Here is a 70,041-nt window from a genome sequence, read left to right as displayed (position 1 = left end):
CAGGCACCCTCAGACCCCCATCGAACCCCATCCCCCTCAACCCCCACTCGCCTTTGCACGTAGGTCTTCACCGGCTGCCTGCTTTTTATAGCAGCCGCACTGGGTCACCCACATAAAACAGCAGGGGCTGAGAGCCAGAAACAAAGGGTGGGGGGACTGATGGGGGGGCTGGGTTGCCTCCCGCCCCCCCTGGAATTTCTTCACACTCCCCAGTTTGGGAAACCATGCCCTACAGGGAAGCCCCAGAAAAAGCAAAGCTTATTTTGACATCGTGTGTCCCCACTCAGTCAAGCCTATTTTGGATAAGAGATGCTGGAAGCGCTGTGTCTACACGGCTGCTTTATTTTGCAATAAGCTGTTCCAGAACAGCTTAAAAAATAGCTCCTATTCTTTGTCTACACGGCCTCTAATACCTATTTCAAAATCGGCACTATTCCTCATCTAAGGAGGTTTATCAAATGTTGAGTAACGTGCCTGCTCTCTTGAAATTATTTCAAAATAGTGGTGCACCATGTAGACGCTTTATAGGGGTGGTTATTTTGAAATAACATGGCTACGCAGACATAGCCTTAGACACGTTGACGGTGCAAACACGAAGTTTAGTTAACAAAGACCAGAGGTTTGATGACAAGCAAGTAGAAATAATAATAACAAACGCTTGCGTGTACAATAACATAACATCAGCGGCGTGGGGGGGGCGGGCATGACGGGGGAAAAAAGGATAAGTAATAATGAGCCTAGGAAATAGAATTGTCTTTGGTGGGCTATGGGGGCGGCACTAGAGAAAAAGGTTGGGAATGGCTGCCCTCTTCTCTTCTATCCACGCATGCATTTTTCCCATCCATGTGCGGAATAAATTTTGTTATACGCACCGAGGCTTCCGCAAATGTGCACCACCAATAGAAATGCCCTCCTAGCTGTGGGCGCTCTGCTAATCAGCTGGCTGGCACTGGAATCTCTCTTGAGCGGCCACAGAAGGGCAGGGAACACTTCTGTCACGTCACATGGAGTGAAACCTCAGTATGTATCCCTGTAGTCACCTCTCGCACAATACCCTAATAACCGTTGTAGAAAGCCTGCCTTGTGCGATGTCATTTGAAAACTCATAATCTGCTGATCATTATCGTCCCGGTAAAATATGTGGCAACGTTGCACATAAAATTATAAGATTCTACTTTGCGGTGTTGCCCTCACACTTTCTTGTTTGGGTCACAGCTGAGAACATCCAGTTCAGGATGGAATGTAGAAAATATGGCAAATGCTCCCCAAAACTGGTGTATCTTCTACACCAAGATTTTACCAAGCCAGTAACAAGAGTGAGCCCTTTCAGCACCATGTTAAGTCACACAAAGCCCCTTGTCTCCCCACCACCCCCCTAGTTACCAGCCAGATGACTGAACTTAGTGCTGAAAGTATCAGAGAGGCAGCCATGTTAGTCTGTATCTTCGAGAACAAGAAGAAGTCCTGTGGCACCTTATAGACTGAGATATTTTGGAGCAGAAGCTTTCGTGGGCAAAGACGCGCTTCAAAGGTTATTAAAACCAAAATCCACTGTGCATTATGGTCTCCCAGTCCCACAGCATCAGACACTCATCTCCTCATCCACATGTATTTTCACCACACTGCAGATCAGGGGTTTGGCATCACACCCCCGCCCCTTTTGATTTTTGAGAACCCCTCACACGCACACAACCCTCCGCCTCTTCTTCAGCACCGTCCAACCCCCCTCCAACAAAACTTTCAATTCATAATTTGAAACAAACACAAAAAGGTCATCTAAAATGTTATTTAAAATTTCAAATAAGCACAAAGAGTTTTTCTTGGCAGCTTGCAGGTACCTGGTGCAGCCCCAGCTGGCCAGCCGCCTGAGCCCGGGGCCAGCCGCCAGCGCCTTCCTGAGACCTGCGCTGTCAGAGCCACCCGCCTGCCCAAGCCCCACGCTGCCGGGACTAGCCACACACCTGCCCGCCCACTGGCCGCCCAAGCCTTGCGCTGCCAGGATGAGCCACCTGCCATCCAGCTGCAGGCCAGCCGCCCGAGCTGCCCACCCAAGCCCCCATGCTGCCAGGGCCAGCTCCCCTCCCGCCAGCCTGAGCGGCTGGAGCCCTGCACTGGTGGGACCAGCCGTGTGAGCCCCATGAGTCCTGCAAGCGGGCTGGCTGCCCATAGCCCCACAAGCCTGGTGAGCTGCCCGCCCGAGCTCCTTCCTTCCCACAAGCCTAGGTACCACCAGCCCCCAGCTCTCATCTTATCCCCATCCCCCTCCTCCGAGCCAGGTACCCCAGCCCCCCATCTGTCCCCGTGCTCCTCCTCCTCCTCCCCCACCAACCCACACTCACTCACCTTTGCAGGAGACAGCTAGCTCTATGTGGGCCTTCACCGGCTGCCTGCTTTTTATAGCGACTGCACCGGGTCGCCCACATAAAATGGCAGGGGCTGAGAGCCAGAAGCAAAGTCCAGCTCTTTCTTCGGGGGAGGGGAATGATGGGGGCTGGGTCGCCTCACACCCCCCCCGGAAAGTCTTCACACACCCCCAGTATGGGAAGCCATGCGGTAGACAATCTTTAGTAAACTAACTAAAGCTTTAGTTTTAAAAAGTGTTATTCAAGGTTAAAGGAATCCTGCGTCTCACAGTCGATTTCAGAACCTGTAGGCCAGAATAACCGCACTGATGATAATTCTGTTGGCTTGCAGCGTCTCTGGATCACGCAAAACGATTTTCCGGGGCCTCAGTTTGTTCAAAGCTTCCTTCTTGGTTAAAAAAAATCGCAGCCCAGAGAACTGGAGCAGGACTGAAGACCAAGAAGGACATCACAGGCTGCAACTTATCCCTCTTAGGTCCTGGCACAAACATGGAGTCCTGGGGCACGTGTGCCTTGCTGAATCATGAGGCCTTCATTGCCTCTACCTGCTGCTGGAGGAGATTCCCCTGGAAGAGTTAAGAACATAAGAACGGACGTACTGGGTCAGACCAAAGGTCCATCTAGCCCAGTATCCTGTCTGCCGACAGTAGCCAATGCCAGGTGCCCCAGAGGAGGTGAACCGAAGACAACGATCAAGCGATTTGTCTCCTGCCATCCATCTCCCGCCTTCGACAAAAGGCTGGGCCCCATACCTTACCCCTTGCTAAGAGCCATCTATGGACCTAACCTCCAAATATTTAATCAAGCTCTTTTTTAAACTCTGTTAGAGTGCTGGCCTTCGCAGCCTCCTCCAGCAAGGAGTTCCACAGGTTGACTGTGCGCTGTGTGAAGAAAAATGTTCTTTTATTAGTTTTGAACCTACTACCCATTAATTTCATTTGGTGTCCTCTAGTTCTTGTATTATGGGAACAAGTAAATAACTTTCCAATATTCCCTTTCTCCACACCATTCATGATTTTATACACCTCTATCATATCGCCCCTCAATCTCCTCTTTTCTAGACTGAAAAGTCCCAGTCTCTCCAGCCTGTCCTCATATGGGACCCTTTCCAAACCCTTGATCATTTTAATCATTTTAGTTGCCCTTTTCTGAACCTTTTCTAACGCCAATATATCTTTTTTCAGGTGAGGAGACCACATCTGCACGCAGTACTCAAGATGTGGGTGTACCATAGTTTTATACAGGGGAAGTAAGATATTCTTCGTCTTATTTTCTATCCCTTTAATTATTCCTAACATCCTATTTGCTTTACTGACTGCCGCTGCACACTGCGTGGATGTTTTCAGAGAACTATCCACTATAATTCCAAGATCCCTTTCCTGATCTGTTGTAGCTAGATTTGATGGAGTTGATTGTCCTTAAGGGGCCATCAAGCAGGCCAGTCAGCCTTGAAGTAAATCTATGTTTGTGGTGTCACCCAGAAACACAATAGGTTTGAAATAGAAACCCATGAAAAGTTTCACAGCTTAATATTCTCTGATGATACGTGTATAGAGACAGGATAATCATATTTGCTGCATTATGACTTTTCCAACAATACCTTCCTCAACATTCTTCATACAAGCTTGTTGCACATGGTGAAACACAGGTGGTCATCTTTCTTTTATGCAGCACCACAATTACTAAAACTTATTTCAGATCTAGGGCGTAGCCAGAGCAGTTCCTTTGAGACAAACGGTAAGCTGATGCCTCAGCCAGGTATGAACAATCTTGAGTGAGCCATCACGTGCTATGTGGCTGTTCATGGACAGAAAGAGGAACGGGACAAACAATCGTCATCTAACTACAGAAAGCGCATAGAGTTCCCAGTCACACAGTCCACCCGTCTGCATGGTCCCCACTGGAAATGCTGCTCAAAGGAGAGAGGGAACTACGAAAAGGAGGGGCAGACACCCCGAATGATCATTGGAGGGGAGTGATAGGATCCAGAGTGACCTGGATAAATTGGAGGACTGGGCCAAAAGAAATTTGATGTGCTTCCGCAAGGAGACGTCTAGAGTCCTGCAACTGGGACAGAAGAATCCCAAGCACTGTTATAGGCTGGAGACCAACTGACTTAGCAGCAGCACAGCAGAAAGGGACCTAGGGGTTACGGTGGATGGAAGGCTGGATATGAGTTAACAGTGTGCACCTGTAGCCAAGAAGGCCAACGTTTTCTTAGGGTGCATTAGGAGGAGCATTGTGAGCAGATCTAGAGAAGTGGTTGTTCCCCTCTATTCGGCGCTGGTGAGGCCACATCTGGACTATTGTGTCCGGTTTTGGGGCCTCCAGTATAAAAAGGATGTGGATGCGCTGGAGCAGGCTCAGCAGAGGGCAACAAAAATGATTCAGGGGCTGAAGCACAAGACCTATGAGGAGAGGCTGAGGGATTTGGGCTTGTTTAATTGGCAGAAGAGAAGGCTGAGGGGTGATTTAATAGCAGCCTTCAATTTCTTGAAGGGGAGCTCTGAAGAGGATGGAGAGAGGCTGTTCTCAGTGGTGGTGTCAGATGGCAGAACAAGGAACAATGGTCTGACGTTACAGAAGGAGAGGGGTAGGTTGGATATTAGGACCAACTATTTCCCCAGGAGGGTGGTGAAGCACTGGAACACGTTGCCTAGAGAGGTGGTGGAATCTCCATCCCTGGCGGTTTTTCACTCCCGGCTGGACAAGGTCCTGGCTGGGATGACTTAGTGGGGGCTTGAGGTGTCCCTGAATATTCAGGGCTAGGGGCTCAGCTCCGGCAGCTGCTGCTCACGTCCCCATTTGAAACAAACTGCAAACAAGAGGAGCACCTGAGGCAGCGGGTGGCCCCCGATTGTTGCACCTGGGTGACGAGGGGAAAAAGCTGGGGCGTGAATGGCCGGGCACCCCCACTCTCTCAGCCCCCCAGAGTGATGGCAAGCGGGTTCCTAAGTTATGAAGAGGTGAGCAGGGACCACACACCTGACCAGCTGCTGCCTGAGGTGGCCTCTCAGGTCACCCCATCCCTTATGCCACCCCAGGGGGAGGCTGCGGTGAGCAGCAGCTTGGATATCGGGGCAGATCTCGTGGCGGATGGCAGAGCTGGGGTGGGGTGAGGGCAGCTGGGCCAGGGCGGGAGGCAGGGAGGGGGAGGTGAGTATGGGGAGCAGATCCCATGGGGGTGGGGGGGTCTGGTCTAGGGGACAGAGCAGCAGCTAGCACAAAGAACCCCTCCCCGCTCCTGGAAGGAATGTCGGCAGGGAAGCCCCTGGGGTGTTTCAAATCAGTCGGGGGGCAGGCAAGGCTGGGGGGTGCAGGGAGGGGAGCACATGGGGGCACCAGCAGCCAGAGACCCTCAATTCACCAGGAGCCATGGCCAGAGGGAGGTGTGCCCCCCCCCATCCATTTCACCCCTCCAGGCGCACGCCACTCCCTTCAAAGCCTGCAACATGTCCCTCCCGCCTCACAGCCTCCAGACGCCCTTGCAGAGCCTGTGCCTGGGACCCCGCTCCCTGCCCCAGGTCAGAGCCAGCAGGCACTTTCCCGCCCAGAGCCTGCACCCCATAGCATCACTCCTGCCGGTCTTTTCCGTCCGCGTGTGGAATACATTTTTGCGGTCTGGGCATGTGTGAATGTGCACCACCAGTAGAAGCAGAAGCCGAGCTGTGGAACAAGGGAGGGGAGGGGCTTGGGGTGGAGATCGTTAAGCCACCCTCACCCAAAGTCATTTCCAGTGTCTTACAGACGGGTTTGACTCTCCTCTTCCATCCGTGAGACATCCCGTTGTATGGAGATGTGCATCCCACAGAGCTGGAAGGGACCTCGGGAGGTCATTGAGCTCTGCCCTCTTGGTGCCAAACCCCTAAACGGCCTCCTCAAAAATTGAGCTCACCGCTCTGGGTTTAGCAGGCCAAGGTTCAAACCAGTGAGCTGTCCAGCTCCCTTCTCAGGAAAGATCCCCTCTGCCTCTCTGCAAACCCAGAGCTATCAAACCACCCCTTTGATCTTCAGTCAGAAAGAGGCCACGCCCTGTTGATTGTTCTTCTCCCTGGCCTCCCTGTCTTTTAATTAGCACCTGGCTAATTAAAAGGGAGGGAGTAAGCATCTGCAGGCAGACAGTCTTGTGGTGTGAGATGAACGATACACACCCGACTAGAGAAAAGGGGAGAGGTCTCTCCTATCCCCTGCCTGAACAGACTCTGACCAGAGGCAGTCATCTCCTGGAGACCCGCCTGTAACTTTAAGGCTTTCAGAACCATCCTTTCCAGCGTAGTTAAATACAGGCGTTTTGCAGGAACAAGGATGACAGCTCAGTCTCTCTCAGCGGTCAGTCGAAAACGCATTGGACGACTTACCACAATTCAAGGAGTGCCCACCCCTCTGAAAATTCTTGCCCACCAAAGTCACCAGCGAAGGAACACCAACCATTGGTGACCATGGCACAGTCAGTGGACACATGGTGGACAGAGCTCAACACCTCGTCCCAATGCCAGGACCTACTACTTCTCCAGCAGGGTGGTGAAGCACCGGAACGCGTTGCCTAGAGAGGTGGTGGAATCTCCATCCCTGGAGTTTTTAAAGTCCCATCTGGACAAGGTCCTGGCTGGGATGACTTAGCGGGAGTTGATCCTGCTGGACTAGATGACCTCCTGAGGTCCCTTCCAGCCTTATGATTCTGTGATTCTGTCTCCATGTTGCCCTCCGATTTGTGAGTTCGTTGACGGCTGACCAGGGGAGGCGCAAGTTCTGGAGCTGCAGGTCTGATCACAGAACGGGCAGGTGCTGGCAGCTCTTGAAGGGGCAGGGGGCAGTTTTTGCTGCTCTTTCCTTCTCCACTGCTCCTCATGTGCACTGCAGTGGGACCTCTCAGGTGGCGCCAGCCCCTCACCGATCACCGCTCTCCACTGGGAACGGCCTTAAGCAAGGTTCTCCCACGTGGCAACACCCACACTGCACTTTTTCATGTGTGCCTTCAGCGCGTCCTTCCTCCAGCCCGCAACACTCCTCCGTCCTTCCTCTAACTGGGAAAACGGAATCTGTTTTGGGAGGCGCCGATCAGACACCCGGCCCACGTGACCAGTCCGACGAAGCTGTTGATGAATGATAATGGCTTCAGTGCTGGTCACGTTCGACTCTTCTAGGCCACTAGCGTTCGTGTGCCTGTCCTCCCAAGGGATAGTTAGGATTCTCCTGAAGCAGCGTTGATGTTATTCAAGTGCCTTCAAATGACGGTTGTACGTTGTCTAGGTTTCCCATGTGTACAATACTGCTGGAATAGCCAGTGTATTATACACAGGGAGCTTTGTCTCGGCGTAGATGTCCAGGTTTTCGAACACCCTTCATCTCAGGTGGGAGAAAGCAGAGCTTGCACGGCTCAGACAATGCTGGATTTTTGCATCGTAGGGACCTGGCACACCACCGAGTAAACATCAGGCCTAAGGGTTTCCTGGAACCCCAGCCTTCTCCCTCCCGCATGCCCTGGGCTCTTTAACACCAAGAGGTTCCCGAGTCACACACAGCTGATAAATATCTTACCCCAAGTAGGGAGTTGACTTGAGGGGACAATTGGTTGGTCAGGATTGAAAAAAATAAAATAAAATAAGCAGAGCTACAGGTTGGATGGAGACAGAGCAGCTGCTCAGAAACAGCGGAGGCCCTGTGGCAGAAATCTGAAGCCAGCCTGGTTCCTGAGCGCTCACAGAAACCCTGAAGGCATCCAACCACAGATAAAGTGAGCCGAGTGATGAAGCTGAAGATAGGACCGATTGCTGCAGCGGCTGAGAAGCCTCAGAAAGAAACCGGGAAACCACACCTCCAAAAGGTGTCAACCCTCACACCTCCTGCTGCGTCTAACCCAGTCAAGCATCAGACACCATAAGCAACTTGGCCTGCCAACACCAGGGCCTTTGACTGTCGCTCTCCCGGTGCCGTTCCCCATGGTAGATACAGCTACAGCCACCCCAAAAAATCATCAATTCAGACAGACTCTGAGACTTATAAAAAGAAAGTGTGTTTTCACCCTGGGCTAGATAACAACCCAGTATTAGCTCTCCTGCTAGCGATCGTGGTGGGGACAAGGCTCTGTAGTTAGACTACATTACCAGGAGGTAAAGGAGGTGAGGTCAGGAGAAGGGATAGCTCAGTGGTTTGGGCACTAACCTGGTAAACCCCAGGCTATGAGCTCAGTCCTTGAGCTATCCCTTTTCCTGACCCGGAGGGGGTCATTTAGGGATCTGGTGTAAAATTAGAAAAAGAAAAAAGAAAGAAAGAAAGAAAGAGAAAAAAAAGCGGGGAGGGGGGGAGGATGGTGCTTAGTCCAGCTAAGAGAGGGGGCTGGATTCAATGACTTCCCAAGGTCCCTTCCAGCTTTATGAGCTACGTCTCTATGCTTTTCTTACCTATATTAGGTCAGCCCAGCACCCTTACCTACCTACTGCCCTGCAAACACTACAGGTGCCTGGTTTTCACTCAGACGTTGCAGCAAGATAACCACAGATCTTGCTGTGAGCTCCTTTCCCTTCCCTCCACGCCACCTTTTTTGGCAGCGGTAACACAGTTTTAGAGAAGGATGTGCGGTTTCTCAGAGAAGCCCATGGAGCAGTGATGCTCAGACTGAGGTCCGGGGGCCATAACTGACCCTTCTGGCTCTTTGCAGGACACGATAACAAAGAACTGGGATTTAATAACCCTTGGGATTCATTAACTATGTTATTAACCAATTGTAGCTGACATAGGCTATGTCTCCACTGCAGCCTTATTTGGAAATCAACTATTCTGAAATAGCAGTTGCCTTGTGTAGACACTAGGGTAGTTATTTCGAAACCACCGCTGTTATTCTGAAATAGCTTTGCCGTGTAGACCTACTCATAACGAGAGCTGCTGGCGTAACTGCCAACAGGTGGCCTTGAACTTGAGGCTCCAGAGCTGAAAGTCCCCTGGCTCTCAGTGAAGGCTGGGAGGGTGACTCAGTCTTTCCCTCTGTAAGCAGGCTACAGGGGACAGGGACCCACACCTAGTAGGTGTGTGGGTTCCACTGGCACTAGGCCTGCTGAGGGGGCCTTGAAGTGGTTTCCATCAGAAGCCGTGCACGGGGGTGCACAGGGGATCACGGGCATCCCCCAGCATCACCCCCCGCCACTTATCATCAGCACTGTGCTGCTTCTGGTGCATGCGGGGACACTCCCGCCCCTCCCCTGGAGTGGTGCAGCCCTGAGAGATCCATGACCCGTGGGCAGTACCACTCCGGGGAGGCGGGGGTGGGGGGGAGGACGGATGACGGACTGCCTCCAAATGCACCGGACGCTGCGTGCCACTTCTGCAAGAAGAGGCGGAGCATGGGAGGGGGTGGAGCAAGTGTGGGGCATGGGCGGAGCCAGGGAGGGGGCAGGGAGATGGCACATGGCTGGTGCCCTCCTGGAATTCCTGTGCTAGTCGCCTCTGGTTTCCATCACCTACAGGCCATCCTGTTTGGTTCAATGGCTCTCAGCACCCCCACAATAAAAACTGTGCCAGCAGCCCCAGTTTGTCCGTCATTTTGCTGTGACTGTAATAGAGGGATTATTTCCCCTGGTATGGGGTTTAAATATGAACAGCACTATAGTAAATTACAAAACAAAACAAAACCCAATTTGCACAACTGTGGCTCTTGTGGGAAATGTGATTTGGTAGCTTGGCTCCTGCCCCATTGAAATCTGGGTCTCACTGCCATGGTGGCTCTTGCCAAGAAAAGAACAACGAACAGATCACAGCTGGGTACGATGGCTGATTAGTGAAAGCCCCGGGCATGCTCTTGGGTCAGTTTCAGAATGGCTTATGTTTGGTTTCAGCTTAAATGTGTGACTAGTCCATTTCAGCTAACCCGAAAGCCGGTTTAAACCGCAGTGAGATCTTCCAGGCGGCCTTGAACCTTAACTGTTTGCTAAACAATGTATCTGATGGTCCATAGGTGGAACATTTGAAAATGAAGCTGCTTAAGCAACGTCCCCACCTGGCACTGGAGTCAGGCCAGACCCAGGCTCTTAACTGGTTAAACGAATTAGAAACCATTTCAAGCTCACCTGGCACTATTCAGGAATTCTAACTTCTCCCTATGGTCACAGCTGGAAGAGTGAATGTGTGTGGCTCATCCAGGTGAGCTAATCAGGGGGGGGAATTATAATGACTGATGATCGGGAATCAGACACAAATACCCCACAAGTCTGAAGACATTTGCATCTGTAGCTGTCTGCGTTGGCTTTGCTGTATCACAGGCTCAGGGCCTAACAAATATCCACTTATTTGCATAAGCACCTTGAGAAAAGGCAAGATGCTTCAGGTAATAGAGTGGTGGGTGCGGTGCGGGAACCCACAATAGACTCTAATGGGTCTTAATGATTCTAAGCGTGGGAGTGAAATTTTCTAGCAACTATTTGTCAGAAAAAGTCAATACAAATCTGCACCTGTCGTTTAGTACTTCTCCTTGCCAAACCCCGCAGCAATCAAAAGTTCTTTATGAGGAAAAATAGAATTCAAGGGATGGAAAATAAACTACTAGAAATGAGGAAAAAGCAGTAGCTACTTCAATGTCTTAGTCCTGTTATGAAAGTCGGTATTAGCTACCTAGCTAGAAAGAACTATACATTTATAAATGGAAATATTCATACAAATATATTGCTCCGTGGACAGAAGGGCCTCACCAACAGACAAAGACATGGCGTATGCCAGGGCGGTGTTTTCATGCAATCACTTCTTGCTGCAGAAAAGCATGTTTGGATCTCAAGCTAAAAACTGTCGGATAGGTGAACCACTGTCAGCATTCTTTTCAACCTAAGTCAGTTTCCCCAGGACGCTGACACAGATGCCGAAGGGATGTTTGAATGTGTAGGGTGGATCTTCACATTTGATATTGTAAGGAGATCTGTCACTGAGGAGATTTGATTTCCAGCTGGCTGAAAAATATTTTGTGTTTTCAGTTTGTTTAGTGGAGTGCTTTCATGGTTGCACAAAGGCTTAAATGATGTATTATAGCTCTCAAATACAGATGGATTCTCCTCAGGCCTACTAAATAAAAGTGAATTTTGTGCCATCTCTAGAGCATAATTAAAATTCAGTGAACTCTGGCAATACCCAGACGTGCAAAGAGGAAACCTTATCACCGTCACACTTGTTAGTTTTAATGGGTATGAATCCAAATATACATACCTGTATTAAAATTCAGGCAAAGATGTTAAAGTAAAATTAGATAATTGGCTGATTGCAAGAAAGCACAAGCAGCTGGTAAAAAAATACCCCTGGTATATCTTATAAGAGCTGAGATTCTGAGCAGACTCTTCCAAACTATACCACTTTCTTTATCAGGCTATCAAACGTATGAATTACATTTGTTGGCGGGAGGGAGAAGTCAGGCAAAGCCCTGACGTTTCAAGAGAGAGGGACTCAATAGAGAGAGAGATTATTTTCTTTCTCTATACTCTAAAAGTGTTTAGTACAGATCTGAGAAGACACAGAGCTAAAGTGGTGGTGGTGTATCTCCGCAGACTCGGTATTCTTACAAACTAAATTAATATGATTGTCTTATTATTGCTTTTGTTTATGCGCTAGCCAGGATGCTCACCCCCGAGCAAGGAAGTGAGAAGTACACTGTACAATTCAAGTCCAAGAGAACAATCCCCATTTTGAGATTGATTATAGGAACGGGGAGATACCACCCCCGTTCTTCTGCCTAGAACAGAGGTAGCCATAGGTTTAAAAAAAAAAAAAAGTATGAACTGGTCTCATTCATCTCAATGCATGACAAGCGTGAAGCTTTCTACTGGAACTGAGTTGCCAGAGCTGAAGAAGTGGGTCTCTCCCAGGAAAGCTCATCACCTCATAAATCCCTTTGTTAGTCCTTAAAGTGCTACAGGACTGCTGGTTTGTTTTACTGGCATTGGGAATGCCAAGGTGGCTAATGTCTTGACTGCTGATTATTTCAGCCTTGTTCTACGCATAGAAATTGCAGCTTCAGCTAAATCAGGTTTCCTAATCTATGCGATTAACTCCCTTAATTTAGTGTCCTAAATGTAGTAAATTGAATCAAAGCTAGTTATGCCTAAACTGCCACCTCCTATTTAAGGAAGAGCTACTGCTGGGGCTTAACTGCTACAGGTCTTCTTTTCTTCTGTGCTTTGCCCCTCTGCAGGAGTAGCACTGGTCTCCTGCAGCATCTGGGAGAGAAGGATCTAGGCAGCAGCAGGTAAAGGTGGATTCTCCCTCCCTACAGGTTATTAAGTCCCAGCTTGACAAAGTCCTGGCTGGGATGACTTAGATGAGGCTGATCCTGCTTGAAGCAGGGGGGCTGGACTGGATGACCTCCTGCGGTCCCTCCCAGCCCTAGGATTCTATGAAAGAGAAGGTATCTGGCCAGAAGGCAGCTCCCTCATTGCTGCTCCAGGCCTGTCCTAGAGGCAGCTGACTGAGCTTAAACAGGTAGGTGAAATACACTGACCCTGGGGGAATATGCTGAGGGATACCATGGCCAATGTAACATTCTCCTGTGGCCATTCACCATCTGCTCTGTGTGATGGAAAAAGCCCTACAGCTTTGCTGAATGGCAGCTGCGAGGTCTAATCCTGCCCCTAGCACTGTTTAAGTGTGGTGCTGGGCCCATCATATCACCTCTTAGTGCCTCTTTCTGTATAACTGACATCATACTTCCTGGAGTATGGGGAGGGTGAATTGTTGGCTAGCTAATGTTTGCACAGCATTTTGAAGAGGTAAGAGCTAAATATCAATGGTAAGAAATTCACTTAGGGTCTGATGCCGCATGCAGTCATGTTTTCTTGTACAAAGTGCATGGGACCAACTGCCCCATCAGGCTGGAAACAGAGCAAAGGGGTGAAGAATCCGGTTTTTAATGTCTCTTTGCAGAGTGGTGGTGGCCTGAATTCCTACCTGGTGTGAACTGCAGAACCCTTGTTCTAGCAGGTAATATTTTGCACCTCTGGGGAAAAAAAAAAAAGTTCCTGCTGGCTGCTCAGAACTTCAGAAGAACAGCCCTATATTTCATGGGTCTGGCCACTTAGATCAGCTGCAAGTCCTGGGTTTGTTTAGGGCTCTCCTAGCACATGACCAGCAGATGACCTCTCGGCTTCCAATAGGAAGTTGCACCATTAGGGGAGGACAAGATGTTATCATGAGCTGATGCAGGAAATAGCGTCACAGTGACACAGCTACTTCTTCCTACTGGCTAAAGACAAAACAAGTAGTGTCATGCCTAGGAGTGTTTAAAAATACAAATATTTCCAAGACAATAATCTTTGGCCTCCCTTTGGTTATCTCTCCTTTTATTGCTTGGCTCGGAGGGAAGAAAGGATTGTTTCGTGTCTGTGTGTGTGTGTGACTAATGGCTGCACTTATCAGCACACCCTGTGTTACACCACAACAGGAAGTCAACTTGTCCCCAGAAATCAATTTGACGGTGTTGGAGGTAGTGAAAACGTGTTTTGTTCCACTTGAGCTCTTTCCAAAATCAACAAACTCCTACATGCAGTCCTGGAACAACTGCATGTTCCGGGCAATAGATGATATGAAAGCAGTAGGCTACAGAGTTAACACCCGACTAAGACCACTTCCTGATGTTCTAGGGCCATTCCTGCATGTGCCCGGAGAGAAAGGAGCAGTTGGCTCTACCCTGAGATCCCTCTTCAATAGGGAAAAACAATCTCTCTTATGAACCTAGTCCAACTCTCACTAGCATGGAAAAGAGAATTCCTCATTTCAGAGTGTTCCTATACCTTGTCTTCTCTGGCGTCTGTTCCAGCTCACGTGTGGTTCTTCATCTGACTCCTGTCCACCCACAAACTTCCAGCTCCCGTTAGAGGGGGCTTCGAACCCGAGCTAGATGTCCCATCAGTTGTGGGTTGAAGCTCTAGTACAATTTTTTTTTTTAAGTCCTTTAACAGAGGATAAGGCATGACTAAGGCCACAACTGACTTCTAGAAACAACAAATGGAAAAAACCCATTCATGGGAGTGAAGTCAAACATAAAAAATCAGAGATTTGGCGGGGGACGTTGAGTGGTGATCCCAGAACTACCTACTGCTCCTCAAAGGTGTCTGTGGCATACCGGACGCTGCCGGCGGGAATTTGGGTGAGAGGCATGACTGAATGAGAGGACGTAAATAAGCTCTAGAGTCACTGAGGACTCTCCCACCCAGCTCCCTCCTCCTGGTACAAGGCACGGCATCTTGGCCAGGGCCAGACGGCAGTTGACAAGAAGGTCGTATGACTTTCTAGGGCCATTTGTATGGATCAGGAGACATGAGGAGAAACACAACCAGGAGCTCAGTGAGAGGTTTTGGAGGCGCTGGAAGGCAGTAACCTATCACACCCTACAGCTGCGTACCAGGATCTCGGCCCGGGACAGGAGTTAGCAGAGGTGTGCATGGTGCTAGGTATGTGCCTACGTTCAGAGCCCTGTAGAGGAGCCGCCAACTCGTATCCCCCGTGGGCTCTGGAAACAGCGCGGCGTACAGGCTGGCTTGCCAAAGGGGGTACAGGTCCTGCCGCTGGCGCTCTGGGTCGGACGCAAGGACAAGGAAGTGCATGGCGTGAAGCACACTCCTGCACCAAGGCCCTCTGGGTGGGGTTTGCAGGCAGAGCAGCTGGATGGGACGCTGGAAGACTCCCCCGCCCCAGGGTGAGTTTAGGAGCATGAGGGGTGGGTAGAGAACCCCCTCCTGCTGGGCCCCGAGGCGCAAGGCGCGGTCCTGGCCAGGCCTGGCGTGGGGCACAAGAGGGGGCATCACCCCAGAGCCCACCCGGCCTTTCAGAGGGGCGCGGAGCTCCCCCCGCCCACACCGCTGGGCTGGCGGCAGCCCGGTCCGCAGCTGCCCCCCGGGGGGCTGGGGGTGACTGCTCTAAGCCCCGCCCCTTCTCCCCATGGCCCCGCCCCCCGGGGGGTCCCGGCCAGGCTCGGCCCGCTCCCCCTCCGGCCACGTGCGGGCCCGGCCGGTCCCTCTCGGCGCGGCTCCCGCCAGCTCCTCCCTCTTCCCCACCCCTCTCCCGAGCCGCCCGCCCGCCCACTTCCTCCCCACAACGCAGCGGGCTCCGCTCCGGCCGCCGGCGGCTCCCTGCCCGCTCCGGCGCCCCGGCCTCTCCTCCCGCACCCCCGGCGGGAGCGGCGAGCCGCGGCTGCGGATGCCCGCGACGCACCGCGGGGGCTGGGACCGGGGCTCCCTGGCTCGGAGGCGGATGCGGCGCGGCTGGCAGCGCACGGCGGGCTCTGGCCGGGGGGTCCCCCCGCTGGCTCTGGACCATGCGCCTGGGGGCGGCCGGATTACCCGCGGGGAGGAACCGAGCCCGGCGCCAGCAGCCCCAGGTAAGCCCCGCTGCAGCCGCGGGCGGGGGGCAGGAGTCACCTCCCCGGGGCTCCGTCTCCCCCATTCCCCAGCGCGTCTCCCCCGAGCAAGCCCCCCGGCGTTTGGCCTGCGAGGCACCGAGAGCTCCGCTATTGCATCAGGTCCCTGCAGGCTGGGGCGGGGGGGCGGGGAGGGGGAGAGCCCGGAGAGGGAAAACGGGGGGTCTCCCGCCGGGCAGGGGACCCAGCACCGACTGTGCTGAAGCCTGGGGGGTGGATCTGCCGCGGAGAAGTCTGCTGACCCACCCGCCTTTCTGGGGATCACCCAGGCTTCGAGCTGGTTGTTTAGTCTGCTCGGTGCACTTGGGCCGGTGCCAAAAATGTGCTTGGCAGAGGGATTCTCGGATGTCTCTTGGCAAGAGATTGCTTTTTACTGACCGACAGGAGCCGTTTGTTTTGGAAAAGTCTCCCCCTCTGCCAAAAAAAAAACCAAAAAACCTGCTCTCTTCCTAAAAGCCACCTGAGCTGACTGCCCCGGGAGGGGTCCCAGCGTGTACACCTTGGAGAGAAGGGGAGCTCGCACATTGAAATGTACTGTCGATAGACTCTTCTGTCCTCTGTTAATAAGAAATACCCTCCCTGCATCAGAGCAAGAAGCAGTCAAGTAGCACTTTAAAGACTAGCAAAATAATTTATTAGGTGAGCTGTCCCACGAAAGCTCACCTAATAAATTAAAGTGCTACTTGACTGCTCTTTGTTTTGATAGTGTATAGACTAGCCTGGCTCCTTCTCTGTTGCTACTCCCTGAATCAGGTTTGTTTTCCATTCCCCTTCACTTCCATCACGCCTTAGCTGGGATAGAATGACTGGACTGAAGCCACCAGAAAAACTTTCAGCAACTGGTAATATAATCCCTTAATAAAAGGGGCTGGGTATAGGGTGCAGGGAGTTCCCCCCCCCCCCCCAGTCCCCTAATAGGTCCCCGCCCCTTGTCTGTACTGAGTTTTTGTTAATTCCCACAGATCATCTGTTTCTCGTTGGATGGTTATGGGTTTCAGGCTTCGGTTACGGCTTCTTACCCATTTATGGAGAGTTTAGGTTCCTGTGGTTTGTGTCCCGCATATATATGGTGGGCCAAATGCTGCTTTCAGCGATTCATTCAGCTCCCATTGAAATCGACAGGCATTGCAGGAACAGATCTGTGGTCAGTAAGGTTTATTTTGATGGTAACTATAGTACTCGCATCAACAAAGGGGCTTTGTGGGCAGAACTTAGGAAATACCATTTGTGTGAATGTGTGTGTGTTGTCTAAATGGCCTGGAAATATTACATGCACACGTGTGAGCTTTTGGGAAGGTTCCTGCTTCAGTTTTTCTTAATTCTGTAATAGGTCATTAGAGCGAGCACAGTCAGGCTCAAATATTTAGTGCTTTGTGACTGAGTGTCCGTCAGCTCAAACATTTGTATGTCTTGGCTTGTTAAACCTTGCATTAAACAGGTATGTTTGAACAGGTCTGTACGCAGGACATTACCTGCAAATGACAACCCTATCTTTAGAGCTGATTGCTACAAGCAATCAGATAACGCTATCTTGTTTTGGAGACCGAGGGCACCTTCTTGTTCTCTGGCCTTATTGGACCAGTTCCACACCCAGGCAGAGACAAGAAAGGAATAATTCTGGGGCTTAGAAGAAGGCTCCTATTTGCAATAGGAATGATCCCTAACCGCACCAGAGGCGCGCGCGGGGGCGAGCGCACAATTTCTTAACATCAACTCGAAACAGCGAATTTGGTTAAAGTGAAAGGTCAGCTTTGCTCTGCCTCACCATTTGAAAGCGCCAACGGCAAAGAGCTTCTTCAGGAGACTAAGCTGTGAAATGTGAGCAAGGGCTTGAACCTTCCGTAACAGCCTTCCACTGACCTCGGCGCAAGCTTGGCGTCGCGGTCAAACTCTGCTGGAGAGGTCACTGGGACGTGATCTTATTTGCAAGTCCGGAGAGTCTCTGATGACATTAAACTGGTACTGCAGCTGGACAGACAACCCCAGAATTGGAGAGAGAATTCCAGGAGCAACATGGGAAAATGTTTGTTTTAAGACAGCAAAATCTGACCCGGCGTTTGCAGGCTGCCTGTTTGAGAGGACATCAGATTTATTTTTATGTGGCAGCTGCCACCAGTCCTGTTCTCCAGAACCGTGTCCACTGTCTTGTAAAACGTGTATTTGCTGGTTATAAGTGGATCCGAGGCCTGGCAATAGGATAGGCTCAACTGTCTCCCACTTCTTTTGGCTGACGGTTCAAATCCAGCCTTGTGGCTGGCGAATGCTGCTACCATTTAGGCCAGGTCTACGCTAGGTCTTAAAGTTGATTGTAGATCTGCCATTCCAGCTACCGCCATTGTGTCGCTAGAATCAATGTATCTACGATCGACTTACCTGGCTGTAAGTGAGAGTGGTTGAGGGGGAGACCCGTTGACCTCTGTGACCCCTTGTGAGAATGAGGAGCACAGGGGGTTGACCCCGATGGTTCAGTTTCACACGTCCCCACGAGATGGAAACCCCGGGTTGATCTCCTGGATAGCGCAGATGTACCCTTAGTCATCTGTTTGTGTCCTCTCAGTTGGCAGTCCAGTGCCATTCTCACGCACTAAATGACCCTTCCAACGGTGCCTTCTCCGTGAGAGGGCTTCTTTATTTGTATGATTGGTCGGTGCTGAGCCCAGCAAGGTGCCGGCCTCAGGAGGAGCTCTGAGGAGCCTCAAAGCTTCCCTCACCCATAGAAGCTGGTTCGGTAAAAGATACGGCCTCACCCACCTTGTCTCCCTCAAACTGGAAGACCCCTCTCCCATTTTCCATCCTTTGGTGCACCCTCTCTATTTTGCTGGGGGTGGGGTGTGTGGGTGTGGGTGTGTTGGTTTTTTTTTTTTTTTTTTTCCCCTACCCCAGAATCTCGTGTTCCCATGGGCTTCCTGGAGCCCATCTGCACAGTTAGAGCATCAAAGGAGGCTCTCCGGTAGTCAGGGAAAACTGCTTATAAGGAGTCTAGAAACAGGGGAGGACCTGCCTGGGAGGGCCTGAATGAATCTATTTTAATGATAGTCCAGAGACGAGGAACGAGAACTTAATTACGATCCACCTAATCCCTCTGCCAATAACTAATAGAGAAGTGAATCAGCCCTGTGATGCAGCTGCTCTCGCTCTATGCGTACGGCTCCCAGGAGGGTAGGTGTGTTGTGCCTATGGGGCTCCTGCCCTTAGTGCTAGACAACTGGCGCGTGGATGTGAGTTTTAAAAAAAGTGGTTAGAGTTCTCTTGGCTTGTTGCTACCTGTCTCTTTTGGATTGGCCAGGAGTTGGCGATTACCTCGTCATACCACATGGGGGTAGGACCGAGAAAAGCTTACACTTGTTGTTGCGTTAGTGTGACTGCGTTGTTGGATGTCTAATCACGTGGAGGAAAGGCTGGGTGGCTGTATGGTACGGGAGCTGTGTGACAGCCCTGAAGGCTGAAATGACCGTCAGAGTTGCACTCATTCTGAGTCATCAAAACGAAAACAAAATTATGAAACCTCCCGAGCGGGTTCTGTGGCTGGGGAGGCCAGCCACGCTAAACATGTGCTGGGTGGTTTCATCTAATTCCTCTTGCCTTTGGGGGAAGGCAGCAGGGTGGGAACCTCACCAGGGCCCTCGTTAAAGCCTCGGAAATGTGCCAGATCAGGCAGATTATAATCAACAAGGTCTTATCATTCGAAGGTTTTTGTACACCCTTCCCCACTTTCTATTTCAGAGTACTGCCTCTGCCTCCCCGCCCTCCGCCCCAGCTTCTGGGAAAAACCCATCCGAGAACAGGAATCAGTCTATTTATTTAACCCTCCCACCTTTTCCCCCCAGTCATTATTTGTGAGAGGTTTCAAAATCGCTCAGCTCTGCACGTGTTGAAATTCATTCAGGCATTTCCCTTGCCCTCCCTGCTTCCCATACTGCAAAGGATGGTAGGATGAGACAATAGCCTTTGTTTTTGTAGCTTTATCTGTGCCAGGTGCTTATCAGTCTTGTAACTCTTAAGACCACAAGCTGATAAACTTTTTGTATTGAAGCAGCTGGCTTGGCTTTGTTGCTCTGCTTGTATGAGCAAGGCAGGATCTGGCTTCAAAGGCATAATCCCAGTGGAGGCAGCTGACCTACACGTGAAAAAGAGGTTTTTCCCCACCTTGAATAGTTATGTGCTCGTATATTACGTATTGTGCGTGCAAACGGCTGTCAGCAACACTTAGTGCGTGTCCAGAAATTGTAATCTATTGCTACTTGTCAAAATTCAACCACAGATTAAATATCAAATGGGCGAGTTACTTGGGGTTGGTTGTTAAATGAAAAATTTAACAAACAAAAATTTAACAAAACCAAAAACTTACCCCCTATGCTGTTTGAGAATCTGGCCCAGAGAGTCGACACCCGGCAGTGACTTGGGTTAGCAGTGACAAGGGGAATAGAAACCCTAGCCTTTTCCCTCTAGTTCTCTTAATGCTCCTCAGGAGGGAGAAACTTTGCATACAGCTCAAGCTTCAAGAATATCATTTCAAAGTGTCTTGTAATGATGAGTTTAGATACTGGTCCCACCTGACTGTTAACAATTACCAAGTGGTTAACAGCCTTAACGTAAATGTAATCAAATGGAAATACTGTGAGAACAATGTCTATAAAACCCCGTAAACTGAAACACAACCCTATTAGGAACTGGGTACGGGAAAAGTCCTTTCGGCATTTAAGTTAACAAGTTTAGTGGCAGTCATGTAGCGTTTTGCACTTAATTTATTGTGCGTTTGGAGGTTGGGTTTTTTTGCTTATACGAAGTTGCTGTACGTAGTCTGATCGCTTTTTAAAAATAGTTATTAGCAGTAGGTTTTGACAATCATCCACCCATCGGGGGACTAGGATGCAAAGAAAGAAAGAAAGATAGGTTTCCCCTTCTGTGACCATAAGTTTCTGCAAGGGTGGGTTAATCACAACAGCCAGTGTATCTTCCTTGTGATGACTACTTATCTGAGTTGGGCCCTGCCTGCTACAATTTGAGCAGCCTCGTCTGGATCGACGTCGCCAAGAAGTTGGCTACCTCGTGGCTTGGAGGTGGGGTGAGGGTCTTGAGTTCACGAAGTCGAACTGCGTTGTTGCTGCTGTCGTGATTGCAGCTTGCTTGTATAATTTCATTTTTTTTTTTCTTTTTAATGAAAGTTTGGCATTTGGAGAAGTCTGGAATGGAGGAAAAACCCACAGGAGGGCCCTAAAACCTTAGGGTCCACTCTCTCTGTTCTTCACCTAAGTTTTCCAGGAGGTGCATCGTGACCGTGTGAAAACTGCAAAGGAAAAATAAAATGGAATCTCAGCTACAGAATTCGCTCCATAGTGGTCACTTTAGATGGATTTCAACATAAACTGTACTTGAAACCCACACCCAAACGCGCTCTGCTGAGCGTCTGGTTGGGCCTTATGCTCTTAGCGAGAGAGGGAATAGAACAGCAATGCTGCCTGCCAGTAAATCCCCATCTTTTGTATTCTTCTGTCTTCACTAGCGATGGGTGAAAATAGCTTCCCATCCCTACCCCTGAACCTGGAAACTCCGACAGAACACATTCAGATCGGCTCTGCCTGTTGGCATCCAATACTCCCCGAGTCAGAAAAGCTGCTTTTGCCAGGTTGGCTGCACATACAGATCAGCTTGCTAAACCACGAAGCAGTGATTTGAGGGGCATCGCCAGGTTCTAATTCCAGCTCTGTCTGGAACCTCCGTTGTGACTTAAGGTCACTGGCTTCTTATTTCTCAATGACTGTTTCTCCATCTGCACACGAGACCTGTTAACAAGGGTGTTGTGAAGCTGAGTTGGGTGTTGGTAAGGACCTTGCAGATCCTCTGATAAGAATGCAACATGTGTTTATCTAACTGCCATCTGTCTTTATCAGCGTCTCCTCTTGCTGGCTGGAGAAGGAGGGAATGGGGGTGTGGAAGGAACAGCAGATCGTCTGGCAGTCTGGTATTCTTTCGTTGAGGACTTTAGCACTATAAACAGCCAGCATCATTCAGGTGCTTTTTTATTAAAGGAGGTTAAAGATAACTTGACAAGAAGCCTCCTGCCTACGTTGACTCGCCCAATTCCCAAACACCGGCTTCCAGTGAGACACCTGGGAGACAGAGGTGAACAAACCAGTGGAAGCAGGAAGGGCGTGTGACTGTCTGGCTGCCAAATTCACTTTGTTGCTGTACCCGGGAACTAAAAGTTGAACCTTTCTCATTCGCAGCTCACATCTGGCAACATCCGTAATCCAGCAGGATTGGAGTTAGCCGGACAGCCCCTTATCCTGGGTGTGGCCTAGTTTCCTGTGGTCCCATAAAATTTGTCTCCAGCCACCAGTTCTGGCTCTGTGTTCTGTGCTGTAGTTTTCCCCCTCAATGTCTTCTCAGAGCCCAGTAACCTGCAGAAGCGTTGGTAATGTGCTAGACAATATTGGCCTCTTGTCATCTGGCAAACTGTCTCATCGGGCACCGGTCAGGCCCTGAGGGTGCCGGAGGAGAGAGGTTCAACCTGTACGTGAAGGCCGGAGCAGGAATCTGGGTGCTGTGTAAATGCCAGCCTGGGAGGCCTGAGATGACTGTAACCTGGGTGTCCCAGGCGCCTTCTTTGTGCGTGTAAATTGACGAACTTGTTGTTTTGTTATTGGGATGTCACCAGTCCCTGTGAGTGGATCCATGGCTGGATCTCAAGTTCTTCTGAGCTGGGTGGGTCTGGGCTGAGCCCTGTCCGTATTCGTAGCTGGGTGCCTATGAGGGCAGCCCCGGGCTCAGGCCTCTTGTCTGACCCCTTGGGAGTTGGGATTGACAGTGGACCCTTGTACTCCTCATCCTCACGAGGAGTAAGGGAGGTCGGCTTCTCTCATCAACCTCCCCCCTCTGTGGGGATGGCCTGATAAGTTGATGGCGGGTGTGTTGATTGCAGCTGGAATTGCGTCTCTACGACCTACTTTGATGTCTACTGTAGGCCTGGCCTGAGACCTCCTGAGCGTCCCACACTGCTTCAGCTAAGCTGTGGGCTCTTGGGGCTTCTCAGCCGATCCTGCAGGTACAAGGGGGTGGGGACCGGGAGCGTAGCAAAGGCATTTCTTGGCTACAATATTCTTGCCTGTAGAAACACTCAGAAGCTCCAGCTCTCTGGAAAGGACAAAGCTGCCGAGCTGCCCACTCCCCACACCTGCTCTCCCCTGCCGTGACTCTCCCGTTCGGCCGTGTTTCAGGCTGGGCAGAGCCTGGGGTTGCTCAGCTTGTGTTTGCCGAAAACTGGCCCTGCCCCAGCTCCGTCTCTTCCCGTCGCTGGAGGCTCGTTGCTCTGCTCCATCTGCCCAGCTTGGCTCCCTTGGCTCCAGGGCTGGGACAGGAGCCTGCAGTCAGAAGCGGCTCCGGCTGAGCAGGATCTCGTGCGGGTAGGTGACCAGGTGCCTCCCTCCTGCCTACAGCAACCAGACATTTGGTGTCTGCTCAGTCCCCTTTTCATCCACTCCTTTTTGCTTTGAAACCCAACAACCCTCGATCTGCCCTGCTCCCGTGGGACTAACTCCCTGTGCCCATCGCAGAGAGACCTGCTCCCAAGTACAGCCGGTTCCTCTGGCCCCCTGGAAAACTCTACATGCCTCCCCCTCCGGTCATTCTCACCCCACCTTCCAGGCCTCTGTGCAGAACATCTGTTGTTGCTGTGGGGCAGCGGACCAGCCAATCCAAGTCAGCAGCTCCAAGCTTTTGAGGGCCGCTGTCTGGAACCGCAGTACAACTGGCTGCCGAGGGCAAGTTTAAGCTTGTGCCTCCTGCTCAACACAAGGGCCGGGGACTAACATTCTTCCCCTGAGGAAGTGGGCGCTGAGCTCAGCTTGTGAGGGAAAGGACGAAGCCGAGCTCATGCTGTGGCAGTTCCTGCTGGCTTCCTACGAGAGTGGGGATTTCTCACCCGGTCCCCTCACCTCAGCACCTCTCTGGGGAGCAGGGAGAGGGGGCGTGCGGTGCGGTCGTGTGCAGCAGAAGAGTGCACAGTCAGCTGCCTCTCAGTGAGGCAACAGGCTACACGAGTTGCTGACTTCGGTGGCGTAACCCCAGAGACGACTCTGCCCCCAGTGGAATCCCACCACCCAGTTTGCCTCAGGGCACGTGGAATCCGCGTGGTTCTAAAGCTCTGTATGTCCATGGCAGCATGGTTTATTCCAGTTCTGCATGGCCCGAAATAAGCCAACTGGTGGTTTTCCAGGAAGACATAGGGGACCTAGGGACTGTGGTGGATGAAAGGCTGGATCTGAGTCAGCAGTGTGCCCTTGTAGCCAAGAAGGCCAGTGGCATATTAGGATGCATTAGGAGGAGCATTTCCAGCAGATCTAGCGAAGTGGTTGTTCCCCTCTGTTCGGCAGTGGTGAGACCACATCTGGAGCATTGTGTCCAGTTTTGGGCCCCCCAGTATAGAAAGGATGTGGATGTGCCAGAGCAGGTTGAGCGGAGGGCAACAAAAATGATTTAAGGGGCTGGAGCTCATGACCTGTGAGGAGAGGCTGAGGGATTCGGGCTTGTTTAGTTTACAGAAGAGAAGACTGAGGAGTGATTTAATAGCAGCCTTCAGCTTCCTGCAGGGGGGCTCTAAAAGGGATGGAGGGACACTTGTTCTCAGTAGTGACGGCTAGCAGGATAAGAGGCAATGGTCTGAAGTTACCGAATGAGAGGAGTAGGTTGGATATGAGGAAAAACTACTTCACCAGGAGGGTGTTGAAGCATTGGAATGTGTTACCTAGAGAGGTGGTGGAATCTCCATCCTTAAAGGTTTTTAAGTTCCAGCTTGACATAGTCATGGCTGGGGTGACTTAGTTGGGGTTGATCCTGCTTTGGGCAGGGGGCTGGACTCAATGACCTCTTGAGGTCCCTTCCAACTCTGTGATTCCATGGTTCTTTTGCTCCTGTAACTGAGCCCAATAAATTGTTTGGCTGAAGTGGATCTTCCTGGAAGGGCAGCTGGTCTTCATCTGCAGACCTCAAGATAAGAAGAGCTAATGATTGTTATTGATAGCTTGTTCCAGTGGATGTAAGGGAGTGCGGGGGGGGGGGGGGGGGCTTGATTCTCTCATGTGAGGGGGGGAGGGCAATAAATGGGGAGTCCTCCCCCTGCTTTCCCCTGCAATTCTGAATATGTGCAGTGGCTAGAGAGAATAGTTTTCCCTCCAGAAAAAGGAAAAGTTGCTGAAATTTAACAGTTGGGGAGAAACCAATTGGAGAGGATCTGATATAAACTGTCACCCACCAAACTCCTATTGTAAATATAACATTTTATAATTGGGGAAAACCATCTAGACTTTTGGGCTGAGAACTAAGATATCTCAGAGGGCTTACAGGGCAAGTAAGGCAGCTGGGTACAGGAGGAGGGCGATGTTACTCCAACTTGGCTAAGCAATTCAGATTCAGAATTAATCTTCTCAGGGCATGCGTAGAGAAACCATCTTCTTCTTCCTAAATCTCCAATTGGAAGAATTGCGTCTTACCCAATGACAGCTCATGACCTCCTATATTTGTTTGTTTTTAAGGTGCTCCAGGAATGCTTGTTGTTTGTGAAGAGACAGACAAACACAGCCACTCCTCTAAGACAAAGTCTCCACAATTATCGTGACTTTGGTTGGGATATGGCAAAGAAACAGCCTTTTCTCACTTACTTCCAGTGCAGACGGAGGCTATCTGTCAACAGAAGTTATTGAAACAAAAAAGCAGTCCAGTAGCACTTTAAAGACTAACAAAATAATTTATTAGGTGATGAGCTTTTGTGGGACAGACCCACTTCTTCAGACCATAGCCAGACCAGAACAGACTCCATATTTAAGGCACAGAGAACCAAAAACAGTAATAAAGGTGGACAAATCAGAAAAAAAATTATCAGGGTGAGCAAATCAGAGAGTAGAGGGGCAGAAGGGGGGAGTCAAGAATTAGATTAAGCCAAGTATGCAAACGAGTCCCTGTGCTTCCGACAAAACTCCTATCAAAGGATTATGGCCAAACTGCAAAGCAGATCCAGAGAGTAGCCAGGCTGCCTGGCCACTCTCTCGACAAAACCGCCGACCAGAAGCACAGCAGACAGGGCTGCCTGGTGTCCCAGAAGTTCTAGCTGTTGATAGAAGGCGCCCCGGAACTTCTAGGCTGGCTTTCTGTCGAGAGAGGCATTCTGACTCCATGGCAGAGAGGCCAAATGTTGTTGACAAAAGTGCTGCATTCTGCCGAGGTACTGTCAACAGAACGCCTTGGGAATGTGGATGCTCCCCCCCCCCCCCCCCCCGCTACCCTTTGGCTTTTTGTCAAAAAAAAAAAAAAAAAAAAAGTTTTGTCAATAAAACTGTCTAGTGTAGACATGGCCTTAGATGGGAGAGTCCTTTGTGGTGCTGAAAATTGAATAATGCTCTGGGAGAAGAGGAAAGGAGAAGATGCAAGAATCAGGGTGAAATTTTCTGGTGTCAGTTATGTAGGCGTTAGATTACAATGGCCCCTTATAATGTTTGCTTTTTTAAAACCATGAATAAAAAGAGGTTGTAAAGTGTGATTTTTTTTTTTAAGCAAAATCTGTTGTGCCTCTTATTAAATCATGGGAATCTTGACCTGACACACGAATTTCTTTTTAAACCCTTTGCCACTTTTCCTTTAAGCACTGCATGAGTTTGCCTGCACAGGAAAGTTAAGAGGAGCTTTTCTGTAATAGCTCCGTCCGTGGCTGCTCTGTGCTAAAGTAGGAATAACTTTGTTTTGGAATAATTACTCCCTTCCTACGCAGAGTAAGTATTGGAGATAGAATTGCTTTTATTCTGGAATAAGCACATCCACAGGGGCGTGTTGGGCCAGAATAGCCGTGCTGGGCAAATTTTCCCTGTGTTGACGTTTTATTTTATCCCCTCTTTCTCCCTGATTTCTCTCCCAGTCACGTTCTCTGTCCGCACGAGAACCTGCCCAGGAAAAAAAACGGTCCCAGATAATAAACAGAGAAATTCATTAGAACGGTCTCAGGTGATGGCTTTGGCATTTCCAGGTGTTCTGAAACGAGTACTGTGGTGCTCGAGCGCCCTCTGCTGGCATGCTGACGTGCTGTAACAACTGAAGACACTGAGCGACAGGAAAAAAGGCTGATAACCCTGAAATATGGATAATAAGAGCACGTGATTTAAAAACAAACTACTGCCCGCACCGATAATATAAGGCAGTGGTTCCCAAACTTTTCGGCATCACGCCCCTCTTTTGATTTTTGAGAAACCCTCAAGCCCTGCCCACCTCTTCTGTACCATCATGCAAGCCCCCTTTGAGCAAAACATTCAATTCGTAATTTAAAATAAACACAAAAACTTGATATAAAAATGTTATTTAAAATGAAAAATAAGCACAAATAGTTTTTCTTGGCCTTTGTGGGTGCCTGGTGCAGCCCCGGTTGGCCTAGTGCCTGAGCCCCATGCCAGCTGCCTGCCCGCCCGCCTCAAACCCTCACTGCCGGAACCGCCTGCCCAAGCCCCGCGCTGCTCAGGCCAGCTGCTAGCTCGAGCCCCATATTGCTGGGCAGCGGAGTTCAAAACGGTGAGCAGAGTGGTCATTGTGGGTTATGTCCTGAAGGACAGCTAAGGTGATGGAATGACGGCAGCATCCACACTCGTGCTCATGACCAGCATCTGATGAAGTGAGTCTTTGCTCACGAAAGCTCATGCTCGAAACTTTTCTGTTAGTCTGTAAGGTGCCACAGGACCCTTCGTTGCTGTTACTCATGCTCTGTGGATCTAACTTTGCCACAAAGAGCTCTGTGCATCTCGTCAAGGCGGTTCTATTTTGTTGGCAGAAACAGGAGAGTTTTGTCGGCAGGAGGAGCATTGCTACGTGCACATGGCCCCCGTTTTGTTGACAAAAGCTGCCTTTTCGTATAACATTTTGGCTGCATCTACCCTTGGCCAAAATTTCGAAAGGGACATGCTAATGGCGAACTCGGAGAATATGAATGAGGCCCTGAAATGAATATTCAGTTCCTCATTAGCATGCTGCCAGCCGCTAGTAGGAATAAGCTGATGGGAATAAGGGGATTTCAGTGTCTGTGGTGCCCTTTCAAAAAGGGCCCCGTGTAGACGAGCCATACGCGATTAAAATGTGGCCAGCGGCATGCTAATGAGGCGCTGAATATTCATTTGTGCCTCATTAGTATTCTCCAATTTGGCCATTAGCATGGCCCTTTCCAAATTTTGGCCAAGTGTAGATGCAGCCTTTATATCGTTAAAAGAAATGGCTTGACTATTTACACACACACACACCCCCAACTTCAGAATGTATCGTGTCCGAGCCATCAGACACGGCCATTGCGTGTTTGGATTTAGTAAGTGGTGGTGGTAGATAACTCTGCTGAAGTTTAAGACGGTTTATTTAAGATTTAATACGATTGATCTGGAATACCGCACTATTCAGGCTACAGAAGAAGAACATATATATACGTCTTACCAATGTGAGAGTGGAGAAGTTTGCAGCTCTTTGCTTCCAGTTAGCAACCCAAGGTTCAATCTTTAGTGGTTTAACACAAAGAGAATCCCTCTAATTCTTTCCCACAATGGCACCTGCTTTGCTTTTTCTCTTCAGTATCTCATTTAACCTCGTTACCAGATGTAATTTCTCTTATGACATCTCAGTTTACGGGATCGGTAAGCTAAAGGACTTTCTGATCCACTGCTTGTCGTTAACAGCTGTGTAACAGGCATTTTCTAACGAGTTAAAATGTCTTTCAACGGGTCTTGTGTTCATAAATAACAGAAAACATTGGCAATATGAAATACATCTTGTCAATCAGAGACCTTAAAATGGCTAATAAGTCAAGCCGTACTCAATTTGTGATACGTTGGCTCCCACCACATTAGGCTTCTACTGCAATTTGAATTTTAATTAGCTTAATTTGCATAGTCTAGGGCTATGTCTACTCTAGCGCGAAACTTCGAAATGGCCATACTAGGGGATTTTGAAGTTGCTGGGGTCCTTTCGAAAAGGAGCCATGTCAATTTCGAAGTGCCGTGGCTGCCAGCATTCTCATGAGGTGCTGAATATGTATTTCGGGGCTTCATTAGCAAACGTCGAAATGGCCATTTCGAAGTTTTCCACTGGTGTAGACACAGCCTAGGCGTTCCATATGCTTTAAGGGCATCAAACGTTTTCCCACTGCCCTGTTAGCGCAGTAGCACCTCATTTATTCAAGCTGAGAGTGGCTGGGGCTCAGGCTGTCAGTTTCAGCAAAATATTTTTGGATAACCGCACAAACAAAAAAATCCTTCCCAGCCATAACACAATACTTACCTTGTTCCAGCGAGTTTTGTCTTTAACAAATCGGCCTGCTCTGACTCTTCCAAGCTACTGCAGTTAATAAAGGTCTGTTATTACTTTTCCGTGATTTTTCCATGTCTAGTCTGCAACTCAGCTGTAATTATTTCATCCTTCCCACAATTCAGGTAGGGCCCTAATGGGGTTATTGATGGTAGTGCTTAAAATTATGTTCATTAGGGCTCACTTCTGTAGTACCAATATCCTTTGGAGTGCCAGAGGCTGCTTCCTAGACATCTAACCTAGAACAAATGAGTTCAAAGATTATACACAGTTCATTATGAATACATGCCTTTCCTTCATTCTGGCACCCACCAAGGCTGTGTCTAGGGCAGCTCTGAAGTCCCTTTACCCCTCAACTTCAAAGTCCTGGCGGGTGAGCCACGGCTAGACACGAGCTGGTACTTCGAAGTTTTAAACTTCGAACTTGCTGCTGGGGGGGAATTTGCTTAATGACGTGTTGCGTATGCAGCGCAGCGCTTCATTAGTAAACTCCCAACACCCTACTTACCATCCGCTCTTCAAAGGAGGGTGGTGGTGTAGCCAAGACGTAAGTTTATTTGTCAGCTGAATAGGTACACGGACTAAATTACATAAATGCATGCGATAAAAAGGATTGTGGTTAACATATAAAAGAATTGTAGTGGATGCTAAAACCCCTAACACTGCCAAGCCTCACTAATTTTTCAAGGGTTTTATGGTATTTGATGTTTGCTCATAAAGCCCTAGTTTTTGGAGTCGTGGGATTCCATGAAAATCTCAGTTTCTCGTTCAGGGTATAGTCTTTAGAGGTTTCGAGAAGAGCACAAAAATGTGATTCCTAAGGACTTAAAAAGTTGAAGGCAAATGAACTTGAAATGTATTATTTCAGTATGCCACGGAGCCAGTTTGGCGCATTATTTTTTGAATGCGTGGGATTGGCGGTATCGCTAGCATGAAAAATTTGACTAGCATTTAACAAAGGCTTGCGTGACGAAATCTGCGGCTTCCGTACTGATTGCAAAATCATCTTCCCAGATGAAGGTCATAACTGGTGAATAGTTCTGGATTTTGTTGTGCCATCATCTGCACACAGAAGCTTTGAACATGGTATGTGAAGGTCATACAAAACTATTGCCTAAATTGAGAGAGAGGTACAGCAGAGTCAGTTAAGCTCTCAAATGGAACCCGCAAGGAAAACACACAAGAGGAAGGCCTTGAGCAAAGTGGCAAAGATCTACTGAGACTGAAGGACAATGGCTGGAGCACTCCTGGAGCCAGCTAGAAGTTTTGTCCTGAGGCAGAGTGACGTGGAAGAGGTTTGTAGGTGACCTCTGCTCCACCTGGAGTACAAGGGTTTAAAGAAAGAAGAAGATAGCAGTTCCTCCAGCCAATAAGCAAAAACAGACCAGTCAAAAGCAACGTCCACGGTATTTGAGACACTGGGATTATGCTACAGTGCTCTTGCAATGCTGATAGTTAGAAACACAAAGGATTTCAGTTGAATTATCCCCAGAATAATGCAACTCTCCTTGGTGTTAGAATGTCTCCCTCTGGGAAAACCCTTGGCTACATCTCTCCTTGGGGAGATACTCAGTGCATGTCTTATGAAGCTAGCCTTCTGCCCCCATGTCGCACCCTTGGTTCCCCTAGTTGTCGCCAGTGAGAAGTCCCATGGCGAGACTTTTTGCCTGGCAAGTTCCTGTGTGAGGCTTGGGAGATTTTGATGTTTTAATGACCGTTTTCCTTTCTCTTCTCTTCCAGGCGAGTCCGGGTGAATCTCCTATTGGCAATCCAGGACGCGAGCTGGAGAGGGACTTATAATGGCCGGGAAACGACACTTGGAAGACTTGGATCCTCTGATGTACAGCAAGATACCTCGGCTGGAGACAGAGCCAAACTGTGGCCTCCCCAGTGACTTGTGTAAATCCCGCCCCTTGCCTGGTAATGGTTCTGAAAACCATTTCAGCTACAAGGGAACCTACTTTGCTTACCCCCTGCAAAGCTCTGAAGGGAATGAGTCTCTGTCCCAGTGGAGCCCAGCTGCACCTTACCTGCAATACTCAGGTAGTGCTGGCAGCCAGCACTTGAGGACAGATGGTGCCCTGATGAACTGCCTGCTCTATGGCCGAGAAGCTGAGAACATGGGGGTAAGACTACGGTGCTCTGGGGCCGACGAGGGGAAGGACAGCATGCTCCGGGACATGCTGATTGTTCAGGACAAGTGGGCCAACCATCTGCAGCAGGTTCAGGGCCGTGTTTTCCCAGTGCAGAAACCCGTGCTCGTAAACCAAGCAGTGGCTCCGGCGCCTACGGGCTGTGCCACCTTGGCAGTGCCCAAGCCAGTTTACAGAAGCCCCCTTTGCTATGTGAACCCCGGGGCTTCTGTCTCCTTACCGACGCAGGTGGAGAGCATGCGGAAGAGGCCGGTGGATATGGAATGGACTGCACCAACCCCGTTATCCTCAGGGCACCATATCCACCCAAAAGACCAGCACTATGGGACCGCTGTACCCAAGAGAGCCCATCATCCTGGTCCCAGGTTCCTGCAGTTACACCCAGGCACGGGGGCTCCTGCTAAAGAGAAGGTGGCAGCCTCTGGAGGCTATCCACCATATCATGCCACACTGGAGAAATACAGAGCACATCAAAGCACCTCCTTTCTTGACGCCAACTATTCTGCCACGTACAACCCCCAGAAAATGGTCACCGACGTCCCCGGCAGCAGCTTAGCCCAACATCCATGGCCTAAGCTTCAGCCTTCCGTCGCCAGCCCCCTGACACATTCCCAAGCTGCAGCCTATCAGGACAGATCTCCGCCTTGCTACTCAGTGTCTCACTACCCGCTGACCTCCCACAAGCAGACGCTGCTTTGTCAGGAGGCCCCTCGGGCTGAGGAACCAAGCGGTGCTCTGCTGATTCTGCCAACGGCAGGTGGCTACAAAGGAACCCACTTTGCCGGAAGTGGGGAACCTCGGCCCTTTCCTGGCACTTACCTGAGGCACCATTCCCCTCGGGGCTACTGTGCCAGCCCTCTGGAGACCTACGTGTATAACCCATCTGGCCCAATTCCGGGGGCTTCTCCAACTCCAAAGCCCGGTGCTCCTTCGAGACAGCCGGAGCACCTGCAGAATTCCAGCTGCAAAGTGGACTACCTGCAGCAGAACCCCGGTTTTCTTTTTGCCCCTTCAGACGTGGCCCTGCACAACGCCTCCTTAGCCAGGATGGAGGCTGGTCGCGAGCAGCACGTTGAGAGCCAAGTGCGTCCCTCTCACGGGACCCAGCCGGTATGGGAGAGCCCCAGAGGCCAACTGGTTGGCAGCCAGCACAGTGCTTTCCAGCCCGTGGGCGCTCTAGATAGGCTCACAGACACGCTCCCTAAAGGAGAGCCAGGGTCTGGGTTGGGCCTCTGTCAGACAGAACCACCCAGCCTGCCTGGACGGGAACAGTCCCCCTTGGCGAGAAGGTCCGGTTTGTCCACGAAGGAGCCTAAGCACAGGAACACGGCGATTCACGAAGCTCAGGGAGGAGCTCCTGTTGTCGTTACTGATCGTCCCATTCTGTACCACCACCGAAGAAAAGAAGAAGCCTCCAAAGTCGAAGACGGGCTTGTCCCCTCACCCCAGATCATCTCGTCTGAAGAGAGACGGAAAAGCCTGAGTGATTCGGCGTCTTCTCCTCCGGCCTCTCCACCCATGCCAGTTATCAACAATGTCTTCAGCCTGGCGCCTTACCGAGACTACATAGAAGGCTCCAAAGAGCCGGCGGGGAGTGCCTTCTCCAAGAGTCCCCAAGAGAGAGAGTCCCCCCTCGGAAACGGCCAGGGAAGGGGAGGCTGTCGGGCAGTCTCGGAGCCACCTTCTGCCCAGGATTCCACAGAGAGGCCTCCTGAGAAAGAAGAAACCCCGACCCTAAAAGCGGAGAAGGGGATGGGTGAGAATCTCCGTGCGGTACAGCGGGAGGGAAACCGTTACAACCAGCCCTGTGAGCGCTACCAGCCAAGGAGTCTGCCCGACGGCCTGCCAGCGAGAAACGAGCCACAGAAGGGCAGCGCCAGCTCTCCAGCTGCCGCCGGGAACAGGGGACTTGCCCAGGATGATGTGGCGCTCGACCTCAGCTTGAGAAAGGAGCTAGCAAAGGCCAGTGACTGTCTGAGCCCAGCCGGACACACTGGGGCGTCTTCTAAAGGAGAAAGCGGAGTGGAGGCGGTGAAAGAGGGACCGCTCGTAAAGCAGAGGGTGCTGGAGCGTTCCAAGGGCCAGGCCTCACCTTTGCCCAGGAAAAATAGCTCTGGGGACAAGAGCAACTTCCAGAGCTCGGCAGCTTTCATGTTCAAAAAATTCAAAATCTTGAAATCCGTCCCCCCATGCGCAGTGCCTCCGGCTCAGGCCAACGGCCCCCCCTCAGCCATGCTGGGGACTCCAGCAGCAGCCCAGGCCAACAGCCCCCTGCCAGCGACATTGGGCTCCCCGGCAGTGATGCAGGCCAACACCCCCCCAGCAACGACACAGAACAGCCAGGCGGCCAGCAGCCTTCCGGCAGTGCCGCAGGGCTCCCCAGGAGCAGAGCGGGCTGACAGCCCTGCCACAACGAAACAGGGCCCCTCGGTGGCCACCCAGGCCAATGGCTTCCTGACAACCACCCAGGCCCTCCCGGCAACCACCCAGGCCAGTAGTCCTCTGGCGGCGATGCAGGCCGCTCCGGTGGTCACCCAGACCAACAGCTTCTTGGCAGTGACGCAGGGCTCCCCAGCGGTCACCCAGGTCAACAGCCCCCCAACAGCCGCACAGGCCAACGCCCAACCCTTGCAGATGACGTGCCTTTATCTGAAACTGCCTGACATTTCAAAGTCCCTGCCCCCCAGCGCCCCAGAAGCCTCCCCAGCACTGGGGGAGGCCAACGTCTCGCTGCCCAGCAATGGGGAATCCCCTGCCCAGCAGACGTCCTCGGCACAATATTTCACGGCGTTGCACGTGACTCTCTGCAACAGGATTTCCTATTTTGTCTCCGGAACGTCTCTGGAGCTTCTCAAGCAGTGGCTGAGGAGGGTGGAGCTGGACGAGGAGCAGAAAGAGAGCTCGAAATCGGCTCTCAAACCCAAGAATGGTTCCCGGATTCTGGAAGCCCTGAGGCCCTCCAGGGGCAAGGAGATCTGGCTGGGCTTCAAAGATATCAGCGTGCTCCTCAGCAAGCTGCTGTCTCAGCTGGAGACCTTCATGTTCACTCGCAAGTGCCCCTTCCCGCACGTGGTTCGAGCCGGAGCCATCTTCATCCCCATTCATGTGGTGAAGGAGAAGCTGTTCCCCAAGCTGTCCGGGGCATCTGTGGACCACGTTCTGCAGGAGCACAAGGTGGAGCTGCGCCCCACCACGCTGTCGGAGGAGAAGCTTCTGAGAGACCTGGAGCTTAAGAGTTGTACTTCCAGGATGCTGAAACTGCTGGCCCTGAAACAGCTGCCGGACATCTACCCGGACCTTCTGAATCTCCACTGGCACGGCTGTGTCAAGCAACAGCTCGGTAAGTAGTGCCAAATCTCCGGGAACCCTTTCCCACCCCTGGGTTGTTCTACAACTGGGACGTTTCCCTATGCTAGTAGCTCTCCAGGAGAGCGGCCAGCAGCACGTGTCCACTCACGGGCATCTTATTGTGTAGCTGAAGGTCTGATGCACTAAACCAACACTGATCCTGCCTCTCCTGCCTTCCCTTTCCCGTCACTGCTAATTAGTTGCCTAAGGTCAACCACCACAGCTCCTTTCCCAGCAGCCTGCCTCCCTCTCCGCTGACTCCAGTGCCGTGGTGTCACCGGCCGGCGTTTGCAACATAACACGTTCCCACGGAAAGGTTTGATCTTGCAGTTTCTGAATTGCAAAACCTCCCGCTTGCCTCTGTTCTCCTGCATCCGCACTGGATGCCTTGGGCGAGTTTCTGCCCGTGCAGAGAGAAGTTGGAACTGTGAGAGGAGAAAAAAGAAAATGCAACTTCCGGGGGGAGAGGCGAGGCTCATTAGAGCAGCCCGCCTCAACGTAGCGGTGGCTCCGAAATGCCTCGGGTTTCCAGAATGGCGAGTGATCTCACGGGCTGCCGTTCGGTGGTGCCTAACTTGGTGCACCATCAAGGAGTTTGACCTTTAGAAGGCACTTTCTGAAAATCGGGTCTCGCCGTCGCTACTCACAAACAAACAGCTCCCAGAGTCACTAATCGTACTTGGGAGCTTGCACCCGTCATTCAGTGTTCCCTGTGTTGGCTTGCAGAATCACTAGGTATACACGGTGCTGTAAAGATCCGGCTCCTGGAGGCCTCCCAGATGCTAACGCAAGGGCGAATTGCATAACTTTTTGGCACCGGGCTCTTGTGGCCTAGCCTGCTGGCAGGGGTGAAACTCTCACTGGGGGGAAATTCATAACGGGCATCAGGAAGCGATTTGTTCTGTACCGAGCCCCGCCCCCGCCCCACCCCAGGTTGCAGTGTTCCATTGTACACGGTGGGATGCGCTAGGCTGTGTAGCGAGGAGTGGCTAGTTTTAATCCCATTCCATGTTCCTTATGGAGCTTGCAGAGGTGGGATAATTACTGGCAGCTGTTGGCACGAGTTAGTAAGCATTGTAACGAGCAGCAAATGGAGAGACACTTGAGATGCACCGTTTCTTAAAAGTTCTCAGCTCCCCAAAACATTGACGGATGGGAAGCAGCTTTCATTGTTCCCTTTGCACGTGTGTGTCTGTTTTATCTATTTCTGTAAGGCCCTGTCTAAGCCCACTTCCAACCCTACTGTGGAGGGAAGTGAAAAAACTCCAACTCGGAGTTTTTTTTAGAGTTTTGAAAGCTAAGAACCTTTGAATTGCATGAGAGGCAATCACAGCTTTTTGGGCATTCTGCAATGGCCAGCTCAGCCCTATATTTGCATCTTGGACGGATGGATGGAAGTGGAACAATATCCAAGAGGTGTAATTTGACACGAGCTGTCGTTAGTTACAGCCTTTGGGCAAGCCGTGCGGCTGTTAGACAAGGTGGATGGCTCTGCGCTGGGTTATGCTCCCACCCTTTGCCGGTTTACCTCCACTGACCCAGAGTTGGGCGTCTCCTGTGATGCTCGGGAATGGGCCCATCCCTTCACATCTGCCCTGCTTGGAATGTCGGGCATTGTGCCGGTATTCCACTGCCAGTCCTGCTTCTGCGTCCGCCCAGGGGCTGTTGTGTCAGAGGCATTGAAGGCATTCAGCCAGTTTTCCCTGCTGGTTCCAAAGTTGCCTGCTGTTTCATGCTAGTTGCCCCAGTTCCTGTATAGAGATATGCAGGTCGAACCTCTCTCGTCGGGCGCCCTCGGGACCTGACCGGTGCCGGACGAGATAATTTGCTGGCTACCAGGAGGTCAGTATCGTCTAGCAGCATTACCAACGCTTCCAGTGCTGACCGGGCTCTGAGAAGACACTGAGGGGTAAATTACAGCTAAATAACAGCCCAGAACACTGAGAGCCTGGACTGGTGGCTGGAAACCAACTTTATGGGACTGCGGGGAACTTGGCCCCACCCATGATAAGTGGTAGTCTGGCTCACTAAAATCGTGCCGGATTATGGATGTTGTCAGCCATGAGAGCTCCGGATTAGAGAGGTTCAACCTGTATGTTGAATTGTGCACGTGCAGCCCGGCCTGTGAAGCTGCTGCATGCCTGGCTTTACCCTCTGCTTTTTCTCTGGCTCCCTTGATATGCCTGAGGAGAACAGTTCTTATGCTGTCAGAAATGTCGTAATGTTCCCAGAATGGTAGGAGATGAAGGCCTGGTGGATGCCTTGTGGGGAGGGAGAGAGATCTCTGCAGTAGAATCTCTCTGGAAAGAAAGACCAAGCCGGCCGCTCGCCCATCCTTGCCACGGAGCTCCACGGACTCTCTCCGGTACTGCAGTCAGAGCTGCCTCTTGGTAGGGTGAATCAGGGCGTCCGCTGCGGGTGCCGGCTTGGGGATGGGAGAGCTCCGGGCTTCGTCGTTCTGGCGTCGTGCAGGGCTCTGGCTCCCTCTCAGGCAGCCGCAGCTTCCGTGGGCGCTCTGGGGCTGAAGCGCACGTGGGGGAGTGAAAAATGGCAGCCCCTTATTAGCACCTCTCTCACCCCAGCACCTCCTGCCCAGCAGCAGGCCCTGCAGCTAGCTCAGCACCTCCCACTCCCTCCCAGCAGCCGCTGCCGGCTGCAGATCAGCCGTTCGTAGGCTGAGGACGTGCTGTGGCGAGGAGCAAGGGAGTCGTGCCTTGGAGGGCGAAACTGCGTGGGAAGAGGCAGGGCGGTGTGGGGCGGGCCCTGGGAGTAGCTGGAAGGGAGCACCTCCTGGCAGACTAGAAACACAGGCTGATTTGTTCCAGGTCCTGCCCCTCCATAGGGGCAGTCCTGGTTGCGGTGTATTGTGGTCAGGACGTAGAGGTGCAGTCCAGCCCAGTGAGGGCTTACCTGGCTCCTGTAGTTCACCATCAGTCCGTCCCCATGCAGGTCACACCCTCAGGGTCTGTACGGTTATATGGCTCTGATCCCAGCAGCCAGTTGACAGCCTCATTCTGGCTTCTCCCAGCCTTGGTTAGGACCATCAGGGTGACCCCAACGCACTCCCGGTCCTGTATTTCCCCCCAGATCACGTGCCCTGAAGTGTCCAGCGCACTCCTGGACAGCTGAGAGAAATAACGAGATTAATTTCTTCCCTTAGAAAACACATCAGCGCTCATTAGCCTAATCAGGGTGAACACACTCGCCCCTTGAAGCCTCTTAGCGACTTGGTTTAAAGTAAGAACAACAATAGGACATAAGTGATACCACGTAATAAGAATGAAGTTTATTTCCAGTTTAAACAAAAGCTAAAACATCTATCTAAAAGTCTGAAACTTAGCAAGATACCAGCTTTCTTCAAGATTCCCATCCTGGCCGAGTTTCTCTCCATCGGGACCTTCCACAAAAGCCCACGGTTCTGGCATCTCTAAAGCAAGTGTCTACCCTTCGTTCTGTGGCTGAAGGGCCTGTCTTACTCAGCTGGCAAGAACGCTGCAGATGCCAAAGATGGCTTCAGCCTTTGCTTATATCTTCCACGGTTCCCGTGACTTTGTTTCAAGGGCCAGGATGACCACCTGTTGGGTTCCTCTGGCCTTCCCATCCCTTTGCTGGTTGCTGCGTAAATGGGCCTTCTGTTTGTTTTTGGTCACCTCTTGCTCAGTCTCGTCGGAGACCAGCCCATAGCTGCTGTGTCCTGCGTATTTTCCCCCCGGCCCCAAGCAGAAAGAAGCTTGTTATGGGCACCAAAATGAGGTGATGTGCAGCACAGCCCTTTCATATTGGTGCAGATAACAAAATCCACGTGTGGGGTCGGTAGGGTGGGAGGGGGCTCAGGCATGGGGCAGAGGGTTGGGGTGGACGATGGTGAGGACTCTGGCTGCGGGTGTGGGTTCTGGAGTGGAGCCAGGGATGAGGTGCTTGTGTTTGGGGAAGAGGGTTGGAGCCTAAGGGCTCCAGCTGGGGGTTCAGGGTGTGGGATGGGGCCGGGTTCAGGAGAGGCTTGGGGTGAAGGAGGGTGCTCCGGGGCTCCTGCAAGGAGAGAGCATTCCTGCAGCTCTCGCTCCTTGCAGCGGCCCTTGGGTTGGTGGAGAGCAGCTCTTCTCCCTACCGGCTGCCCTGGCCCCAGCAGGGACCTCCAGCATGTTTGACTCACCCCATCCCTGGTTGCCACCTCGCCTGCTCAACCTGCTGCGGCCAGGTCAGGTCGGGGACTGGGCCACGCTGCCAAGGCAGGCAGGGCAGCCTGGGTGGTTTGGGTAGTGGTGGGTCGACCGTCCTCGAGCTGCTGCAGATCCCTGCTGTGCACGGCCGCGGGGAGCAATTGCTCGGTGCTGAATAGGCAGCTGTGCGGCCGCTCTGCTCTACAGGCACAGGGAATGTAGGTGACATTCCCTCCCCTCTGGGCAGGCAGGACAACCTCCTATCAATGAGCCGGGCTGATTCCTTGTGTAGGGTCAGTACACACAAGTCATAATGACATTGATCTCCAGTGTGCGGTTAGCTGTGCGAAGAGACCTCACTGGCTACCCTCGTCCATACACTTGTGTCCAGTTTGGGCCCCCCAGTATAAAAAGGGTGTGGATGTGCTGGAGCAGGTTCAGCGGAGGGCAACGAAAATGATGAAGGGGCTGGCGCACAAGACCTAGGAGGAGAGGCTGAGGGATTTGGGCTTGTTTAGTTTGCAGAGGAGAAGGCTGAGGGGTGATTTAATAGGAGCCTTCAACTTCCTGAAGGGGGCTCTAAAGAGGAGGGTGAGAAACTGTTCTCGGAGGTGACAGGTGGCAGAACAAGGAGCTGGTCTGAAGTTACAGAGGGGGAGGTCTAGGTTGGATATGAGGACGAACTGTTTCCCCGGGCGGGTGGTGAAGCGCTGGAATGCGTTGCCTAGAGAGGTGGTGGATTCTCCATCCCTGGAGGTGGCTAGACAAGGTCCTGGCTGGGATGACTTCGCTGGGGTTGATCCTGCTAGAGGCAGGGGGCTGGGCTCGATGACCTCCTGAGGTCCCTTCAGCCCTGGGATTCTGTGATAACACAGAAATAATCCCTAAAATGGCTCGAGTCAGTAAGTCCTTGCATGGTAATCTCTTAGATCTGCCAACTTTCCGATTGACGGAGAACAAACACTCCTGTCGTGCCCCCTTTCCCACCCCTCCTCCGGCCCTGCATCGCTCGCTCAGCTTCACTGTGCTGAAGGCGGGACATGGGAGGCGGGGAGGGCTCTGGGCGCTGGGGTGCGGTTGGGGATGAGGTGTCGGGAGTGCAGGAGGGGGTTCTGGGTGGGCAGGAAGAGCCAAGGGGTTCAGGGTGTGAGAGGGGACTCCAGCAAGGGGGTTGGGGTGCAAGCTCTGGGATTAGGGGAGAGCTCAGGGCTGGAAACCGTGGCATACTATGGATCCCAGGCACTGGGGCAGCCATGTGGCTTCTGGCCAGTGGGAGCTGCGGAGCTGGCACTTGCAGTGGTGGCAGCAGGTGGGAGCTGCCTGGCTATCGGTGCACCTAGTGACTCGAGGGACATGTTGCTGTGCCCTGGGGCAGGCAGGGAGCCCGGTCAGAGTTTGGTGAAAGACCAGATTCCTGACGGCCCATCTCTCCGCTGCTGACAGTAGAGTGCCGTGCTGTCTCTTCCGTCCAGTTTGGCCTCCACCCTCTGTTAGCTTGATGGGTCTCCTTAGGCCATTGTGCAGATCAGTTTTCGTTGATTTCCAAAACACTGGAAGTAGCTCCCTGGTGGGGCAGTCACACCCTTCCGCCTAGGGCCGGCCTGTTTACTGACTCTTCCTGGCACAACTGGTTCACGGAAACGTCAGTCAAATTTTCACTTGTTGCACTAGGAAGTCTCGACCAGCGTGGTGGTAGTTTTCAAATGATAACGGTACCGATGGGTAAAGATGATTACGCCGGCATGCAGGGCACGAATGCCAGGGTGCCTGTGTGTAGCTTAGAGTCCCGTTAACGCCTGCTTCTGGCATTTAGCGCTCTTCATCCCTCTCGGCCCCGTGAAACGGTTCCCTACAAATAAGCTCCATTGGCGTAACCAGGCATTTCATGTTCCTGCTCCCAGCTGCCAGATCCCACGGCAATGGGGAGGCTTGTAGGCAGCCCGTAGCTAGGCCTTTGTTGCAGAGCCGGTGTGAGAATTCCAGTTCAGCGTTTTCTACAGACTAAGAAACTAACCGAACTGTAAAACCAAACAGCCCCTAGAAACGGTGGTTCTGATTCAAACGAAGTAGCTTTCCCTTTTGGAGCCGAGCGGCTATTTAGCATAGGACAGGGCGGGCCAGACAGGGCAGTGGCTTTTGATTTGCTACGGCACCTTCTACTGCTGCGAAGACACGGGTCTGTTGGTGTGATGACAGAGACATACTGTGATCTGGAGGGTGACATCTGAGCCCAGCTCGGGGCGTAAGGAAGTAGCAAACGGCTCCAATTTTTACCTGTAGAAGACTGTGAGAGGTGTTGTCTTGATCTGTCTAGATGTGCTGTACCTGGGTGTGTTCCCTTGATGTGTTTTATCTCTTACGCTCTTGAGTTGGCCCTTAATTGTGAAGGGCCGTGTTCTGTCCCTGGGGGAGGAATACCTCCTGCAGTCGAATGCGTTTCTTTTGTGTACACTGCCCGTAGATGCTGCCCCTATAAGTACATTCTCTGAGCTACTGTCAGGCCCTACATGAACCTGTCAGAGTGGAGACTTGGAATTAAAAACAGCACAAAGGACCCTAAAAGAATCTTGAGCTCAAATTGCTGTGACGGTGACTGACCTGTTTCTTGTGGTGGTTGAAATGTCATGCTAGTCGTTAGGGTCCTGTTCAGCAAAGCAATTAAGCACCTGTTTTTACATGAAGCACGTGTAGCCCATCAACGTGCGGAACTGGGGCTTTGGTCATCTTTGGGTTCGATCGCTCAGAAGGCCGACGGTTTTGCTGCTGTTACTCCTTTGTTCAGTAAATTAAGATATCTTGAGGGTGCCTTTCCTGGCATTAGCTTCCCTTCTCTACCGTCGAAGATGGGGGGGCCCCCCTGCAGAACCTGCTTGCTTGTCCTGGTGACACAGGAGTGCAGTAATTAGACGAGCGCTGCCCCATCGAAGGTCACAGAATCACAGGGCTGGCAGGGACTTCAGGAGGTCATCTAGTCCAGCCCCCTGCTTCAAGCAGGATCAACCCCCACTGACTCATCCCAGCCAGGACCTTGTCCAGCTGGGATTTAAAAACCTCTAGGGATGGAGATTCCACCACCTCTCTAGGCAACGCATTCCAGTGCTTCACCACCCTCCTGGGGAAGTAGTAGGTCCTGGCATTGGGACGAGGCGCTGAGCGCTGTCCATCGCGTTCCCCTAATGGCTGTCCACCATGGAAGAGTCACTGAATGTGTCATTGTCACCAAGGGTTGGTGTTCCTTCTCTGGCAACATTGGCCAGCTTTGGTGGGCAAGAATTTTCAGAGGGCGGGCACTCCATGAATTTTGGTAAGTCGTCTGGGGCCAGCTGTGGGCCCCCAGCAGGGGTGAGGCCTTGGGCAGAAGGGGCCAGGACCGTTGGCTGGAGAGAGAGACTTTGCAACTCAAGACCGCGTGTGGCTCAGAGATGGATAGTGTGTGAGTGGCACGGGCTGGCTACCTAGGTGTGTGACGGGCTATGTGTTCGCTGGCTGCTGCGGGGTAAGTTTCTGCCCTGCCCTGTTGTCTCTCATGCCCCTTGCAGAGATGGGGCGGGGGGTGTGCGCGCGAGAGAGAGGTGGCTGCGGGAGAAATCTTACCAACAGTGCCCTGCCTCTTAGGACAAGCAGCCGTCTCCGACACCACGCCTCAGACTGGAGCAGCTCGGTTGCATGTCTCCCGCTCCCCTGCCCTGCAGAAATGGGGGACACCCTGACTTCAGCGCTCCCCTCCGCACAGCTAGTGGGAGGGTCCTGGGAGTGGCTCAGCTGCAGGACGGAGCCAGGGGTGGGAGAGGGGCAGCTGAACACATGCTACTGGCTGTAAGTAGGCAGGCTCTGCTCATCACTGGGCAGGTTGGATAGAAGTGCTGGTGTCGAGCCTGATCTCCACATGGAAGATGTCGGAGGGATTCTCTGTGAGCCAACGGGGTTGATTTTCCATTGAAAGCCTTAATTGCCACAAATAGGTTGGACTCCCAGCACGTGCCCCCAGAGCCAGCCTAGATTTCTGCAGGGGAGGCGCCTCTTGCCATTTCTGGAGGCCCCTTGTACAGCGAGAATACAATTCCCATTTTATGTGCGATGGACTTGTCATTTTCCCTAGAGCCTGGCCTGGAAGGTTCTGAATTCTTTGGGTTTGGAAGTTTTCCTCGTTCCGTATCAGTCACCACGCAAACCAACCAAGACTATGCCAGGCCCCTTAGGCGCAGTGAAATCCCACTACAGCCTTAGCAACAGGGTGCGCAGGGCTCTGGGTGGTTAGCAGAAAGGCGATCACTCCAGTTGTACCATTTGCACCCTGAAGAAACCAAGCACAGGTCTCTCCTGGGTCCAAATTAGAGACCTTGATGCTACTGTAAATAGATCCAGCTGCCCCTCCCTAGCAGTCTGTGAATAGCGTCCTCTTTGCTGCTGCTTCAGATGATTACCAATAACTTTATTTCTTACAGGTCCAAGTTCACAAGCTGGCCAGCATGCCTCCAAGTAGGTATTTGTTCTTTGTGTGTGTTTTAAATATCTTTAAAGCAATTGAAACCATGAGGTTGGGAGAACACCCCAGTTATTTGTGGGTCACTGCGATGAAGTGGCGCTGGTGTCTGAGCAACCAGCTTTCCATCCCAACACCGGATGGCACAGAATCATAGAATCCCAGGGCTGGAAGGGACCTCAGGAGGTCATCTAGTCCAGCCCCCTGCTTCAAGCAGGACCAACCCCAACTAAGTCATCCCAGCCAGTACCTTGTCCAGCCGGGACTTAAAAACCTCTAGGGACGGAGAATCCACCACCTCTCTCGGTAACGCATTCCAATGCTTCACCACCCTCCTGGGGAAGTAGTTTTTCCTAATATCCAACCAACAGCTCCAACTCTGTAACTTCAGACCATTGCTCCTTGTTCTGCCGTCCCTCACCACTGAGAACAGCCTCTCTCCGTCCTCCTCAGAGCCCCCTTTAAGGAAGTTGAAGGGTGCTATCAAATCGCTCCTCACTGTTCTCTTCTGCAAACTAAATAAGCCCAAATCCCTCAGCCTCGCCTCATAGCTCATGTGCTCCATTCCCCTAATCATTTTCATTGCCGTCCGTTGAACCCGGTGCAATGCGTCCTCATCCTTTCTGTACTGGGGGGGCCCAGAACTGGACGCAATACTCCAGATGTGGTCTCACCAGTGCTGAATGGAGGGGATAATAGCTCCTCTAGATCTGCTGGAAATGCTCCTCCTGATGCACCCCAACGTGTCGTTGGCCTTTTTGGCTACCAGGGTACACTGTTGGCTCATATCCAGCCTCCCAGGTCCTTTTCCATTGCACTGCTACTTAGGCACTCAGTCCCCCACCTGTAACAGTGCTTGGGATTCTTTCCTCCCAAGGGCAGGACTCTGCACTTCCACTTGTCGAACCTCATCAGACTTCTGTTGGCCCAATCCTCCAATTTATCTAGGTCACTCTGGACCCTGTCCCTACCCTCCAAGGTATCTACCTGACCCCCTAGCTTAGTGTCGTGTGCAAATTTGCTGAGGGTGCAATCCATCCCCTCATCCAGGTCATCAATAAAGATGTTGGATAGCACTGGCCCTAGAACTGATCCTTGGGGCACTCCACTTGAAACCAACCGTCAGCCAGACACTGAGCCATTGACCACTACCCAGTGGGCCCCTCCATCAATCCAGTTGTCTCTCCATGGCATATTACCATCTGTCCTTGCGTTTGCAACTGTCTGGGGTCGATGAGAGGGAATGACCATCCTGGAGCACGTTGGAAAACTGGAATAATTCTTGACAATGTAACTCCTGCCTAGTCCTCCTCTCAATGTGTCCTTAAAAATCCCATTCAGAATAAATCCCTTCTGAAGGAGCTTAAGGGAATTAGTGCCCAAATCCTTTAGGGTCCTTGGAAAATCCTGCCCAAAATAATCAGACGCTACTTGGTCATTAGATGCATTGCAGCTTTGAACCCTACGAAGAGAACGTGGGTTATCTTTGCTAATTTCCTTTACAACTCGCTTAATCTAGAGTAGATTTAGACTCTACGAGTAATTATCATAAAGGGCTCGTTCTTAAATTTGGAGGATGCGTTTAGGGAGGTCCCGGGAAGGTGAGACTTAGAACATAAGAACGGCCATACTGGGTCAGACCAAAGGTCCATCCAGCCCAGCATCCCATCTGTTGACGGTGGCCAATGCCAGGTGCCCCAGAGAAGGAGAACAGAAGACAATGATCAAGTGATTTATCTCCTGCCATCCATCTCCTGCCCTTGTTCTGAAGGCTAGGGCACCATACTTTATCCCTGGCTAATAGCCATTTATGGACCTAACCTGCAAAAATTTATCAAGCTCTTTTTTAAACCCTAATAGAGTCCTGGCCTTCACAGCCTCCTCCGGCAAGGAGTTCCACAGGTTGACTGTGCGCTGTGTGAAGAAAAATTTCCTTTTATTAGTTTTGAACCTACTACCCATCAATTTCATTTGGTGTCCCCTAGTTCTTGTATTATGGGAAAAGGTAAATAATTTTTCTATATTCACTTTCTCCACACCATTCATGACTTTATATACCTCTATCATATCGCCCCTCAATCGCCTCTTTTCCAAACTGAAAAGTCCCAATCTCTCTAGCCTCTCCCCATATGGGACCCGTTCCAAGCCCCTAATCATCTTAGCCACCCTTTTCTGAACCTTTTCTAATGCCAATATATCTTTTTTGAGGTGAGGAGACCACATCTGCACTTGGGTCTGTACTCCTCAATATTTTCAGTTGCAACAGAAGTGACGGAGTGGAGGCTGTGCTTACAAAATTTGCCACCCACGCCACGCTGGGAGGGGAGGGTTTGCTAGCACTTTGGAGACAGGATTAGGAGCCAGAAAAGTCTGGGACAAATTGAAGAATTGGTCTGTAATCAACAGGCTGAAACGTAAGGAAGATGGGTGGAAAGTACAAGGCTGCGGCCAGTTCTACACGAGACAGTAAAGTCGTTGTAGATACCATTAATAGCTATGGCAATTAGGGAGCTAGAATTGACTTAGCTATACTGGACTTACCTGGCCGTCCTCAAGGGAGGTTGATAGGAGTGTTTCGGAGTTTCTCCTGTTGACGTCCCTTGTTCCTCGCAATATTGAGGTGTACAGGGGCTGACAGGCAACTCCCGATAGTTTGATTTCATACGTCCCTACCGGGTGCATGAAATCGAACCCTGGAAGATTGGTCCTGAAAACGCCAATGTGTAGTGTAGACGTACCCATAAAAAGGAAAAAGAAAATAAAGTGGGAACTAGCTGGCTAGACAGTTGTATGGCTGACGAGGTGATGTGGGTGTTACAAGAGCTCTTAAATTGAAAGAGTCGTAGAATCCCAGGGCTGGAAGGGACCTCAGGAGGTCATCTAGTCCAGCCCCCTGTTTCGAGCAGGATCATCCCCCACTAAGTCATCCCAGCCAGGACCTTGTCATGCTTGGACTTAAAAACCTCAAGGGACGGAGATTCCACCACCTCTCTGGGCAACGCATTGCAATACCTCACCACCCTCTTCAGCTTCAGACCATTACCCCTTGTTCTGCCATCTGACACCACTGAGAACAGTTTCTCACCCTCTTTTTTAGCGCTCTCCTTCAGGCAGTTGAAGGCTGCTATTAAATCACCCCTCAGCCTTCTCCTCTGTAAACTAAACAAGCCCAAATCCCTCAGCCTCTCCTCATCAGTCTTGTGCTCCAGCCCCTTAATCATTTTTGTTGCCCTCCGCTGAACCTGCTCCAGCGCATCCACATCCTTTTTATACGGGGAGGCCCGAAACTGGACACAATGTTCCAGATGTGGCCTCACCAGTGCCGAATAGAGGGGAACAACCACTTCTCTAGATCAACAGTGTGGTGACAGTTAAAAAGGCAATTGTCATTCTAGGGTGAATGAAGAGTGGGGTATGTGAGACGCAGGAGGTAATTGTTTCACTTTACCCTGGACTGCTGAGGTCTCAGCTGAAATATCGTGTCTGTATGGGGGGCACCACACTTTGAAAAAGACACAAGCAAATTAGAGTGCAGAGGAGAGCAACAAAAATTCTTTGAGGTGCGGAGAACATACCCTGTGAGCAAACCCCTTTGTTTTCAGTTTAAACTGATTTTTTTTCCCCGGGGGGAAAAAAAAATCCTGGGTTTTACTAGAAGTGTTTTTCCCAACTGTCACCCTGGTGTTTATCCTTCAAGTATGTAAAGCATGACTTGTTTTATTAGGAAAATACAAGACCTTGCAGGAAATATGTGTGTGATAACACGTTATTTTGTGCGTAAAGGCAAAGCTGCCTGGTGAAGCAAGGCTTTGTATTCATTTAGCAGATACACACAATAAACAAATAGGCACGTATGCAAACTTTGAAGCAAGGCCGCAGCTGAACATACCGAGGGATCTCTGGCCCACCATGTGCACATTTCAAGCTGCTAGCAGATAACGGTTTAAAAACCCGATCCTCTGAAATTGCAAAGAAGCGAAAACCTGCATGTGCATGTGTCTCAAAACACAAGGAGGCATTTGAAAGTTTTAAAAACACCAAAACCAAGAAAAGAATGAAGTTGAGTGTCACTTCAAATCACATGGCCCAATGGTGATTGTAAATAGTTACAATCAAACGGGCCTAAGTCTGCAACAGTAAACTGTTTATTCCAATGAAAAGTTTTACCTGGGGATTTGAGATGTATTGTTCTCTTAAAATCAGAGGTTGTACAGGTGGAACTTCTCTAATCTGGCAGTCTCTGGTCCAGTAACAGCTGTAGTCTGGCATGATTTTAGTTGGCCAGTTTCCCATGGTCCCATAAACTTTGGTGACAGCCACAGGTCCTGGCTCTGTGTTCTGTGTGGTTGTTTGGGTCTGATTTACATCTAAATGTCTTCCAAGCACCAGTAAGCCATGGACGTGTCACTATTGCTGCTAGGCAATGTTGACCTCCCACGGTTCAGCAAATTCTCTGGTTCGGCACCAGTCAGGTCCCGAGGGGGCTGGATTGGGGAGGTTGTATTGTGTTTTAAGCTCTGTTTTTAGCTCCACATTGAATTCTGTCCATCACAGTATTAATCTGCTGCATAGTTTTTCTCCTTTGCTTCTTGTCCACCAAAATAAACTCCAATATTTACCCAGAAGGCATGATAAATAGTTTTCACTTGTTGCAATAAATACCGATAAATTCCTGGGAAAAGTTAAATACAATAAAAACAGAAAAGGAAGGGCCCTACCTCCCAGAAGAAGAAAGATGGGTCATGGTTGGTCTAGAGAAGAGAACACTAGGGGAACTGGTAAGTCTCACTTTTCAATAGGATGGCAATCAACTGGTTTCCGTGATTGACCAGAAGTGGTCGGCTTAGTTTGCCTCAAAGGAAACTTAGGTTGGCTAGCAGAGGAATAACTTCTCTAACTGTAAAAATTACTAAGCATTGGACTAATTTACAGATGGAGGTTGTGGAATCCCAAACGCTGGAAGGTTTTAAGAACAGATTAGACGAACAAGGGCGGTCAAAGTGTCTGGGTTCCCTCTAATTTTTTCCATCCCTGAGGGGTGACCCCTGAATCGCCGCTGGACGGCTGCCCGAGCGCCCCGCTTACGGGCACCACTGCAAGGTGTCCTTACCCCTGCCTCGGTGTGGGCAAAAGGACTTGATGACCTCTCGAGGGCTCTTCCAGCCCCACGTTTCTGTGATATCATAGATCAGATCTCAGCTTCCATTTCCTGGTGCTCTTGGGAAAAGCAGGGGCTAGAACAGGGAGCAGTGCAGAGGTGGCTTCCTATCCAAGCGAGGAATGTTCCTCTGGGCTTTTAACTCGATGGGACGAGCCTGAGAACGACTGAGAAGCTGGTCTTGCTTAACCCACGTGGGGCTGGGCAGGTGCAGGAACCAGCAAAACCCAAGTTTTGGCATCAGCACATCATGGCCATGATCATTATAATCTGGAGGTAGCACTTCCGTGGCCACCATTTAAAACCCATGGCAGAGCCTCCACTGGTGGGATGGATTCACATTTCCCATCCCCGTGTTCGGGTGGCGGGCAACCACAGGGCAAGGATCTGCTGTCTTCTCCCTGCTCAGTGTGACGGAGCTCTCCTAGGCACTGCGGTGAGAGGAACACTGCAGGGAGGGCTCCGTCTCTGCAGTGGGAGCCTTGCCAGGCTCTCTCTGCAGTCACTGTAAGGGAGCACCATAGAAGTGGGAGATGGAGCCCACTGGGCTTTGGCTAGTAGACTAGGGTTGAAATTCTATGCTGTGCCTATGGCTTCAATTACCGCAGCTGTTGCCTTTGCGCTCTCCATGAGTTGCGTGGGGAGCTGTTTGTTAAGCAGGTGAAGGCGCTAACTTGACTGACTGTGCCCTCTCTTCCTCACCTAGGTGAACCCGGTGCAGGGACTGCGAGAGAGGACCGCAAAGCGGTCGCAGCGGATGACGAGAGGAAGAAGAAAGGAGGCCCCATGGCGGCAACGGCCAGAACGCCGGCCAGCTTGTCGAAGGGGAAGCGCAGGAGAAGGAAGCTTCTGACCTCGTCTAAGCAGAGGCCTCTTTTCCAGGAGGGGACTGCTGCCAGGGATCCTGAGCAAACCCAGCTGCTTGATGAGAAGCCTCAGGAAAGCTGCTCCCCACCTGATGATGGGGACTCTTTGCTCAAGGATGGGGGAGAGTCTTCTCAAGCTGTTCCCAGCTCTTTGGATGCAAAGCCAAGTAGACACCAGCTGCCTTGTAATGCCAAGAGGCAGCTGCTCCAAAGCCGCAGATCCTGTAGGGATCTTCAGCCGAAGCTGACCAGGAAGGCGTCCAGGAAGACCAGGAGCACATCAAGGGTCCTTCATCTCCGAAACTCCATGGTCCAGATCAGATTCCAGAGGGTCCTTCGGGGAGCTCAGAGGACGCCTCTCCGTGGCTCTAGGGGGATACAAGGGAGGGACCCAGCTTCACGGAGAGGCTGCCCCCGCCTCAGCAAGACCTTCCGGCACGAGGCACAGAGTGCGACTTCCCCCTCCGGGTACCCAGAATTGGTGGGCAAGCGGATCAGACACCTGTATGAGGAGACCGACAAGACGGAAGCCTGGTACCAGGGGGTGGTGCTGAGGATCCACAAGCGCCACAAGGACCCCCTCAAGATGGTGTACGAGGTGAAGTACGACAGCGAGCCCGAGTGGCAGTACTATCTGGAGATCCTGCAGGACTACAAGAGAGGCTGGCTGAAAGTGGTTGAGTGAGAGTGGGCCTTGGCCCGCCCTGTGGCTCACAGTGCTAGCATGAAGAGCTCTGGGCCTTGTTTATTGTCTTCCCCGCCGTGGTCCGCTCTCCGTCAGTGGACTAACCGCCCCCAGTGTGGATGGAGAGAAACGCCTCGTGACTAGATGCGCTCCTTCCTTCCGCCTCATCCTGCACCCCTGTGCCCCTAAACGGACCCCCAAAGCACCGCTGTGCCTTGTGTCCGTAGCAGGAAGTCTGGGAGATTAACGCCCCGTGGAAGGCCACCGTGTGTCGGTTCAGTGGAAGAGGAAGGCTGGCCTACTGTTCGCACCTGTTCAAAGTAATTATTTCCCTCTGGCTGCCCATCCTCCCCTACACCAGAGCGGCCTGTGGGCATCCCTCACCGGCAAAAGCCGTCACCTTCCTGGAAGCTGGGCTCTCACATGGAGGCCACTTCCTGCGTTCAAAGAGGACAGGCCCGCTGCTTGCACACCCCCAGCAGCCTAGGGAGGGAAGCACCCCAAACACAGGGAGCTCAGGAGGGCAGCAGAGAAGGGATGTCGCTCTGTTCTTCCGCTAGGCATCTTTTTCTTGTCATCTGCTTCACTCCCTGCTTGCGGCTGTCAGGTCGTCTCTCTCTTTACGCTGCCTCACGGCCACGCTCGTAGAATGTATTTCTGCTCTTTCATGCTCACCCCACTGACGGTGGGCGCAGGTTGCTGTTCAGAATACACCCTGAGAGAGAGCCCCTGGGGTTGGTTTGATTTTGCACCAGATCTAAACAGATGCTGAAACTAGTGCTGGTTCCCAACACACACAGCTTATTTTAATATTCTGTTAGCGGGTTGTGAAAGGTGCATTTTCGGTAGAGCTGGGACCTCTACAAGAGGCAGAGCTAACAGCCCCGTTGCTTGAGCCAGCTTGCTGACGGGAACCTTTTAAGAACAATGCGGAGCATGGATTGGCTGGGACAGAGGCAGTAGCTGCTCTGTTTTCCATTGCTGAGCTTGTAAACCTTTTACCTTTTGGCCAAGCCTGGTTCATCTGCTTTGTAGAAGTAGCCTTTATTAATGGGCCTGCACTTTGTGCCGCAGCAGGAACAACCACCAACCACCAGAGAGCTGCTCTGCGAACTACCAACTACATCTTCACTCAAACACTCTGGCTACTTTTCCTTCTTCCTCCTCCTTTCTAGGTAATCTATCCATGAACTAGCTTCTTGCTTTCATATCCTGTTCTTTTTACTCATGAAGGGCCGCAGAGATTATACCAAATACTGAGTTTATGACTCCCACAGTTACAGAACTGACTTCGTTCTTTTATGTGAAATCTTTTTAAAAACGTTACAAACTTGCCTTTGTAAGGAGCTGCTGCCTTGCGGTTTTTGTTTGTTTGTCTTTATTTAAAGCTTTGGCTTCCCCTGTTAACTTCATTGGATCAAGGTGGACTGAGATAGCGTTGCCTGTCGGAAGCTCAGTTCCTGGGTCATAGTGGAAAGACGTTCTGAGTGGGTTATAAAGACTGGTTTAAAAAACCAAAACTGATTGCAATACAGGTTTTTGGACGTTCTCTCCAGGGTGTCTTCCAAGGAGCTCTTAGGGAATGCACATGCTGCTGAAGATCCTTTATGCTTGACGAGGAAGTGGCAACTCTCATAATGGGACCATAACATGAGGGTCAGACGGAGGAGAGGGACCTCAGACACGTCTTCAAAAGAGCAATCGTTTCACTTCCTATCACACTGTAATGATTTTCCACACAGCAGTGAAGTCTCCCCGGCCTCGGCTGAACTGATTGGCTAAGAACTGACACAGCTATGTTCCACCAGGCAACCCATCAGGGCTGACTGTTGCATGGTAGAGAATTAAGAGCAGAGGCCTTGGGAGATGCTACACACAGATGTTTTCAGCTGGTCCGGGGAGCCGAGGAACAAGTTAAGAGGTTGTTGGGTTTTTTTCCCCCTCCACTACAGGGAAGTATTTATTTTAAACCGACTGAACTAAAACCAGTGGACCGTTCTTTCCGAAACGGTGTGTTTCTTGCTTCTGGAGGTAGCTACTGCCTTAAGTACCATTTTATTTTAAAAACTTTTGTACCGAGGAGGCCTGTGACCTCTTGCCACGTGCAGTCTGTGAGTAGCATTGTGAAGCAAGTCGGAGACAGTGTTTGTAAATAGTGTAATTTTTTTTTTTTTTTGTATAGAGTTGAAGTGGGAGAAAGCCCTTCACTTTATTTAATATTTTGTAAGAAAACCGCCTTGAGAGGCGCCTCACCCTGATTAAAGCATTTGGTTTGTTTCTGAATGCTCTGGATTTCTCATTATCCGGGTTGCTGTAACAGCACTTAACCCAACCTGTCATCGGTCCTGTTGGTACCCAAAGGAAGCCACGTTCCTTGGGTCAAAGCGTCCGCAATCCTAATCAACGCGAGTGGGAGGGGAAGCAGAATCGGAGAGAGGAAACATCTCACCAAAACTCTCTGGCGACAGTTACACCACCAAGGTATTTCGAAATGACGCAGCTACGCACGAAATGCATCTCGAAATAGCTCCCCGCTGTTTCAAACTAGCATTTCCAGACGCAGCCCGCTGTTTCGAAGTAGTGCCATTGGCCGCCATTTTGACTAACTTCAAAGTAGCGCTATCCTGTGTCTTCATAGCGCCCATTTCGAAAGAGGCGTTATTCCTCCTGACGTGAGGGTTACCGGTTTAGAAACAACTCGCCCGCTGTTTGAAATAGCGGGTGCGCAGCGCAGATGCGAGCGAAGTTATTTCGAAATAAAACAGCTGGGGTCGCAAAATGACCGTGGTGTAGACATCACCTCAGCGGCGGTAACCGGGTGTGACAGGGTGCCTCCTGCAGGTCACGGGGGATTTAGCTCGCCCAGCCGCCAGAGCGCCCCCTTCTGGCCGGTGTCCCCTCTGCTGCTGTTTGTCAGTTTGTTCTCCACCATTTATCAGGACCCGCACCCCTCCCTGACCATGGAGCCCTTCTCTCTGGATTCTGCCCTATTGCAGTGCTCTGTTTTCTGGGGTCCTGCCCCCCCCCGGGACCCTGAACCCCTATACCCACCTTGCCTCAGTGACTGACTGCAGTCATCTAGTCCCTTACTTCAGGGGCAGACTGCAGTCTGAAGTGGCCGCTCGTCTTTGGCAAGGGGTTGGACCGGCTGCCCTGGCAACTGCAGGCCTTGTCTTAACGCCTGCAGCCTGGAGCTTGCCTGCCCAGAGCTCCCCTGGCTCACCCTGCCTTTCCCCAGCCCTGCTCCGTCCCTGGTACCCCACTCTAGCAGGCAGCTAGGTCCCTCTGCCTCCAGTGCTGGGGCAGGAATGGGCGCTCAGCCCGGCCAGCCATCTCTTTTATCCACAGGCCTTACTCCCCTTTCTATACCAGTGCAGGGTAACTGCCCTGTCCCAGTGACAAAGCCAGAAATGATACCCACATCCGCAGAAACCCAGGGGATTAGACTATGTGGCATAAACTAAATCCTGTTTGCTTCCTGGCCCCAAACCTGCATCTGATATTTGTCTCTTGCATACACAGACCAAGCTGCCCTTGGAGTTTTATCCTGCTTCTGCTGTTCTCTAACTGCAGTGAGAGCAGGAGAAGACCTGGCTGTCCTGGTCTAGGTTGATGGGGTCTTATATTTGTGTATTAAGCTTGGGATGAGGACAGCCCCTACGCAGCTGGGTAAAGGGAGCTGCATCATCTGCCTGGAGCCCCCTAGAACGTGCAGCACCGAGTTGGGCTCCTGGTCTTTCTCTCACAGCTGAATAAAGAGGTGGCTCTTGTCTGAATTTTTCTGTTCTCTGTGGAATAGGCCAATGAAGACGCGGAGCAGACCCGCTTCCCTGCATGCATCCATTTTCGTCTCCAGGGCGAGGCTATGCCCTACTCCTTTTCTTCCTTCGGGGAAGAGGCACACACGTGCCTGCTTGCCCCTGCGCGTAGCAGCTGCGCTCCTCCACGTTGCCCTCCAGCACTCAAGACTTCCTGGACGGGGTTGGAGGAAAGTAGTAGCCCTGTATTCTCTGGACACGGTGTGGCTGGAAGCAAGGATAAAAGAGCCACTTTTAAGGGCTTGTTGACCCACACTATTAAACCCCAGTGAGCTGGCCAGGGCCCCCTACCTTTTCTAGCCTGCTGTCGTTACCCACCCGACTGACAAGCGATACCGGTTCGGAAGTGTACCTGGTGGCAGTCCTGTTTCGAGGAGGGCTGCATCAAAGCACTGACAAGCTGTTATGGGGCACTGACGCCATCCCACACCAAAGGCAAAGGGGGCAGTGATGGGCTAAGAGGGAAGGTTCTGTGGTGGATCGATAACCAGGTGAAGGCAGGAAACAAAGGTCTGGTTTACCCTACAGAATTAGGCTGATATAAGGCATCTTACGTTGACCTACCTCTATAAGCATCTACGTTAAAATACAGCTCCCTCTGATGTAACTAGCGCACAGCACCAGTTTAACTGCGAAAGGTGTAATGTTTAAATGGATGCAGTTAGGTTGATACAATAGTAGTGTAAATAGTGGGTTGGTGGTGGTGACTGTTGCTGGCTTTTGAGGAAACCGTCGCACAACACAGGACCGGCCTGTGGAACTTCCGGCCTTCACAGCATCCCCTGCCCAGAAGTATAACTGGGTTCAAAAATGATTTAGATCAGTCCCTGGAGGATAGGTCCACCAGCAGGGAGATGAGAACCCGTGCTCGGGGTGTCCCTGAACCTCCAGCTGCCAGAGGTAGGGACCAGGCGGTGGGGGATGGATCCGTGCATTAATCGTACTGTTCTTGGTCTTCCCAGGGTGGCAAAGTGAGGAGTTTTGTAATGTTTTACATCAACGGTTGGCGTGTGCCTCTTTCTCCCCGTTTGCGGCATGTTTGATGAGGCAGTGAAAGAGGCTTGCTGCTGCAGAGGACCCGGTGTGACCTCACCTAGCAGCCAGTTCCAGCCAGAGGGGAGCAAAGGGCTGAGGGGCAAGGGCTCTATCCACCTGTTTACCTGCGAAAGAAGGCAAAGGACAGGGAGGAGCTGTAAGGAGGGGGCTTCTGGACCGGGGAGGGACACTAGCCAGAACCCACCGGACTGCAGGAGAGACAAGTGCTGTACTGAGGGACCGAGCCTGAAGGCCTTGAGAGTTGCTAGGTTGTGTTCAGATGTTCAGTCAGCCCTGCTGTTTGACACTGGTCGAGAGGCCCTCTGGTCTACAAAACAGGAGTATGTTGTTCCTGCTTTGAGGCCCTGGAGCGTTCAGAGCCAACAGGCTACCTGAGGGAGCCCTTGATGAGAGAGGCACGCTAAAGGCTCAGAGAGGTGTGGTCCTAGGAGTCACAGGGGCTTAACCCATGAGAGAGAGAGCGAGCGTAGACCCCTAAGAAGAGCTGTCACGGTAAAGGGGGTTGCGCCCAAGGACAGCATGGGGGAGCCAACCACGGGCATGACCTGCGAGTCCATATACATCCTTGGTACGCCCACATCTTGAACGCTGCCTACAGACGTGGGCGCCTCATCTTGCAAAGATACCTTGGCATTGGAAAAAGTTCAGAAAAGGGCAACAAAAATTATGAGGGGTTTAGAAGAGCTGCCTCCGGAGCAGAGCGTGAAAAGGCGGAGGCGTCTGAGCGGAGAGAAGCGAAGGGGAAGCGGGGAGGTGACGGACGTCTATAAAATCATGACTGGTGTTGAGAAAAAATAAATAAGGAAAAGTTAGTTACTTGCTCCTGTAACACAACTAGGAGTCACCAAACGAAACTCACAGGTAGCATATTTGAAACAAACGGAAAATTTCTTCCCACGACGAACCGTCAACTTGTGAACTCCTTTAGCAGAGGGTGTTGTGAAGGCCAGAACTTTAACAGGGTTCAACCTCAGGACTAGGTCCATCACCCCCCCCGCCCCGCGCACACCCCCCAGCATGTGGGGCTCTGGCTTCAACCTGCACCCCCTGGAGGGCTCAACCCCCACCCCAGCCCCCTGCTGCTTGGGTCCAACATACACAGACCAAGCTGCCCTTGGAGTTTTATCCTGCTTCTGCTGTTCTCTAACTGCAGTGAGAGCAGGAGAAGACCTGGCTGTCCTGGTCTAGGTTGATTGGGTCTTATATTTGTGTATTAAGCTTGGGATGAGGACAGCCCCTACGCAGCTGGGTAAAGGGAGCTGCATCATCTGCCTGGAGCCCCCTAGAACGTGCAGCACCGAGTTGGGCTCCTGGTCTTTCTCTCACAGCTGAATAAAGAGATGGGTTCCTTCCTTGCTTCCCACCGCACCGTGTCCAGAGAACACAGGGCTGCTGCTTTCCTCCAACCCCGTCCAGGAAGTCTTGAGTGCTGGAGGGCAACGTGGAGGAGCGCAGCTGCTACGCGCAGGGGCAGGCAGGCACGTGTGTGCCTCTCTCCCCCGGAGGAAGAAAAGGAGTAGGGCATAGCCTCGCCCTGGAGACGAAAATGGATGCATGCAGGGAAGCGGGTCTGCTCCCCGTCTTCATTGGCCTATTCCACAGAGAACAGAAGAATTCAGACAAGAGGCTCAACTGCACCCTCCCACCGGCCCCCAGCAGCCCTAACGCACCCCAGGCTTCGCCCCTCTGCCTCCTCCCAGGGCCCCAAGCCACCTCCCTCCCCCATGCTGCTTGTGTCGGGTATTTTTGTGGAGGACATCTGGCAACTCCAGGAGAACTTAGCATGATTTAGTCATCTTAGTGCTACTGCTCAGGGGTGGGCAACCAAGAAAAGTGGGGTTCCACCTGCAGCCCCCCCATACGCCCTCCTCCTCGTCGCTTCTCATGCACCAGAGCCCCACACCACCCCACTCCTACCCCGCCCCCCCAGCACCGTTGGAGCAGGCCAATCCCGGCCCCCTCCCTCCCAGAGGCAGAAGGCTGAGAACAGCTGATTTGTAGTGTTCCAGCTCTGGCAGTGCGGGGAATGGAGTCCGAATCAGGTGGCGTGTGGCGCTCGGAAAGTGCTGCCAGGGAGCGGGGTCAGGGAGTGGGGGGGCTCTGGTGCCTGAGTGTGTGAGAGGCCCGTGGGGGCGGGAGGCAGCCTGAGGTCTGCCGGAGGAGCCCCAGGGGGCTGTGTGCATTCCCCAAGTTGCCCACCATTAATCCACTCCAACATTTATATTCCTCCCTCCCCCCTAGTTTTAGCCCCTTCATGAGAGCTGCTGTTTGTCTGCTTTTGGAGTGTGCCTATCTGGCCGGTGCGCCCCTTATTCGGTTCTGGTCAGGCCCAAAGTCTTTGCCCCGCTTCGTCTGCAGCGCTGGGCTTACGGGATGGCAACGTCAACTGGAAATCAGTTGTTTTTATTCTGGCATTACTCCTTGTTGGAGAACGACCCCCTCACCCCGGTCCCAAGCCACTCCCCTCATGCCACTCAGCCTTGACCCATCCTATGGGAATTGGACCTGTGCCTACCTCTGCCACAATGCCTTGTTTTATAGCTCAGGACTCCCCTAAGCCCCCCTGTTGGCTCTAACACAGGTTAGTCCAGGCCCCAATCACTGGAGGTCAGGATGCTGGTGCACCCAGGAAGCGCAGCTGTTTTGGAGGGTAACAAAATTCCCCACTGCAATAACTTCAAAACCAGTGGGACTTCAGAGGAGGCCCTAGGCAGAGTGAATGTTAAGGTTGTTCCTGTCCCTAAACTGAAGAGGAAAAATAATCACATTTATAACAATGGTTATGGAGTGATCTTCCTTCACCCTATGGACCAGCTGGCTACGGCAGGAGAGAGACTGGGATTTACTGCATCAGGAGATGCAGAGGGAGATACCCTTTCCCAACCAATGCATGAACTGAGCCTAGAGCTGACACACTAGATGATGCCAAAAGTCTCAGCCTATTTAATAGTTAAACATGCAGAATACACATAAGCCGATCACAACGAGAAGTCCTGTGGCACCTTATAGACTTGCAGATATTTTGGAGCCTAAACTTTCGTGGGCAAAGACCCGCCTCTGCTAGTCTATAAGGTGCCACAGGACTTCTTGTTCTCGAAGCTACAGACTAACACGGCGCCCTCTCTGCTATAAGCCGGTCAGTGAACACTTCCATGGAGTGGGCCATTCCGTTAAAGACCTAAGAATTTGTGTCGTGCAACACAGAGAATTTAACAACAGATTAGAGCGTGAGATTCGTGAGTTAGAGTACATATTCAAATTCAACACATTCACACGTGCTGTGAACAGAGACATCAACCACCTCACTCATTACAAAGACTGTTTTCCTTCCTTTGATGCTCGTAATTATCTCAGACAGGACAATTAACAACCCCCCACCCCAGCCCTCTCCCCCTTCCTTCTATTTGATTTGTCAGTTCTAGTGCAATTTTTTTCTTTTTGTTGCTCTATTTAAAAACGTCCGTCTGTATTGGAAATGAAATTGATCTGAAGAAGTGGGTCTGTCCCAGGAAAGCTCATCACCGAATAAATCATTTTGTTAGTCTTTAAAGTGCCACATTTCTGCTTCTCTGCATTTGATGTATAACAATTGTTTGACGAAAGCGACCGAATTCCAAGTTGAAGACGGTTAGTCTCAGGCGCTTCTTTGCATTAATGCTTTGGAAAATGAGAAGAGTCGCACTTCATGTGCTTTGCTAATTTTTAGAGCATCTAACTGTAATACCCACGGTCCAGCCACGCTAGTGGTGGTGGTAGGAACTGTATGTTTTGAGGTTGGTGCCCTGCGCTTGCTAACGTACATTGAATTTTAAGACCCTGCTTCTGTGCAGCCTTATGGTAACTGGTGGAAGCGTTCACCTCCTTCCCCGGCAAAAGCATCAGTCAGGAGAGGGAAACATGCCCCGGCTGGCAGGAAAAACAGATGCGTGAAGCAAGTGGCAGCCTGGACCAGACTCAGCTGCAGCTCAAAGAAAACCCTTCTGCAGCAGCCAGAGAGAAGCATCGCCTGGTACACGCAAGAGCCCAATGTCAGGCCTACCTAACCCCAGCCACTTCATCAGATTCTGGAGCAGAAATGAGCCCGTAGGGTTTCCGTGGCTCAGGAATAGCTCAGTGGTTAGAGCATTGGCTTGGTAAATCCAGGGTTGTGAACTTAATCCCTGACGAAGGCCCTTCATGGGTCTGGGCAGGTTAGATTGATATCTACACCTCCGTGAGGAACGGTGTGACAGGTCCTGCTGAGAGTACAGGGGACTGGACTTGACTTCTTCAGGTCCTTCCCAGCACTATGAGATATGTTTGCTCCAGAATCTGAAGACGTGCATCTTGCCCATGAAAGCTCCTGACACGTTAGATGCTACGGGACGGTTTGGTTTTTGTGACATGACAGACTAACACAGCTACCCCTCTGAGCCTCTTAACGCCAGCCAGGCACTGGAAAACCCTGCTGCAAGGGGTTCTGAGTCCTCCAATCTGCACAGAGAAGGGACAATTTGAGGGCCAGAAGGCAACTGCATCTTTCTGGCGGGAGCAAAGGCTGGGCGAGCTGAGTGGGTAATCCTTTGTCCCCGTTGTCAGTCGCTTGTTTCAAATTTCCCACTGCTGCAGCCTCTTCAGGGGTAGCGTTGGCGGGGACCCTTGCGCAGCCATGGGCACTGTAGCGCCCTCGTTCTTCAGCCCTGGCCTGAGCACATGTAATTCCCTGGGGATTTTGGCGCTCACTCGGTAACAAGCAGGAAAAGACGGCAGGCCGTGGCTCACAGAGAATAAACCCATTGACCACTGGGTTATGGGCCCAGTATGCTTCCACTGGGCCACTCTGCTCACCACCCCTGTGGGGATGACGGAATCCTGTCTCCTCATGCTGCTCTGCAGAGGACGTGTTATTCAGGCTGTCACACACACAGCTTCAGCTCAAGCTGGAGCAGCTCTGGAAGCGCCCTGCTCGAGCCCTGACCTGTTGGCCAAGGTACGCGGGAGCTTGGCTGGGATTCAGACCACTGTGGACGTCCGGTGCTTGGGACGAGCTTTGCTGGGGTAGCACAAGCATGCAAAATAACCCTCAGCCAGCGCGTGCTGCTCCAGCTGCACAGCTCAGCCTGTCCAGGGAGGGTAGGAGTGGCTGGAGCGTCTGGCTTCAGAGCCTTGGCAGTGGCTCTGAGTGGTATTCACACACGCTTTTAGCACTGGGCGTCCCTGGTGCGTGGGCCAAGCAGCTGGCTGGCAAGTAAACATAGAATCATAGAAGAGTAGGACTGGAAGGGACCTCGAGAGGCCATCGAGTCCAGCCCCCTGCCCTCATGGCAGGACCAAGCACTTTCTAGACCATCTCTGAAAGCCATCTCTCTAACCTCTTCTTAAATGTCTCCAGTGATGGAGATTCTACCACCTCCCTTGGCAATTCGTTCCAGTGTTTGATCACCCTGACAGTTAGGAAGTTTTTCCTAATGTCCAACCTGAACCTCCCCTGCTGCAATTTAAGTCCATTGCCTCTCGTTCTATCCTCAGAGGCCAGGAAGAACAAGTTCCCTCCCTCTGCCTTATGACACCCTTTTAGATACCTGAAAACTGCTATCATGTCCCCCCTCAATCTTCTCTTTTCCAAACTAAACAAGCCCAATTCTTTCAGCCTTTCTTCATAGGTCATGTTCTCTAGACCTTTGATCATTCTGGTTGCTCTCCTCTGGACCCTCTCCAATTTCTCCACATCCTTCCTGAACTGCGGTGCCCAGAACTGGACTCTTTTCCTTCACTGTTGTTGCAGGCTTGAGTTATAGAATCATAGGATGGGAAGGGACCTCAGGAGGTCATCTAGTCCAGCCCCCTGCTTCAAGCAGGATCAGCGCCAACTAAATCATCCCAGCCAGGGACTTGTCAGGACGGGACTTAAAAACCTCTAGGGATGGAGATTCCACCACCTCCTTTGTAGGTAAAGAAACACACACGCATGGAAAGAGTTGCTGGGGAGGGAACATGCCTAGAACACATTTCCCTGACCTAGACAGGCCCAGTCTTCAAGCCAGAAGCATACAGGTGTGCTTGAATCCACTCTGCCTGGCGGGACGCTTACCCAGAGCCTGGTCTGTGGGCTATTTCTCTATCCTCAGACCCCAAGGATTCTTTGCTGCTGCTCCAAGTGAAACCAGCCCAGCTGGGGCCAGAAGCACCGTAATAAAACTCAAGATGCAGTGTGCTTCATGAGTGTGATGGAGTGGGGGGCGGGGTGTGTGCGAGACTCAGGCTGGATGTGTGTGTGACAGGCAGAGCCGCTCCCAGCGGCTAAGGATGACCCCCTGAGGCTGTAACCTAAGTTGGCAGGTGACACCTCTGACCTGAACAAAGAGCAGGGAGGAGCTGAGCTGGGTTTTGAATGGGAGGCAGGGGTGGAAGTAGGCTGGGGAGAGGGAAGGCAGCCAGTCCCAGCTTGGGGGAGGCTAGACCCCAGAGGGGGCACCCCTCGGGCTCCTCTCCCCAGGATGGGTTGGAATGACCGTCTCTGCCAGCTGTACTGACACCTCTGTGCTGAGCTGGGCCTCTGTCAACCAATAAACTTCCTGGTCTACCTGCTGAGCGAGACTCCCTCTTGCCTGTGGACGGGCTGCAGCGCGTGGGGAACCCTGAACCCCATGACAATGAGCTGCCCTGGGAGCTACAAGTTGTGGTCTACAAACCACGTGTTGGGAGAATCTCCTGGCTCTGCCATCTGACCTCCACCCAGATCTCAGCACAAACGGAGCTGGGAGCACATAGGCGGCAGGCTCACAGGAGGCTGGCCTATGGTCGTTGCAGAATAAAGCCCGTTGCTGGTGGCTTGTCTGAGGTGCACCAAGGAGCCGGAGACCTGGTCTCTGCAAAAATCACTGGGCTTCCCCTTTGTTAAATAACCTCATGTTGGGCTAGTGAAGGGAGGGGCTATGCAGCTATGCACCCCAGCTAAGCCATGGCAGGGGACACAGCCCAGCTCCTTCATAGCCATCAACCAGAGCTGCAGACAGGTAGCAGGAGGTCCCTTGTATGGATGCCTGTAGGGGCACAGGGGGGCTACCCAGACAGCAACTGAAATTTTGACAGGGACTGAGTGTAACTGCCCCCAGGTGGGCTTGAACCTGGGACTCGTAGCACTTAGCGCAAGAGCTGCTGCCATTTGAGCCAGTATCTGCTAACTCCTGTTGTATCAATTATAGCACATCTAGGACATTAATACAAGCTGGGCTGGTAGCTACAGATATGCTCCCTCTCGGGGGTGTCCTGTTCAAAGGTGAGATATGGGAACGCTACCCTAGCACCTGAAAGACCAACACATTTATTAGGTCATGAGCATTTGGTGGGTCAGACTGAGGCTCACTTCCAGGTCTTAGCCAAAGTTTCACAGGAGAACTCAGCTTCCTCCTCCCCCTCCTTCCGGTGGGGAGAGATTTCACCTGCGGAGGTGCCAAGTGGGCTAACGAGGAACCTGGCCACCTGGGGTTCAGCAGGTACTTCCTCCTTTGCAGCTCCACCCACCACAACACAGTGCTGGTGAAATAAAAGAGCAGGTCTAGGGTCTCCTGCTCTATTCCCTTCTCCTTTGCGTTGGGATGAATGGTGCTAAGGTAAGACTGGGAAAGGGGCTGCTTAACACAAATGTGGTTGAGGGAGTAGGGTTGCTTTGGGTCTAATGCTGATTCTTGGGAAGAAGTCCCTGTGCTGAGGTTCTGTGGGGAGGCAGCCTGGCTGGAAGCACCTCCCTGCAAGGAGGTGCTTTTGCTTTTCAGGGGAAGCACTCGTGCCCATGCAGAGTGACTTTCAGGGCCTGGCTAACTAACAGGATTCTGTGGTTCTCCTCCCAAAACACAATGGGTAACAACTGCTCCCTGGGCCCTGCAGAGGGGGAAGCATTTGGTGTCTGTTAGCATGGTCTTAACTTGCTAGCCTCCTTGCTTGGCTGGATGTAGCAGGCTTGGTGCCATGAGACCTCGGCTAAGAAGCTGAGTGGGAGCCTAGCCTTGCCTCTCTGAAAGGCTGTTGATAAATCTCTGACCTAGGCTGGTTTCTGGCTTGGCACTTGTGGTCTGCCTGATCGTTGTGTTCAGAGGATGCATATTAAAGGGGGTGGAGGCTGTGAAAAGCACTGCTAGGAAAACAAGTGGAGCCCTAAATCTGCTGTAGGGAAAAGCTGTTGAGTTGCTCAGCAACTCCCAGCTAGGTATGGGGAATCCTAGTGCTCATCTCTCCTGCCTGTGCTGGTGGCTCAAAGCCAAGGGGGGCAAGAAAGGGGCAGCCTTACCCTTCTTAGGGCGGCTGTGCCTAGTAGGCAAACTGTAGCCTTCCTGGTCTGAACTTGCCCAAACCTCGAATGCCTAGTGTAATGTCCACGGTGCTCTCCTACTGTGCAGCCATGTGTGTGCTGTGGTTATGATTGCATGCTTGCTGCGCTCTAGTAAAGCTTCCTGGGCCCCACAGCAAACACCAGCATTGTCTGTTGCTTCTGGCCTGGCCTTGCTGCCAAGGCACTGGTGGGTGTGGCTTCTGCGGCAGACTAAGGGCTGGTAGGTGCTGTGCCTGTTAACAAGGGGTGTAAAGGACATGGTTATGGCCAAGCTTGTGCAGTTGTAGAATGGGCTGTGACCCCAGCCACGTCCAGGACAAACCTGCCTGATCACTGTGTAGCGTGTGTGGTGCTGCCGTTGCTTAACAGCCTCTGCAATTGGGGTTCTGCCTCAAGATTTGCAATGGGCACTGGCCTGTCTTTCCTTAGCCCCTGCGGTGAGCGCTGCCTGTGGGGTGATCGCCTTGCGGGGAGCAGGGCAGAAGCAGATAAAGCTCTGAAAGTGGCTGTGTGGTATAGACCCCTTCACAGCCTCCTGGGTTTGACTCCCCCTCTCAAGCCCACCTATCGAGGGTGACTCTCTCCTGGGACAGCCCCTTATTTCGGCTGTCTCACAGGGATCCTGGCTCTTAAGAGTGGGAAATTGTCCCACACTTTGCAGGGCTCCTGTTCACTGGCACCTGGTGTCCTGGGGCAGCAGCCTCTGTTGCAGGCAGCTACCCAGTGCCCCATGCTTTGGGTGGCAGCTCCTCTGAGGAGCAGATATGTTCCTCAGCATGGCAGGCCCTGCTGCCAGGGACCCTTGCTGCAGGGCAGCTGCTGTGTTCCCTCCCTTCCCCCTGCTGGAAGGCTGGAGACCCCCTACTTCTGATACCACCTTCCTCCAGGAGCTTGTGGAGACCCCATCCTCCACTGCTGCTCAGCAGAAGGCTGCAGGCTCCCCATCTCTAGTAGCTCACCATGGGGCAGGAGCCTCCATTGCCTAGCAGCTCCTGATGCTAGAGGTAGGTGCCTGGTATCTGCCATAGGGCAATGCAGTCACTTTACTAATAGAAATGCTGATTTGCAGCAGGGTTGACTAGTACCTTTGAACTGACTCCCATCCCATCTCCAGTGTTGGACACCATCAGCTTGCTCTGTGGCCCAGTGGGGACATGCATGGAGGGGGCTTTCAGGCACTTCCTCCTTCCATCCCCTCCAAGGCAGAGCTCTGTGTAACTGATCTGGAGTCGTGTGGGTGGGGGGAGGACAGAGGGCTGGAAAAGGCACCGCTCCACTCCTGGGCATCTTGTATCTGCTCCAATACTCACATCCTGCTCTATCTTCTGAGGTCCCAAGTAGGCTTGGCTTAAAGTAGTTCGGACAACCCCTTAAATCAGTAACTCGAGGCGTTGGCTACATTAGTCACCCTAAGATGCTGGTTGCTGCAACAAGTGTGGTGGGACGCATGAGGCTCTAGGTTTTTTCCCTTGGTCGCTTCCAGAATTAACCTCCCTAAAAGGGAAAGCACTAGATGGGAACAGTATCTCTTTGGTCCAGTGTTCACCTGGCTCTTGCTGAGATGGGCTTCAGACCAAGCAGTTCCTCAATTAACATGGGGGGAGTTATGGCTTAAAGTTGTGGGGGAGGTGGAGGGGGCTTCTTAAGGAGCAGGTAGCTTTGGAAAAGTTGCTGCCTAGCTTGACTGACAAGCAGGGAGGAATTCATGGGTGGCTAATTCAGAGGTTGTGCCATTGTCCTTTTATAACTGGGATTAGGTTGGCTCCTGTTAGCCATTGGGCTGGTGGATTCCTTGGGGCTGTGGGGGCTTGGATTGCTCAGCTGGGGAGGACTGGAGACTTAAACTGCCAATCGCTTTTTTGCCCCCCCCCCCAGCACAGCTGAGCTGCCATGGCGCAATTCCCCATGAGAAACCATGGAGCAGGACCACCAAATCTGGCTAAGTCTTCCAGGCAAGACACTAGAATGGCTCGCCCAGAAAGAGGGCCCCCGAGGGGAACTCCGTGCCGTGCTGCTGTGGCCAAAAGGCCTGGATGGCAAATCATTTTGGCTACATTCATCTGCTTCATTGCTCGCCCTGTTACATGTAATGAAGGGTCTTCAGCTACTTCCTACCAGAACCCTTCTGGCATCACACATACAGCGTCCCCCTTGCAGCCTGACTTACCAGCATCCCAGGGTGTTACTAGGGGCATGTTGCTAGAGCCCAGCCAGCATTTAACGAACGCTGTTGTGAAAGGACAAACTGGCTCGCGTGCTGCAGGGGAGAGGCCATGCACTAGATGCTCGTGGGCAGACTCTGTAGGCCCCACGGACCAGCTAAGCCTCCCAGAAGCCAGACTGAATGACCCGAGCCTGATCTCAACAAGCCTGCATTATGCCTCAGGAGCTGCCAAGGAGGAAAAGAATGACGCTGACTTGGATACCTTGAGACTCAACGTATCTCTGGCTCCTGATGCACTAGCTGAAGTTACAGGCTTTCCGAAGGGGCTGCAGGCATCCTCCAAGGGGGGCTTTCTGTTGTCCTTGCCACACGCATCCAAAGCAGATGTTGGCTCCCTGGACTCAAATTCCTCTGCAGCAGTACCAGCTACGCTGTCCCAAGCCCAGTCACTCTGGACACATGCTGGCCTCTTGCAGCCTGGCCCATTGCCCTCTGCTCCAAAGGCATCTGCACAGCCCCTACAAGCTTCTCCAGATGCTACTTCTGTGGCTCGCTTAAGTGACAACTCTGTGAAGCAACCAGCTGCTGCAGACAGCCTCCCCAGTGAGGCAGGGGATCTGCATGCAACAACCCGCTCTGCCACACCAATGGTTCCTATTGCCAGCCTAGAGCACAGGGACACCAAAACAGGTCCTGCTGGTGTCTTGCTTAAACCCCTGCCCTCTGCTCCTCAGGCATACAGAGCTAGCAGTGGCCCATCCTACTTAACAACATCAACAAGCGTGAGTTCTGCCCTGCCAGTCGGCTCAGCTGTCATGCCCACACAGAGTGACTTAACTGCCCATACCAACACCCCAGAGTCCACATCTTATCTGCAAGCAACTAGCTCTGGCCCTGGAGAACTGATCACCAGTGGGTGGCCAGGTTCCTACCTCCTAGCCAGTGGTGAGGCTGCTCGTGTCAAGCTAGCACAGCTTGGTTCTGTCCATGGGACACTGCCAAGGCCTCTGACTCAAGCCCCTCGTTCCAGGGAAAGCTCCCTGGACACGTCCCCCCAAGGACTCAGTTCCTCTGCAACTACACCCACCTGGAGCGCTCCTCCTGCTAGCATAGCACAGTCCACTGACCTGCTCCCAGCTCCAGGACCTGTGGCAAAGCTACTCTCCTCCAAACCCATAGCCAGCACGTCTACCCCTGAACCATTGCATGTGGCTGACCTGGACGGCATCACAGACCACCCATCTCCAGGGCCCCTGAGCATAGTAGGCCCCACTGAAAAGGTAGAGAGGGAGATGCTTACTGCAGGCGCACCACTTGGTCTTGCACCCTCTGTTAGTGAGTCAGGAAGTCAGCCACCTCTCCCCAGGCACGTTGGCCCTGATCCACAGTCTCCACCTCCCTTGGGTGCCTCAGCCTCCCCACAAACAGGGACTCTTGTGAATGTGAGCTCAGCAGGGGTCCTCTCTGCATCTCCTTCACGGGGGCATGGAGGGACAGCTCTACCAGCTGCTCAGTCAGGAGCCAGAGGAATCAGTCCTGGCAGGCCTTCTGGTCCCAAGCTAGCCACACCTGGGCTGGGCCATCTGCTAGTTCTAACTCCCACTTCAGCAGGATTATCTGATCCAGCTGAGTTTGGCAGATCAAGTGCTCTGATGCTAGAAACAACTGCTCCTGAGGCCTCTTCTGTTCTCCCCAGGGTCCCTCCACGTCCAGTCACTAGACGACATGCTCTAACCAATGCTGCCGTCAGTGATGTTTCTCCTTTTACAGGAAGTGTTACGGAGGGTCCCCCTCTGGTTGTGGCTGGAATTGGTCACTCTGCAGCCACACGGCCCCTTGATCGTCTCAAACTGGTGCTGGCAGCCTCTGCATCTTCCACTGGAACGTCTCTGGAAGAGCACGTTTCTGAGATGGTGCACACAGGTTCCACCAGCTGCCCAACCTGGGACCCTGCTGCTGTGGAACAAAAAGGTTCCCCTGGCTCTGCTGTTAGACATGCTCATGGCTATCTAATTCCTTCCCCTTGGGAGCCAATCAGAGCAACATCTGGCTTGGAGGCATTGGTTGGTGGTACCACTCGGGCACTAACCTACTCTGCAGTCCTGACTGGTGTCAAGCCTCCTATAGGCACCTTCACTGATACCACAACCTATTCGCCACCCCATGAGCTGCCTACCAGCCAAGGTATTAGCACTCAGTCCAGTACCGCTGCTTGCTGCCCTGTGACCTCCTCTAGTGTCTCAAGAGCTAGGACAGCTGCACGCCTCACTAGTGCCGCCCTCCACGAGGCATCGGCCAAAAGGGGGATGCTCCCTGCCCAAGAGGAGACGGATGTGGTGGCTAAAGTGCCTCCAGGCTCCTCAGAGCTGCCACTTGCTGCTTCGAGCACTGCTCCGACCACAGAGCTGCTTTCCCACTCCACTTGGGCAAAGCCGCCCGCTCAGCTGGCACGCAAGCATTATTCACTTCGCAGGCTGGGGATGAGGAGAAAGCTGTCCACGCCAGCTCGCTTGGTCTTATCCCCCTCAACCACACCTCTGCCTAGCAGGACAGCTGGCCAGCCAGGGCCAAAGGCACCTACTTCTCCACAGAATAAGACCCTCCCTGTGCTGTCCTCTGAAAGAAGCAAGGCTAGAAGTGACCTAATGGAGACTAATGCATCGTGTGCCACTCCCCTGTACCCCAACAGAACAGGGCTAGCGTTGCTTGCTGAGCCAACCCCTGTTGGAAAGGAACATACCCCCGCTGCTGGTCTGGGCAGTGGGGTCCCAGTATCCTCTACAGCTGCATCCTCCAAATGGAAGCCCACATCAGCAGTTCTGGGAGAGTACAAAGTATTGGACAAGTCTACAAAGGCATCAGACTTCAGTGGATTGGCCTCTGCTGAGCCTCCATCCAGCGCTACGCCCTCTGAGTGGATTTCCACAAGCACAGCTGTGTCCAAAGCTACACCAGTTAAAACCAGAGCAGCTGTTTCAATGCCACTGCCTCCTGCACAAAGAACAACCACACAGCCTTCTGGCCCCCAGCCTCCAGTTTTCCAGCCCCCCACTGAAGCCAAACCTACTGTGGTGAGTTCCCATCATGTGGCTACCAGAAGTCCAGCCCCAAAGACAACTGCTTGGCTAACTAGTGCCAGAACTCCTGTCGCACCTGATCCATGGCTTCCTACTGCTCCAAAGCAAACCAGGCTGGTGCCTTGGAATAAGACCACCGTACCAACATTGTTTAGACATCCTACAACCATCTCGTCCAAACACTTACCCCTCTCCCCCCAACGCACATCAACAGCTCCAACAGGCATTCATGTACTGACCAGGACAAGGGCTGCAAAGCCAAACTTAACCACTGCAGTGACTTCCAAAGGGGTGGCTCCAACGAAAACAGCTCACGCTTCAAAGCAGATGCTCCCAGAATCCAGGGTTCCAAAACAGAACTTCTCCTCTACCCAGGGAACTGGGTCTGCAAGTAGCCCTACCTCACCCGCACAGCAGCTGTCTGTGCGTATCCTACCTCTGCGGTTCCGTCTCCTGAGAATTGCATACTCGGTGCTCCTGAAGGACAAGTCTTCCCAAGCCTACCAGAAGCTGGAGAAGGAAGTGACCTTAATGGTAAGGAGAACTCCAGGCAGCATTGGCTCTGGGAGTTTGCAGACTAACTTGCCTGCAGCTGCAAAGCTACTTGAGCTTGTGTTGGTTAATTAAAAATCTCCTAGCAGGACCCTTGTGGGCTAGACAGGTCTTTCCTAAGCAGGCTTCCTGGTGTGTGTGTGTTCAACACCATCCACGTCAGACTAGCGTCAGTCATGAGACTGGCCAGGCCCTGCAACAAGGTGGGAGGGGCCCAGTGCTGCCCTCAGCACCACCTGGAGCATACACAATCTTCCATCCCCACCCTCAGAGCTGCCTGGAGGACACCCCGCTCTGGTGGCTGGAGCCCTGAAACACCACCACTGCTCCTGGGATAGCAGTGGCCAGGATCACTGGGCGGGGGGGACAACTGCCCCATCAGCAGGCCATGCCCTTTGAGCAAGGGGCTTTATTCCCCAAGTAACTTCCCCACAAGGTAGGTCTAGTGCCTGGACTGTGTGGCTCAGCAAAGCCTTCCCTGCATGACAATGCTGAGATGACACTTCACATTAATTCCATAGACCCACAGGGGATATACATCCCCTTAGATGCTGTGCTTGTCCACTAGCGTGACATGAATCTCCACTTCATTCCCAGTCTACCACCCCTAGTGGGTCTTAATGTTCCTTCCTGGCTCCGTACTAACCAGTCCAGTGTGCCTGCACCTCCCAGTAAGCCCTCCCTATTCAGAGAGAAGTAGCTGTCTGAGGACAGCTTTCACCAGTGGTTCTCCTTGTTTCCAGCTAAACAAGATGTTCTCCAGCTACCAGAACTTCCTCAAGGCCAACATCGTGCAGTTCTTGTGAGTACCTGATGCACCAGGCCCTGAGCGGTGGGGAGGAGGATCCTAGAATCTCGGGCTAGGCTTTTGAGCAGTGTGTTAGCTGTAAACTATATTGGGAAGACAGAGCCTGGGGGTGGGGGGGGCTGGGGGAATAACCCCACAGAGCTGCACTTCATCAAGTACCGTGGGATGTTTTGCTGTCCTTCACATCAAGACAGGTTAACTTATCAAGTCACAGGAAAAAGTTAAGGCCCATGTTAAATGGACAGTGGCTGGCTGATCAATGCCTGGGGCATACAAAGATCCCCCTTTAAAGGAGTGGTCCTCTGGAATAGCCTCTCCAAAGCTGTGTGTCTCTTGGATTTGCA

At 52.0% G+C, this 70,041-nt stretch overlaps 2 protein-coding genes across 5 annotated transcripts in view; both read left to right on the top strand.

Annotated features, from left to right (window-relative positions):
• The first annotated feature begins 15,433 nt into the window (after positions 1–15,433).
• On the top strand, positions 15,434–52,197 carry C12H15orf39 (chromosome 12 C15orf39 homolog). Of its 3 annotated transcripts, none has more exons than XM_075006640.1 (4): positions 15,434–15,705; positions 30,802–34,554; positions 43,168–43,201; positions 49,070–49,209. In XM_075006640.1, the coding sequence occupies exons 2-4, from the start codon at positions 30,861–30,863 to the stop codon at positions 49,071–49,073; spliced, it is 3,732 nt and encodes a 1,243-aa protein (XP_074862741.1). In that variant the 5' UTR covers positions 15,434–15,705; positions 30,802–30,860; the 3' UTR covers positions 49,074–49,209. The 3 variants fall into 3 exon arrangements, with proteins under 3 accessions (XP_074862741.1, XP_074862742.1, XP_074862740.1); XM_075006641.1 differs by lacking the exon at positions 49,070–49,209 and adding an exon at positions 43,800–43,811 and having other exon boundaries at positions 43,168–43,203; XM_075006639.1 differs by lacking the exon at positions 43,168–43,201 and having other exon boundaries at positions 49,070–52,197.
• Positions 52,198–66,774: 14,577 nt separating this feature from the next.
• The window catches only part of LOC142019668 (uncharacterized), a 12,098-nt gene continuing 8,831 nt past the window's right edge, over positions 66,775–70,041 (top strand). For both annotated transcript variants that reach the window (XR_012647150.1, XM_075006829.1), the window contains exons 1-2: positions 66,775–68,871; positions 69,633–69,691. Coding sequence is in view for 1 of the 2 variants with exons in the window: in XM_075006829.1 (XP_074862930.1) it covers positions 66,913–68,871; positions 69,633–69,691 (2,018 nt within the window). In the remaining variant the exon portion in view is untranslated. The remainder of the gene's footprint in view (positions 68,872–69,632; positions 69,692–70,041) is intronic.

Source organism: Carettochelys insculpta, chromosome 12 (genome assembly GCF_033958435.1).
Source record: "Carettochelys insculpta isolate YL-2023 chromosome 12, ASM3395843v1, whole genome shotgun sequence".
NCBI lineage: Eukaryota > Metazoa > Chordata > Testudines > Carettochelyidae > Carettochelys > Carettochelys insculpta.
This window is presented reverse-complemented; position numbering and strand designations above follow the sequence as displayed.

Bases quoted from the DNA above. Each gene is read 5' to 3' on its own strand.
- C12H15orf39 (XM_075006639.1), top strand. From the start codon at position 30,861: ATGGCCGGGAAACGACACTTGGAAGACTTGGATCCTCTGATGTACAGC. The intron at 34,555-49,069 runs GTAAGTAGTGCC...TTCCTCACCTAG, and splicing joins CTGTGTCAAGCAACAGCTCG to GTGAACCCGGTGCAGGGACT.